The 72,089-nt window shown below is 47.1% G+C and overlaps 1 protein-coding gene across 1 annotated transcript; it reads left to right on the forward strand.

The window, feature by feature from the left end:
* Positions 1-21,292: 21,292 nt before the first annotated feature.
* Positions 21,293-47,706, forward strand: LOC307231277 (neuronal cell adhesion molecule-like; the record flags this gene model as incomplete). Its single annotated transcript, XM_080001906.1, has 23 exons — positions 21,293-21,367; positions 22,057-22,250; positions 22,589-22,711; positions 23,509-23,679; positions 24,624-24,680; positions 25,737-25,848; positions 26,527-26,711; positions 26,881-27,015; positions 27,522-27,665; positions 27,767-27,878; positions 28,954-29,120; positions 29,423-29,570; positions 30,221-30,345; positions 31,101-31,130; positions 32,413-32,514; positions 33,130-33,327; positions 34,242-34,312; positions 34,885-35,107; positions 35,700-35,815; positions 36,211-36,424; positions 43,815-43,946; positions 44,274-44,352; positions 47,460-47,706. The coding sequence occupies exons 2-23, from the start codon at positions 22,115-22,117 to the stop codon at positions 47,704-47,706; spliced, it is 3,027 nt and encodes a 1,008-aa protein (XP_079858032.1). The 5' UTR covers positions 21,293-21,367; positions 22,057-22,114.
* Between the last annotated feature and the right edge of the window lie 24,383 nt (positions 47,707-72,089).

Genomic DNA, 72,089 nt, shown 5'->3' on the forward strand with positions numbered 1-72,089 from the left:
TCCCGTCTCGGGGCTATTTCTGGCTCATCTCCCCCGTCGCTCTTCTCATCTCCATCGCAGCTCGACTGGACCGAGCGCAGCCCTGATCTGGGGTCTGGTTGATTCCCCCAGAGTCTGGTGGAGTCTGGTGGAGTCTGGTGGGAGTCTGGAGGAGTCCAGTGGGGGTCTGGCAGAGTCTGGTGGAGTTTGGAGGATCTGGGAGAGTCCCGGGGAGTCTAGGGGAATTTGGAAGAGTGTGGTGGGGCCCGAGGGAGTCTGAAGGAGTCTGGTGGAGTCTGGAGCAGTCTGGGGGAGTCTGGAGGAGTCTAGTGGGGTCTGTGGGGCTCTAGCGGAGTCTGGTGTAGTCTGGAGGATGCTGGGGAAGAGTGTGGAGGGGTCTGGGGGAGTCTGAAGGAGTCTGGGGCGGGTTGGATGAGTGTGGTGGAGTCTGGGGGACTCTTGGTTCTGGTGGAGTCTGGGGGAGGCGGCGGGAGGGCTGGTGGAGTCTGGGGGGGTCGGGGGGAGTCTGGGTGCGTGTGGGGGTGCCTGGTGGAGTCTGGAGGAGTATGGGGTCAGAGGTGAGGTGGCGAGGTGGCCGACTGGCCTTCTGACTGACTGGTCTTCTGACAGCGGCCAGCTGGATGTCACGGGGGGAGGCTGGATGTCACGGGGGGAGGCAGCGTTTGATGGCATGAGCCCACGGTGCAGTTACACAGGACGTGGAAAGGTCATCCACCGTCTTCTTTATTCATGTACCTCACCTCAGAGGGTTTATGGCTTTTAGGTCCACAGTCACATGCTCCACAAAACTGTAAGGCCAGGCAGGTTGTGACTAAGACCATATGTTCTGTCTCAAGCGGCTAAAGAGATGGGTCTTAAATAGGTCATTTCTCATAATTCCCCTTTATTATTTTAAATATCTATTGTAAAAGCCGGTCAATGTTATAGCCACATTATACTGTAACAAACACATATGACATTAATTTTGTCATAACAGCTGTGTTTTGTAATTGCTTGCCACATTTTGCAATACCCATCTTGAACGGTGTACTTTTTATTATACTATACGGTGTAATAACGTGTGTGCGCCTTTGAGTGATGTTTTCTCATGTACTAAAAAAGTGCGACGCTTTTGGTGTGTTATTACATAATGCGTGGAATTATTACATATTCATCATAAAATGTTGTAACTCCTGCATTACAGTACTTAATAACCACCCCATTATGTAATAAATTATTCCAAAATGGGGCGCAACTTCTTACGTATGGCATTCAAGATGTTTTTCACAAGGTGTGGGTGTACCTAGTTTTACAAAGTATTTCAAAGGTTGCATTACGTATTGTGTATGGGAGGGGGGGGGGGGGGTGTTTAATGATTTTTGACGGGGAAGCCACAATATGAAAAAAAAAAAAAAATCAATATTTTTCTCCAAGACACAGATGACGTAAGTCCCGAGAGAAAAACTCCTCAGAAAAAACATCTGTGGGTGATGTTCAAACAGAATTGGATCTAAACCCAAACTTTCCAATTATATCTGTTTAGTGGCGTGGAAAAGTGTGTGCATATGAAATTGAGCGGAAACAGGGGTGGGGGTCTCAATATGGTTCCATGCCGCACCCTTGTTAGGAGACGGACGCCGCTGATGTCGATAAGCTTTTTCGGGGAGTAAATTGGATTGGCTGTCTTCAATCATTCTGGCCATCGATTCCTGAGGGCGTCGCAATCTTGCGACGCCCTCCCGTGACACGTTTCTCCGGATTAGAAAGAACCCTCAAACCGCAAGACCGGCGCTCCACCCCCGCCCCCTCCGCCGACGGACAGGCCGGCCCCGTCGGAGCAATGCGGGCGGCGCAGAGGAAGAGGAAGGGAGGAAGAGGAGCGAGGGAAGAACAGAGTAATGACGGAGGGCGGGGGGTGGTGGGGAACTAAGGATGAAAAACCCGGATGCGGGGGATTCGAGGTGGGGAGGAGAGGGATGATTAGGGGAAAGGCGGAGTAGAAGATGTGGGGTGAATGAAAGGGAGGGAGGAGGGAGGGTGGGAAGGAAACAGGTTAATAAGAAAAGTGGAGGGGAGAGGATATGAGGGAAGGAGAGAGAGAGAGAGGAGAAAAGAAATTCAAGGAGAAAGACGCACAACGGAGGGAGAGAACAGGAGAGGGGAGAAGACTAAACGAGAGGAGAAAAGAGAGGCTCCTACGGCCGGGACGATTGGGAAAAGTCTGTTTTTTTTTGGGGGGGGGGGGGGGGATTTCCGAGAGGAGGGAAGTGATTTAGGGGAGATTAAACGACGCCGTTTCGAACGTGTGCAAGTAAAAATACCTCCGTCCACAGACGCGGGACGAGGAATCCCGTTGGAACATCCCAGCGGTGTAATCGGTCGCCTGCCTGGGACGGGGGGGGGGGATGAAAATGTAAACGGATTTCAGCAGATTATCAAAAGAACAGGCGCCGAGCGGTGGGGCCATTGTCAAAACGGAAACTGAGGAACTCGGTGCGAGGGGAGAACGTGCACCGCGGCGGTCTGTAGCCCCCCCCCCCCCCTCACCATCCACCAAACCCTGATAAGAGCAGATTAAAATGCTTGTCGTTTTTAGTTGAAGGGGAAAGCAGGAAACATCTCCAGTTTGAATACTAATGCACTGTGTGTGTGTGTGTGTGTGTGTGTTTTTTTTTGTATTTTTTTCTTCCTTCAGAGTGAGGGAAGCCAGAGAGGAAGAAAAGAGCCATCCGGGGAAGAGGAGAGCGGGGATTTTGGTTTCCTCTGGTAAGTTGGAAACGCATCAGAATCTTGGATGAATTTTCATCCGCTGCTCTCGTGACATTTACACCGACATCATTTCTCCAAAACAGTGTGAATTTCCGTCTCCGGGAATCAAACATTCTCGCTCGGCTCAAAGGCATTTCCCTCCCACAGGAAGTCAACACGCATACACACGCGCGCGCACACACACACACACACACACACACACAAACACACACCCACACACACACTCACACTGCGGGTCTGTTTGCCATGCCTGGCAACAGTCTGTGGCCAAAATGTTTCCATCTACAATATTGCCAAAAATTTAAATGGAATGTATTAAAATTAACTCACACTGTACAGTCCAGAGATCCTAAAATGGGTACCCCCCCCTCCCCTTGGCATTGGCTGGCAGCGCCATCTTGGCTGCTTTTCACGGCGGTTTAATGGCGCTCGCCTTCCCCTGTCTGCGCCGCAAAGGTCAGCGCCTGGTTTACCAGCGTTTGGTAACTGGCAAAGTTTTCCTTTACACTGGAATGAAATGAAAGTTTTGGCAAAAGGCAGTAGGACTGGTTTTCCAGAGTACAGGCGCTCTGCTTAATGCAGGGGGGGGGGGGGGGGGGGACCCAACCGTTGTCAAGGGAACACCCGTGCATTGTCACAGCGTAGACATCGACGCCGTTAAATCGCAAACCTGCACTTAAAGCTCAAATTGCACCGGCTATCTCGCCTGTTGCTGCGTAATGTGTCATAATGGAAGACGCGGAGGGTAATAGCTCCCCAATGGCAGACGGACAACCCAGAGTGAGAACCGTCTCCCTGAGCGCCGTGCATTAGCCTCGCCCACAACGGAACTTTCGATCACACGGGGGTGTCGAAAGTGACCCGACCGCTGACCTCCGGCTTCATCCCCTGGTGCCCGGCGGTGCCGACTCGCCAACGCGGTTCACGCGGGGGGGGGGGGGGAGTCGATCTGATGCCCCGCGAGGGGAGGTGACACGATGCGACTGTGTGTCTACTGCCCAGCCGAGTGTGAAGGGAAGGATCCCAACTAGGAGTTTCGAGAGAGCCAGCGCGGCCGAGCTGGCTTTTTTTTTTTTGTTTTTTTGTTTTTTTCGCGCACCGGAGTCTGGACTGGAAAGACCCGCCGGCAACCTCCCCCCGCCCCCGTTTGTTTTCTGTGTCTTATTTTACGTCGCTCTCTTAATCTCTCGCTCCCGCTCTGTCTTCTTCTGCTGTCCCGGTGTGGCCCCTGACTTTCCCTCCCGCCGTCCCTAATTCCCTTCATGGCGCCGCGGCGGTTGTTGATGCGAACGCGCTGGTCATTAGAGGAGGGAGGCTGATGCCACACTTTTACAGTGACCACTTTGAAAGAGCGGTGCAAAGCGAGCGAGAGGGGCCGAGGTTCCGAAACAAAGGGGAGGAGAGAGAGAGAGAGAGAGGGAGAGAGAGAGGGAGAGGGAGGGAGAGATAGCGATGGAGACAGAGTGACAGAGGAAAACATGGACGGCCATAGTTAGGAGCTGCAGACTGAATCGGCGGTTTCAAACACAGTGAGGCGTGAAGGGTTCATTGTGAACAGTAGCATTCAGAGCCCAGAGCCCCTCGATAGAAGGCCGCAGAGGGTTCTCGCCCGCCCGTCCCCCCGCCCCCCAAAGAGCTCTTTTGCAACGCTGTCAGCGAGCGGGGTGCTGTTGTTTATGGTTTATGTTTTGATGGCAAGTGGGGGGTTGAGAGAGAACGAGACTGGACATGGCACAACCAGGGTCTGCTATGGGCGTTGTTTACTGTAAAACGCCGACGGCGACGTGTTTGTTTTAAATCTCTGACAGACTGTAGGAGCTCCCATTTGATAAGACTTTGTGTCTTGGAAACCCAACATGAGGTGCTCTTTATTGTTAGATATGATTAGTGTCTATGCTATAGTTTAGGTGATAGCAGTGCAACTAGGGAGATAGAGAGCTAGGGAGACCTAAGAAGAGTGAGTGTCTTAGTAAGTCTGAGAAAGTGAGAATGAGGAGGCCGGATGGGGGCCGCTGTCGAAGGCCTCTGCTTTTTTCTTTTTATTCACCATCTTCCAGTGTTGTGGAGCCGACCGCTTCATGCGCTGCCAAGTGTGCGCCCCGCCAACTGCTCAGCAGATGGCCCGAGGAGGCAGAAGAGATGGCATCTTGTGTCTGATTCAGCCGCTCCGTCATATTCCACCTTCTCCATCGCTGCTGCTTCTTCCCACGCCGCCTTACCTCCACCACCTTCCTCCAGGCCTCGTTCCACCTCTGCGCACCCCTGTACCTGCAGGAGCCTCTCTAGTGTTTCCTATTCACAACGTCTGTTGGTTTCTTTCTATGCACTTCTCGAGCCTCTAAACCATAATTTATTATTAGGCATTTTTTGCACTGCAGGAACTTTTTCGTAGCTCTAAGAACTTTTTGGAGGAACCCTCCCTTTTTTCTCGTGTCACGCACTGCAGGCGCACTCTAGGAACGATCGTAGTTCTTAGAACGGCGTTTTTCGAGGGACTTCATTATCTCCTGAGTCAGGGAAGGGATTTTCTGAGGAGATTGATTTTAACATTTATTGGTCCAGACATAAGTCCACTGTGATTGGTCAAATGCATGAACCAATGCAGCACCGACAACCGGCACATTAAATTATATAAATATAAATTGAAATAGTTTACAGTTGCCACTAAATTTTATTATTATTTAAGAAACCTGTGTAAAACCATCTTCAATTACACACAATTTATTTCCAAAACAATTTAACACTGCGTTTAAAGACAAAAACGGCGCCCCTCCACCCTGACCTCGCCCCTTCCTGGGGCCGCTGACGTCTGGCTGCGCCATGCCTTTCCTGTCCCGTCGCACCCGGCACACTGAGGACAGTCCACCCCGAAGGTCAGAGCAGACTTTAAAAATACACCTTGTAGATCTAATATGAGTGAAGATTCAGCAACGGGATTGCTTATTTCTCACCTCAAATTAGTTCAGCAACAGATTTTGGTGCACTGATGAGGCGAAATCAGTGAAAGTTTACGTACTAGATACAACACGGAACACGGAACTCGTGCTCAAACCCCATTGACTGACGTCACCTCTGCGTTCCTAGTTCCCCTCAGGGAGTCCCCAGAGCCGTTTGGTCCGAAAACGCCTATTAATTCACATCTCTAATGGACACAATGAACTGAACCATGAAACTTCCTCTGAGTTATTTTAGAAATTGCGAAACAAAAAAAGCACAGACATTTCTCATGTACGGTGGTCGTGCGGGATCCATGTGTTCTGCAGCCAGGCTCTTTAAAACCTGCTGATTTATCCGGCTGTTAGGGTGGGGTCGCGTTCCGAGGCCAAGCCCATCTCCGCTCATCACTATAAACAGGAGGCGTCTTGGGTGTTGCGGTGGAATATAAATGACTGAATTTAGATGTAACCCCTCGCTCACCTGTCTCATGAGATTCTAATGAGTGTTCTCCACCTGGAGAGAGATTTAGAGAGAAGAATTGGGCATTATATAAACATATATGGGTGTGTGTGTGTGTGTGTGTGTGTGTGTGTGTGTGTGTGTGTGTGTGTGTGTGTGTGTGTGTGTGCGCGTGCGTGTGTGTGTGTGCCCCTTATCACCTGGGTTTCTAGCATTGGATTCTAAGCAATAACAAGATTCTGAGTGTGAGATCTTAGGCTACATCTACCACAGTGACCTTAAAAAAACTTGAACATCTTCAAAGAGAGGGAGTTTTGCTTTATTCTTCGACTGCAGAGATTCTCAACCTTCCTTCCAAGAACCCTTGAAATGCAGTGGATTTTATCTCTGGCACCCCCAACTTCAAGAATCTTTACTGTTACATATGATTTACTCCAAAACTCCATACCTTTCTGTACCATTTTTAGGGAGATAGCGGTGAAGCTCTGATCCAAACAGTCATTATTGCACATTCTTTAATAACGGTATTAACTATTAATCATTTTGTCCTGGGGGCCCATTTGGAAGCTCTCGAAGTACCCCCGGTGGGTCCGCGGACCCGCTATTGAGAACCCCTGTCCGCCAGTCGTCCGCCAGGGCCAGTCGACCGCCGAATGTGGCTCCCAGACCTCTCCTGCTTCTTTTTCCGCCGACGCAGAGTGGCTGAGAGGCTCCTGTAAACCTGCCGACTCCAGCGTGGACCCGGCATTAGCCATTAGCCGACACTCAGCAGACACTTGTGCTGCATTAGGGACCGGGTCTGGTTCAATCTCCTCCATCCAAACATAGAGACGGCACAGCGGCTGTTAGCGGAAGCCAACTGGCCGACTGTTAGTGTTAAATTGAAGCCGCGTTTCCACCGGAATCAGACTTGAGAGTTTGACGGATGAGGGCTGATGCCGCAGACAGAACCGGGCGGGATGGAGACTCAGATGGAGTCTGTCTGACGCTTCCAGGCCGAATAAACAGACCTACTAAAAGGAAAAAAAAAAAAAAAGAAAAGAAAACATACACCGCATTTCAAAATGAAGGGGGAGAAATAGATGAGGCGAGGAAAATCCATCCAAAAATAAAACAAACACCATTGCACAAACACCAGGTGTCGGCTCAAGAGCAGAACAAACCCGTACGGTGATTCAAACTCTGTGTCATCCCAGTTCGCCGCGAGAAATAGGGAGAGAGATTTCACCATTGCAACGTTTTTTTTTTTTGTTTTTTTTTAATTTTACTTCCAAAAAAAGCTGCTCGTCGGTCGGTCCAAAAACCCCCGGGAGAGAAACGCGTCGGGTTCCTGGCGTCTCCCTTTCGTTCCAGTGGAGCGTGGTCAGCGACGCGGCTCGCCGCGGAGGACGGGCCCTCCGAAAAGCGGCGTCTCCGTTCCCAGCAAACGCGCCCCCGTCTTTCCCAGCCCCGGAACTTAATTAGGTCGTTTTCAATCGCATGGCGTCGGAGAGGGAAGGGTGGAGAATTTGAGGAGTCGACCCTCGCTCCACCGCCGCCTTCTCCCGAGGTGTTCGTCTTGTTTGCCGTAATGAACCCCCCCCCCGCGCGCGTTCGGTGAAACAGCCGGAGGCAGCGCGGCGGAACCTCACCGCCGCTCAGCCAGAAGGAGGACTACGAGCGCTCAGTTAAAGCGGAAGTCGAACGTCATACCAAATGTGAATCTTGAGTCGCACTGTCCGGACGTTTATCTGCTTACGGACGTGTTGAAAACCAGAGCGGGAATAAAAGTAGGAACGTAAAAAAAATAACAATAAAAGTAACTCTGAACCAACTGTTGGGAATGGCCTGTTTACGCTGGGAATTCACTCAAACTTTCTATTATTTCACACCCGCCTGGCGCTGCACAGAAGCCTATTTTGTCGCAGTATCCCCCGACTGGAGTGGAATAAACTCTTCTTTGAGATTTGTTTCCGACTTTGTTTTGCGTTTAAGGGGAGCGGCTCCTCTATTTATAGAAGGGAAGGGGAGGGGGGTAAAAAAAAAAAAAGGCACAATTTGATTTTCTCACACTTTGAAAGGGCTATTGTTTGTGTCCTCCCCGTCTGAAATTGGATGGTCGGTCCCTTTAGGAGGCAGCCGAGTGGAAATGATTTGTATTCACCTGCGGTATCTGACTGGAGATGAGGCGGGGCTGAAAGGAGAGAGAGAAGTACATAGAGAGAGAGAGAGAGAGAGAGAGAGAGTGAGCGTGACGGAGACATAGAGAGCGAGAGGGAGAGGGAGCGACGGAGAGAGAGAGAGAGAGTGACAGAGAGAGAGAGCGATGGAGAGAGAGTGACAGAGGGAGAGAGAGGGAGCGATGGAGAGAGAGAGAGAGAGAGAGAGAGAGAGAGAGTGACAGAGAGAGGGAGCGATGGAGAGAGAGAGTGACAGAGGGAGAGAGAGGGAGCGATGGAGAGAGAGAGAGAGAGAGAGATAAAGACAGAGATACAGAGAAAAAGCGATGGAGAGGTAGAAGAGAGAGAGAGAGAGTTAGAGAGAGTGGGACTGAGAGATAGAAGAGAGATAGAGAGAGGGGGGGGCGACGGAGAGACAGAGAGAGAGCGCGATGCGGAGAGAGAGAGCGAGAGGAATCGAGAGAGAGAGAGGGAGAGTTAGAGAGAGTGGGACTGAGAGATAGAAGAGAGATAGAGAGAGGGGGGGAGCGACGGAGAGACAGAGAGAGAGCGCGATGCAGAGAGAGAGAGAGAGAGAGGAAGCGAGAGAGAGAAAGAAAGAGAGAGAGAGAGAGCGAGGGAGCAAGAGCGCGACGTAGAAGAGAGAGAGAGAGGGCGACAGAACGATAGAGAAGGAGAGAGGGTGCGCACGAGAGAGAGAGAGAGAGCGACGGAGAGATAGAAGAGAGAGAGAGTGATGGAGAGGGAGGGAGAGAGAGAGAGAGAGAGAGAGAGAGAGAGAGAGCACACCCTTCATGTGTTGGTATGATACTGATGTGTTTTGTTTACTAGTCACTGGTCTCCATGTTGTGCCATGAAGTCACAAGTTACTTTTTAAAACCTTTACGTCTTGAAAAGGTTCGTCCGTTCACACGTCCGTCTGCAGTGGAAGAGCATCCCCCAACTGTTCCTTCTCATCATTAACAAACTAAATCACACCCCCCCCCCCCATCATCCTTCCCCTTTTCTTTCCCGTCCCTTCATTTATTTTTATTTTTTTCATTTTCTTTATCTTATGTCGTCGCTCGCGGCGTTTCTTTCTTTTTTTTTTTTTTTTTTCCGTCCGTCTTTCTTTCCTCGGCCCGGCCGGGGCAACTGGATTCTTCTGTCGGCCGCACAAAGGAGACGGAGTGGGCGCGGGGACAGGGGGGCCCGACGAGCGGCTCCTCTTACTGTGTTACATGTAGAGCGGCCGCAGTGTGGGGAAGCCTGGACGAGACAATGGAGGGTTTTGAGAGGTCCGGAGCCGCCCCCTCACCACCCCCACCCGTTCGCCCCCACCCGCTTTGATTGAGTTTCCTGGCACTGGGGTCCAGTGTTTTTGGGGAGAGAGAGAGAGAGAGAGAGAGAGAGAGAGAGAGAGAGAGAGTGGGGGGCCGTGGGTTCAGGACGGGGGCGAGGACCCTCCTCCGCGCTGACCTTTTCTGCAGACACAGGTGGGTTGAAGTGGGACGAGGGCGGGCGCGGAGGAGGAGGCATTGTGCAGCTCGGTGAATGAATGCCGAGGTGGCGGGAGTTCCTCCTTTTAATAACACCACCGCCGGCGCTTCACCTCCGTCCCTCCACCTGCCGGGGGGACGGGGAGGGGGGGACGTTCTTTCTCACGAGGGGGGGGTCCCGGAGAGGCCGCGGTAAAGACTTGCTGGCCGACTAACAGATCGTTGCCGTTGCCTCGACCGCGCTCACCTTCCGCTTATCTGATGCTGTCGGCAGATTTTTACCAGACCAAACGGTACGCACGCACGCACGCACGCACGCACGCACGCACGCACGCACGCACGCACGCACACAATGCACGGGCCGATTTCAATGAGCCACACATCCCGACCGTATCAGCAAATTCCACTGAAAGGGTGTTTTTTATTGAAATGCAGGAGGATGCCAGAAAGAGCTGGTTGGTCACCGTTGATTCAAACAAAGTCTAAATAGAAATTCACTCATTTACTGTTTCACAAAACATTGTGTCGGCCAGTTGTGTGTGTGTGTGTGCGCGCGCGCGTGTGTGTGTGTGTGTGTGTGTGTGTGCGTGCGCGTGAGAGATTAACACCATCTCTCACGCCTTCTCTTTTTTTTTTTTTTTTTTTTTTTGCCATAACCTTTAGCTTTAAGTAAACCCTACATATTGGCCCCATCTTGAGAAGCCCTTCACAGGGAGTAAGCCATCCGGTGCAGACATGACGGCAAACTGAGATACTAATCACGCCTCTTTGTTGAGCTCAGAGGAGCCTGGGAGGGTTTTTTTTTTTTTTTTTTTCGGGGCAGAGCAGATGCTAAGCGTACAGTTTCTCTCTAGGTTACTTATGAGATGACAAATGGGTCTCAGCCACTTTGTCCGCCTTCCTTTTCCCCCATGTGTCTGTGTTTGACGAGAGGGTTGACATCTTTGTTGGCCCCGGAGATCTGAGAATGGTCGCGCATCGCCATGGATACAGAGTGCCCTTTGGGAGTGCAATTTCCTCCGCCTCTGCTCTGCTAAAAATGTGCTCAAGTGGAATATCTGGAGCTCCCATTAAATTGAGTTTGTTTTTCTGATGTTGCTCAAAGGTGCTGCATTTCTTTTTTAAACATATGTTTATCTACATAGGGTTTTGTTTCCTTTTGGATAACCTAGTTATTTCCTTTTATTGCTCTGACAGGATTTTGAAATTAATTACTGTGAGATGTCTCATCATTCATCATTATTATTATTATTATTTTTTTTTTGCCATTTTCATTTTCACATTTCACATCTCCGGTGTCTCGCGGTGATGTGAACTATGCACCGGTTTTTGGCAAGCGGTCCAAACGCCGTCCTCCAGAGCTGAGCTTCTGAAAGGCTCCCCCTTACAATGTCACTCTCATAAGCACTCCAGATCCTCAGCGCCGTCCATGCAAACACAGACTTTGTGGACACACTCATACAGGCACACACACACACGCACACACACATACACACACACACACATTCAAATTGGTGGGTGGGCACTTGGGGATGTACTGTAGAGCAACGCTGTCTTTCAAGCCGTAATTACAGTGTGGAGACCTGATATAAAATGAAGGTCGAGGTTCAGATCCACTGCCGCTCATTGAGCCCTACATCGCTTCACCCTTGATCTCGGTTTAATGAATGCCTTCTTTAAGTATCTTGGCTCGCTTAATTCTCTGGTAATGAGATACTGTAAAAAAAGTTCAGGTGCCACAAAAGCATTGAAACGCACTTAGGGGACTTGCTCCGCAGACTTATCCTTCCCCTCGATGCTTTGCAGTTTTTCTTTGCTTTCCAGTGAATGTCTGGGGGGGGGGGGTCCTAGCCTGGGAACCAGACCAATCTGCAGCTCGTGTTTCATTTGCTCTGCAGAATACGTCCGGCCACCCTCCCATTCCGACAGATTTTCACCCAATCGAAGCCGTCTATCTAATATGGGGCGGGTTTGATATGATGACCATGCAGAGGAGAGCCGTGGAGGCACCTTACCAAGATGGCTGATGTTTAATGGTCTGTTGAATCCGCTATCGCTGTTGAGGCACCTTACCGAGATGGCCGCCGCTGACGCGGAACGGTCTGTTGAATCTGCTATTGCGACAGTATTAAACAAACTGGACGGTAAATTTAAGTATACCATTTTTAAGTATTTAAAGATGTGTTTGCCGTACTTCCGACAGGATTTGGTAAAAGTTTGATTTTACCAACCCACTCGCTCGGCGCAGGTTTCGTTGCTCTGGTTGGGTGTAGGTCTATCCAATTGCGTCCAGAGACATTTTGCCTCCCTGGAAATTGAAAATGAACTGAGAGATTCCAGACTAATAAGCATTTGCGAGTTCGTCTGGCGATGCCGGGCTAGCGGGATCCTGCAAGAGTGTCACTTTCCCAAGAGAGCAACGTTTAATGCTGCTGCACTCCCAGGAACCCTCTCACTCACTATTAACACGTCGGAACTGGGTTATGTAAGGAGGTGACTTGGGGGATGATCCGTCATCCCGTCGTGTTCCATTCAGGACGAACAGGCAGGGATTTCCTCCCCAACGCCTCCATCGCTAACATCTCAAGCAGCGCCGCTCCCCGCTGCATGGCAATGAGGGGAAGCTCATCAGGAATGCCGGCGCCGGCGGTGATTAGCATTTGGGCCGGAAAGGGGGGAGCGTTTGGTGAATCCCGCGCCTAAACCGCGCGGACACGGAGGAGGTGTCGCATTAGCGGCCGCCGCCCGTTATGGCTCCGGTTCGCGGCGATAATAAGCTGGGTGTTCATCCAGTGGGGGAAGCTGCAGAAAGATCCACAGGAAGATGAAGACTCATACCCCTTATGTAGCTGCTGTAGGGATATGCATCCACGGCTATTCATAAAGCGGCAAACTAATTATGGATTGATAAATAATGCAGATTATAGGCCTATAGCACAGTGGCGAAGGGTGGAGGCTTTGGAAGAAAGAGACAAGAGTGCAAATAGCATGTTTATTGTGGAGTAAATGAATAAAAGATAGCGCTTTGTCTGCCATTGTACAGTGCGGATGAAAGACTGCGCAGTGTTTTTGAGCGACCAGCCTCCCCCGAACAACAACACCTCAATTCATATGTTAACCACACCAATTATTTGCATAGCTCCCCTCGCGATTATACAAGCTAATGAAAACACTACGGCCGACCTTTGCTCGCGCCCGCCGGCGGAATTTCCCATTGTGATCCTGTAGATCCCGCCGATAAGAGGAATGAGTCTGAGGAAAACTTCTGAACGTCCCTCGGCACACACGACGCACTCCTGTGCTGCAAGCCAGCCTCCAGTACCTGCAATACATGGAAAAGCAGGGGTCAGAAAAACAAGGTATTTAAAGCCAGCACGATTAAACACGGAGAGTTCGTATCTATGGTTTTCCAAATTGTTGTCAACAAAATAGCATAGGATCAGCAGGGAACAGCATCAGCACTTCTCGGATCCTGTGGGGGATCGTTCGCCGGCCCAATTCGGCTGCTCTGAACACCATCTTCATACTTATTTGTGTGTTTTTGTCCTCTTGAAATTCAGCGATCCCGTCTCTGGTGTCGAAAAAGACGTTGCGACTCCGGATTTTGCGACATGAACGATTGGGACCCGGTTTCGACGCTTCCATTTCGCCGCCAAAACAATGTGCTAAAAATCTGCGCCGGCTTCTGAATGGCAAATCTGCTCATCCTTCGCACTTCATCCTCCAGTGAAGTCGCACCCCCGCGCTGCAACTGGAGGCATCCGGGGGAAAAAAAAGCCACCCCCCCCACCACATCTGTTCTCCCATCGCCACCTCTTCCCAGAGTTTGTGAAGCCATTCTCTCCTCTCTACACCCCCCCCCCCCCGCCTCCATTCAGAGGATACCCGCTGTTCCATTAACACTGCGCGGAGCCTCACAAAACCCTGATTGCATGCGCCATCAATAGCGCTGATTAAAAGAGTTAATTAGGCCGCCTCGCACCGAAAACGCACTCGAGCTTTCATCGCGCACATAAAGACTTTACATTCTTGACGCTCCTGTCGGCTCGCTCCTTGTTAACGCTGCGGCGTTGCATCACCGCCCCCCCCCCCCCCCCCCCCGCACGCCTTCGGCAATGCCAAAGCTCCGAATCCAGAGGTTGCTGATGATGGAGCTGCATTAATCTGAGCCTCAAAGCCAGGTTGGGTTGAAGCCCTTCTTCCTCAGCCGGGGGGGCTTTTCATTTCATTTACGCCGTGGGTGCGATGGGGGTCGGAGTCCTTCGTGCTGAGACATGCACTGACCCTCAAGCTCCACGGCCAGCGTGTGTGTGTCTCTGACTGTATATATATATATATATATATACATATAATATGTACTGTATGTGTGCGTGTATACATGTGCACTTATGTGTGAGCGTGCGGCGCCTCTGACATGTGCACAAAACCAATTAGTTTGGGGATGGTGAAGTGGCCGGCCATGGGAATACAACAATGGGCTAATTGAAGAGGCCGGCTGAAAGAGAGGCCAGACGGCTCAATGCAGCGTTTTCTTCCCAGAACAAAATGAACAGAGAGAGAGAGAGAGAGAGAGAGAGAGAGAGAGAGAGAGAGAGAGAGAGAGAGCCTTAAAGCCCTGGGTACGAGGAGGTCTGATGGAGTAGCCGACAGTAATTACTGTCACGGCTTCACACAGGACACGTTGACATGAATGTGTTGCTCGCTCACGCCCCGGTCACGTCGGTTGCACGTTGGTTAACCCTGAGCCCTCAAGCGCCTCTGAGGTGCGGAAGACAGAGGCTGATGGAGGTTTTTTTTTTTACTTTTGGTGATATCGTAGTCTGGTGTCGGCCGCTGCGGATGCAGGATGATGAGGATGCGTTTAGCACAGAGCGCGCCGCCCGGGATTTCCGTCACGTTCGAAACGTCTTCAGACCGGGTTCGTCTGCGGCCAACGAGAGCCTCATCGGCGAGATCCGTCACAGTCAACTGAACAATCTGCTTGTTAAGATATTTGCAGTTGTAGTGGTAATTATTTTGCTCGTAGTGCTTTCATTGAGGCAAGGGTTTTTTTATTTTGGAAAATCTTCAAATTAAACATTTTCTCGTGAGGTGTGTGTGTGTGGTTTGAGCGGTGATGTGGAGGTAAAAATGAAAGGTGAGTAAACTTCTTTGGACCCGAGGGCAAAGTACTTATTAAGTCACAGTCAATGCTATTTTCTCTCACACACATGTGGATAAAGTGAGTTTTAGTTTTCCCCCGAGGGGCCATGAGCACTGACACCGACGGTGGCCTTTATAAAATCTCACTCCAAACTTGTCAGATATAAAGATAAAGATAAGTGACTTGGTCTTGTGCTTTTTTTGTTTTTTTTCCCCCACAATGTTGGATGTGTCTTATGTGTCTATATGTGTCTTGTGATCTGAAACATTTAATGGTTAATGCTGTTGAGTAAAGTGATGGATCAGTAATCAGCATCTAGTCTTTTAATTAGATTTAGGTTTTTAAATTTTGAATGGTTATCGGTGGTGAATAATCAGTTTACTCTCTCATACCTCCCTGCGTCTGAGTTGAGGAATATCCCAACACACTGTAGTACCACTATAGTTCCACTGTAGTACCACTGTAGTACCACTCTAGTAGCACTGTAGTATCACTGTAGTACCAATATAGTACCACTGTAGTACCACTGTAGAACCACTGTAGAACCACTGTAGTTCCAATATAGTACCACTGTAGTACCACTGTAGAACCACTGTAGTAATTGTAGAACCACTGTAGAATCACTGTAGTACCAATATAGTACCACTGTAGTACCAGTGTAGTACCACTGTAGTAATTGTAGAACCACTGTAGAACCACTGTAGATCCACTTTAGAACCACTGTAGTAATTGTAGAATCACTGTATTACCACTGTAGTACCACTGTAGATCCACTTTAGAACCACTGTAGTAATTGTAGAATCACTGTATTACCACTGTAGTACCACCTTAGTACCACTGTAGATCTACTTTAGAACCACTGTAGAATCACTGTAGAACCACTATAGTAATTGTAGAACCACTGTAGAACCTAAAGGAATAATTATAGCTTGTGCAGAAATATGTATATACATGTAGGCGTTGTAATACACACACACACACACACACGCACACACACACACACACACACACACACACACACACACACACACACACACACACACACACACACACACACACACACACACACACACACACAAGCACACGTGCACGGACTTTGTCCGGCCGCTTCACCTCATTAAATTGGGAAATGAATCCTGGATGAGCCAGTGGCTCCATTCCAGATAAGATTCCCCTTTCAGGCTTCCAGGGGAGTCACCATAAAATTTGCAATTAACAGATTTATTCTCTTGCTGTCACACTCCACATGTCCCTCCCTCTGTTCTGCATGTGACACCGCGCATCGCACAGCTCACGCCATATTTTATGGCTTCAGCGCATTATAACGGCATTGGAGTTAATGAGTTATCGTACAGAACAGAGATTACAACGACAATATGGCGTATTGTTGAAATTGACGCCGGATAAATGATCACAGGCAGTGTGCTTAAACGCAGGTGACGGCACACGTGAAAGCGAGGGGCTGGCTCACCGGGTTTCTCATGTGGTATTCGGGTTCAGCACGTCTACAGCAATCTACAAATGAACGTAATGAAATTGCCCCCATGGATCTTGATGTGTCAGATCCCCGGCTGCAGCTGCCTGATGGCCCCGGGCGAGCTTTGCCGGCTCTCCCTGGAGATCCGGAGCGGAGCCGAGGCCTGGATGGGTGGGGGGGGCGGGGAGGCGGCGGCGGCGGCCGGGTGTAGACATTAACCAGGGTCCCCTCCCTCGCGACCACACCCGGGCTTTTTGGGGAGGCTCGCTCTGCACTGCCGCCGGCAGGCAGCGCCCACGAACGCACAGGCGCCTCCGGGGACCTGGCTTTCGTAGCTGCCGAACCCCGGGGCCGCGGGCAGGAGAGCCGCCCCCGAGATGAAAGGGTGTAATGCAGACTTTAATGCGCTCCATTTGATTCTTCGATACGGCCATACACTTACAGGTATTAAAAATGCCCCCAAATTTGATGGTGTGCTTCTGACACAGCTCAGCAAATGATCCCGTCCAAGGAACGAAACTGTGACATTTTAATTCTGTTGCGGTGGAGCCCCAGGTGAGAGAGGCGAGAGGACAGGATGAAAAGCTTCACACTCCCGATTCCTAAAAAGACAGACCACGGCTCCGCCTCAGTTCTCTGCCCCAATTTTAAGAGCCCCACGCAGTCATGGGAGAGGAAGGAATCATTACTAACGACTGATTCGTCCTTTCTGTATGAACAGAAACAGTGTTTTTTCTGAACCATTTCACCATGCACTTTTTATCCCCTTTTTGTGTATTATATCCAGTCTTTTTCCTTCTCTGTTCTCTTGCTCACGGTGCTATCTGATCTTTATAATTCCATCTCAAAATATAACCGCGTTTAGTTGGATAAAGGCGACATAATCTACGCTCAGTTCCCTGGCAACAAGAAAAGCACCTCGAAAAGAAAAAACATACTTATTTTTCACTTTTTCTGCAGATTTTATTGAAGAAAAGAGACATGGACACACACACACAAGTCACAAAATGCTTAAATTTAAATTTGGCATTATAAAATCTTGAATAAAATTGCTGGTCTGTGCAAATACCCAGTTTAAGGCAAACTGACCTTGGCAGGTTGGCATATGAATGTTGTTGCATAACGGTAAAATCCTTAAGCTATTAATGCTATTAATACATTTTTAGCCTTGTCTCTATATTCCTTTATTAGGGGTCCATCCCGTAGGGATGCAGCAGTCGACCGCTGCAGCTCTGGACACGGTTGAGGTGTCGTTAGAACCGGGATGTCGCAGACATCTCGTGGTTTATCTTTCATCCAAATCGAGCCACATATGGAGCAGAAATTAGGGAAAACCGACTAAATTTGACCAGACGTAGTCGAATTTCACCCACACGCCAATGTTCGAAAAACCTCCCGTCGGGTGGTGGAGCAAGATGAGTTTGTGGCGTAAGACACTTTGTGACATCATCATCCAATTCATTATAAATGTGCAGGTTGTGGTTACGAACATCCATTCGCGCGGTGCGTGGTGTAGAGTCAATCGCTCTGTAGTGGTTAGAGGTTACAAACTGTGTGTGTGTGTGTGTGTGTGTGTGTGTGTGTGTGTGTGTGTGTGTGTGTGTGTGTGTGTGTGTGCGCGTGCGTGTGTTTATGTACCGTCTTACCTGGTTGATGTCAGTGGGGCTGTTCCATTGATTTTACCTCCAAGCGCCGCGTTCCGCCATCTTTGTTTACGTGCAGAACTGCGACAATATTTTATGACACGGTGCTTCATGGGGAAAGTGGCTTTTGGGGAAATAACTCATTGGATGGACTATTAAAACATTTTACCGTCTGCCAACAGGAGGTGAGGGTTAATTAAAGTATACATCTACAACTTTGCAAATAAGTTGGATTTTAATCTAATTGTTGCTTATTTTTCCTGTACTGTGAATTTGAAAGTCCCGACAAGGCTTTACCACGTGTCCTTCTTTTTTAATATAAAATATTTACGAATTGAATTCACAGAAAACAAAGGCGAAAACGTCTATTGCTGCCTGCAGCTATATTTATTATTATTATTGTTATTATTATTGTTATTATTATTATTGTTATTATAATAATAATAATAAGTGTTATTATTAGTATTATTATTATCATTATTAATATAAATATATTAATATTATTATTAATTATTTTGAATCATTTTAAATTAGTATTGTTATTAATAACTAGTAGTAGTGGTAGTAGTAATAAAATAATCATAATACTGATTATGATTATTATTATTAGCAGTGGTAGCAGTAGTAGCTGTCATACCAGCGGCAGTCTCTAATTACTGATTGCCCGCCTCTTATCAGTCAAGCTGCTGCTTATCAGTCACATTGAACCTGAACTTGAGCCTCGCCTTGTAAGCCACACGTTGACGTGGTCTCGTCTTGACATCACACCCGTCAGACCCATCAGCCCCGCGACACTTCCCATTACCACGGCCTCGTGGCCTGAATTTAGCGAGTGCCACCCCCTGAGACGGGGCGAAGCGTGACCTCATTGGCGATCAGTCAATCAGCCCCGTCGGACAGGTCAGCGAGACGGAGAGAGAGCGAGAGAGAGAGCGGCGGAGGGGGACAGCCTTCCCCCCTCACAATCCCCCTCATCCTGTCCCTGGACGTGTGATCTGCGGGCTGATGTGATCGATATGGCGGCGAGGCCTGATCGCTGCGTTGCCGCGGCAGCGATTAGCGTCGCCCGTCGCACCCAACGAGCCATGCGGGCCACGTCGGCCCCCATCACCCTGCGCTACATCACGCAGATAGTCCCGAACAGCATTGATCCATGGCCAGGCCGCGCCCCCCTCTGTCTCCCTCTCTCTCTCTCTCACATTCTCTCCTTCACCGCCGCTATGAATCGTCATTCGTCTCCCTCTCTCTCTCTTTGCCTCTTTTTCCCGTGTCAGCAAATGATGAATGCGAATTTGAACGAACTCGGTAGCTCAAATGATAACCATGGTTACCGAGTGTGCCATGCAGACAAAGCATTTATCTTCCCGTTTTCCTTCCCGTCCTGCCTCCCTCTCTCTACCTCTCTGTCTGTCCTGCCGCAGTTGTGAATGTGCGCGCGTCCTCAGACGGCGCGACTGAGGAGAGCTGCGGGACTTTGCTGTGCCTGGGGACGGACCGAGGCGTCGCACACCGACGATGGAGAGGGGGAGGATGGGCGCGGTGCCGCCGCCGCTGCCGCTGTTCCTGTTCCTGTTGCTGGGACGCCTGGCCGGCGCCCTGGAGGTCCCACTTGACCGTAAGCCAAGCAGCGACGCCGTGATATACGCCGCACAATGAGCAGGCCGCCCGCTGGGTCTTACCTTGCCGGGAGGGAAGCTCCTGGACGGGGAACAGGTTTTGTCACTTTGACGCGAACACCTCGCTTCACACCCAATCCCAAAGACCAAACCGGAAGTCCGTTGATTCCTCTGGAGAGGCGGATTTTGCGCCGCGGTGCGGGATTCCCGCCCGCCTCCGAGGCTCATGGATGCGTAAATATGTTTAAAGAAGTTACACCGGTCAAGCTCTTATAATAATACTGATTTTATTAACATTAACGTCTGCACCATATTCACTATCAATACATCTGTTTTTATATGTGAATCGTGGGGATCACTTTTTTATTTTTAATCCAACACTTTGTAAACGCTAGATAAAGGAAGTTTCGCTCATGAAAGATGGTTCATGTTCAGCTGAGCTAGCTACTCGCTGATCTGGAAAACACGAGCGCTCCCCTTTTCCCCAGAAAGATTTTGTGACGGATGCGCACGCGGACTCGCTGTGAAGCGGGCTGAACGTACCGTCCCCACGTTGTACCCCGGGTGTCATTTGACTCTCTGAACCGACGGCTAACTATTCCAGGCTTTAGCTCCCTTTCCAACCATGTTTTTAGGGCAGAAATAACACACAAATATCTTCCACTCACTAATGTCTGATTCACTGTCAAAATGTTTTCCCTTCTGCTGATTCTCGGGGCAAACGCTGAAGTTCTGAAAGGATGTAAGTTTCAGTCGCGTGGATGCGTTTGCAAAGGTTTTGCTTTGATTTTTTCCCCCCGCTTTGTTTTGCTGTTCGTGACGGGTTTGTTTCCTTACTCTGTTCCTTATTCGGCTTCGTTTCTGACAGACAACTGGGAGATTTCCTTTAAAACGATCCTCATTCATTTTGCCTCGTTTGAGTCCGGGCGTCTGGGCTCTACCAGCCCATCACTCCCGGCGAGGTGTACAGCCACACAAGAAATCTGCGAAATTTCGGATTGATGAGCTCGAATCCCTCCCTCGCCATTGGATAGGAGAGCAGAGCCCGGCAGGTGGAGGTGGAGGTGGAGGGTGGGAGCGTCGAGTTGTCTGACAGAACTGGCTCCACAAGCTCGCGCCTCATTTGTTGGTTTTATGCTTTTTTTGTTTCTTTTTTTTTTTTTCGTGTGGATTGAAGTTGATTTTGAGTGTTTTGCATGCAAATCTCTCTCTCTCTCTCTCTCTCTCTCTCTCTCTCTCTCTCTCTCTCTCTCTCGTGTGTGTTTTTTGCAGTGATGAGAGCTTTTCCCTTAGCGCACGGTGCGGTGCATTCCTCCAGAACAGCATGTTTGTTTTCATACCGGTCGTCATCGTCCATTAGACGCCCTTCCCTCCGTCCTCAGGAGCGCAGTGCCATCATCACGACAACGGGGGAAGGATCCCTCCGTTTTCTGCATGCATGCCCTAGGCTCAGTGGGCCGTGTCGCCGTTGTGTTTATCTGACCCGGTTTCGGTTTAGTGAGCGCGTGCATGCGACGCGCGCCGTCCTGGCCACGCGATCGATGCGGCCGATAGACAAGAGCTGGGTCGTTGAATATCGCCCTGTCTCTGATCAACTCCAGTGCCGCAACCGCCGACCATAACTCACCAGTCGCCGAAGGATTACATCATCGACCCCCGGGAGAATATTATCATCCACTGTGAGGCCAAGGGGAAGCCCCATCCCAGGTAACGGCCTAGCGCGCGCTCACACAAACTCACACACACACACACACACACACACACACTCACTCATATACTCTAATTGAAAAATAAGGTTTAGGTTGAAAAATACTACAAAGTAAAATTTGTCTCAAAAAACTGTCACAGCGCGATATGACCACACGATCATCTCCCCTCCTTCCTTCCTTCCTTCCCTCCTTTCCTTCCTTTCTTTATTTCTGCCTCCTTTCCGTCTTCCCTCCCTCCCTCCCCCCTTTGCCACATTCCTTCCTTCCTCCCATCCTTCCTCGCTCCCTACCCACCTTCCTCCCTCTCACCCTCCCACCCACCCTTCCTTCCTCTCTCCCTCCCTTTCCTACCTACCTTCCTTCCTCCCTCCTCCCTTTCTCCCTCGCTTCCTACCTTCCTGTCTCTCTCCCTCCCACCCTTCCCACTTTCCCTCCCTCCCTCCCTCCCTTTCCTACCTACCTTCCTTCCTTCCTTCCTTCCCCCCCCCCACCCTTCCTCCCTCCTCCCTTCCTCCCTCGCTTCCTACCTTCCTGTCTCTCTCCTCCCACCCTTCCCGCTTTCTCCTCCCTCCCTCCCTCGCTTCCTCCCTCCCTCCCTTCCCACCTTCCATCCTACATTCCTCACCCAACCTGGTTTTCTGCACCGACATCGTTCATTAAATGACTCCAAACCCGCCGCTCCTCCAGTTTCTCCTGGACGAGGAACGGAACCCACTTTGACATTGACCTGGAGCCCAAGGTCACCATGAGGCCGCACTCCGGCACCCTGGTGGTGGACATCAGCAGGGAGAAGGCGGAGCACTACGAGGGCGTGTACCAGTGCACGGCCAGGAACGACCACGGGACTGCTGTTTCTCACGACATCATCATCCGACAGTCCAGTAAGGCGCCTCAGCCGACGTCGCCGCTGTTCTCTGAGTTCCCCCATTTTGTTCATCGCACTCGTCCTTCCTTTTCATCCTTTCTTTTTTACGATAACAAATAAGTGGATGATGATGGTGATGGTGATGATGATGATGATGCTTGATGATCAATCAATCTATCTATCTATCTATCTATCTATCTATCTATCTATCTATCTGTCTATCTGTCTATCTGTCTCTCTGTCTATCTGTCTCTCTGTCGCTCTGTCTCTCTGTCTGTCTGTCTGTCTATATTGAACCGAGTGTGTTTGTGATGAGGTGACTCACCTGCTCTCCCTCTCTCCACTCTTTCGCAGGGTCCCCCTTGTGGTCGAAGGAGAGAAATGAGCCGATCGTGGTGCAGGAGGGCGTGTCCCTGGTGCTCCAGTGTCGCCCTCCGGCCGGCTTGCCTCCCCCCATCATCTTCTGGATGGCCAACAGTAAGCCCTGAGGAGTTATTCTGTTTGTTGTGATATTGTCTACAGAAATGTGTTGAGTAGTGGTTCCCAACCTGGGGTGCGTGAGCCCCACAGGGGCCAGAGATCCCAGGTGGGGTCCTGAGGGGTCTTGGATTGGACTCTTTTAATTTTGTGGCAGTCAAATATTGGTTAAAAGAAATATCCAATCCACTATAAATACGTTCTAATGTGTTGTATGCCCTAACTCTCTCTATCATGAAAATGGAAACAATTTTGTCAAAAATGACCATGAACCGTTGATAAATTTGTTAAAAAGCGAATGTATTGTGTCTTTTAAATAGGGGGTTCTCAGATTGAATCAGGTTTGATTTAGGGGGCTTCTGTGGTAAAAAAAAAAAATTAAAAGGTTGGGAACCCCTGCTGTAGATTGTATTGGGAAAATCTAACAAAGAATGGGAATTAAAGATAAGATAAGATAATATAGTACTTACAAAACAAGTAATAAACAACTAAATAAAATTTAAAAAAACAGTTACAAGGTAATAAACAACTCAAGAATATGCAGTGTAGTTATTTTCAATGAAATGTAAAATACAATAGTGTATAAAATATAAGATGAGCAAATGATCATATTTAAATATACTATGAATAATAACAATGAGTGCAGCATGTTTAAGATTATCATGTAATAATTGCTATAAAAGTGAACATATTTGGAGGGTGTGGATTGGAGTCCAAACCATAATTTGCAATAGTACTTTATTTTGGGGCGTTCTTTGGCGGTGACGGGCTGGTCTCCTAACCTGGTTATTTTTCAGACTTCCAGAGGCTTCCGCAGAGCAGCCGGGTGTCCCAGGCCCTCAACGGGGACCTGTACTTCTCCAACGTCCTGAGGGAGGATTCCCGAAATGACTACATCTGCCATGCCCGCTTCCCACACACACAGACCATCCAGCAGAAGCAGCCCATCACCGTCAGGGTGCTAAACCGTAAGTCTGTGTGTGTGTGTGTGTGTGTGTGTGTGTGTGTGTGTGTGTGTGTGTGTGTGTATATGTGTGTGTGTGCGTGTGCGCGTGCGCGTGTCTGAGTGTATATGTGTCAGTATGTATGAAGCGAAAACATGTCTAAGAAATGTGTGTGTGTGTGTGACCGTTAGATTCAGGGCATTCCTGTACATACTGTATAACAATGTAGGGTTAAAATAAAAACGGACTCGGATATGATTCAATTCTTATTATTTGCATTTCTGAAAAATCCTAATATCGATACATTCTTTTGGAAGTCAGACAACCATTCAATTTAAATTCCGCCATTGTCACAAATGAACTGAAATATGTATTTTCGGTAATGGTTTTGTGAAATATTTCTGCGTTCTGAACTGTTGGGAGCGATTCTCTCTATGTAAAAATACCTTGATGTAACGATATGGAATCGTATCGTGAGATCGGGTCGTATCGTATCAAAATCGAAGTCCCAGCCCTACCAATATGAGCCCAATGGACGTGCGGTATATCTCGGAGGGAGGTGGAGTTGGAGGTGGAGTTGGCGTTCCACATCTCTGATCCGCAGCCACGCCAGCGGCCGTCGTCACCGGAAGGACTCGGTCTGAGAGTTCATGGGTTTTTAGGCGTAATCTGTGCGACAGCTGTTCATTCTAATGCTCGGGTCAGGCTTTTATACGCAACAACCCCCAACATCAACGACAAAGACGCTTCTCATCCAGTTGCACATGACAAATAACATCCTGATTGTTAACCACCGCTTTTCCAGATGGTAAATTGATATTATATGATTTCAGAGTTATGTGACATCCCGTTTTTGATTTTATTATGATTTTTAGTTCTCCAGATTCTTCTTTTTTTTTTTTTTTTTCTCTGGTGTTGTCATTGATTATTTCAGCCTGTGGCATGTTTGATTTTCTGTTTTGTTTCAGTGGATGCAATCAATGAGACAATGGCAGATTTTTACAATGAGACTGATTTATTTAGTGGTGAGTTTTGGCGCCCCCTAGTGGTCACTCCTCATAAGCCCTGACCCTGCAACTACCCAACAACTACTAACTAGCACCCTGTGTTGTTCCAAACCCCACCCCCTCTGACCCGGTCCTGTCCAATCAGATACCGCTCTGTCAACTAGTAGGCACTTAATTCTCCAACAACGACCATTGCATGATGGTTGTAATTCTGTGTTTAACTGTTTTAACCACTTATACTTGCAAGGCATTGGATGGACAGGGTCCTCAAATGGCCCGAAATTCAAATCTCTCCGTCTTCGCTCCCTATCCACTTCCACACCCCGGCTGCACCTTCCTAATTTTAGAATCTACCTCACTGGTTTGACCCCTTCTGCCACCTTTTCCATTTCCCTGTTGGTTCATTTCTCATCGGTCTTGTTGGACCATCAACCTTTGCCACCGGTGTCTAATCTGATACGGTGCTTCTCAGTGAATCACACGTCATTGTTTAACATTTATTAAAATATATTAACGTTTATTGTCATAATCGTCATCCTCTTCATTCTCACCGCCTTCGTCATACTTTTCCTTTCACTATGATTTGTTATTGTTTTTTGCCAGTTGGTTATTTATTTACTTATTTATTTGTTACATATACTGTATATTATTTACTATCCTCAGTGATAGTGGGTTTACCATTGTAAAACAAGCTATTACCCAATAAGGGAAACTGATCTGCAGAAATTAAAGGTGATTACACACAAAATGCCACAAAAATGCCGTTATTATAGTATATGGATACAGTCTTGAAGTAACACAAAATGTTTCTGTGAAGCAATCGAATGACTGACTGATTCTAGACAACTGAGGAAATGGGTTGAGGCCTGTGATCCTTATGATCTGGACGTGGAATCAGTAAAATTCATTGTAAAGTGTGTGTGTGTGTGTGTGTGTGTGTGTGCGTGTGTGTGCATGTATGTGTATGTGTGTGTGTGTGTGTGTGTGTGTGTGTGTGTGTGTGTGTGTGTGTGTGTGTGTGTGTGTGTGTGTGTGTGTGTGCGTGCGTGTGCGCGCTTGTTTAAAAAAAAACAGAAGCTCCGGTAGACGAACGCAAGCCGACCTTCCTCACCCCGTTGGGTCCGTCCAGCTCCAAGATGGTGCTGAGAGGACAAGTGCTGGTGCTGGAGTGCATCGCCGAGGGACTGTGAGTGATGTGGAATATAATAATAATAATAATAATAATAATAATAACAATAATAATGATAATGACAAAAGCAACATGTTTTGTTTTAATCCTGAATAAATATAAAATCTATCTGAGTGACTTTAGGCACTTTTAATGTAGTTATAACATTATAATAATTTATACCTACTCATTCATTGTCATTGTCATCCATGTCCTTATGATTGTATACATATTTATTTATCTTGTGCAGTATATCCATCAAAATGTATATTCTATATCCGCAGCCACATTGGCAACCATACTGTCACTTAGCCCCAGATATTGCCTTTTAACTGAACTTACCCTTTGCATGGAATGTGTTTTTATATACTCTTATATACTCTCTTTTGATCTTTTTGTTGTATATTTGGCTACTTTTGTTTTGTATTTGTCTTTTTTTTCAAATTTCGCAATTTCTTTTATATATATTTGGCTTTTTATTATTTGGCTATTTATTTGGATTTTTCCCCTTTTTTAAATGTGACTATTTTTGTATATTTGGGGATTTCCGTTGAGTTCATTCTTTTTATGCTAATTGTTTGTAGAACAATGCACCAATCTTTGACAGGACAAATTCCTCATGAAAATGGAACGTGGCCGAATAAACAGATTCCGGTTCTTCCTCCTGACCTCCTCTCCGTTTCCTCCGCCCGGTAGACCCACCCCTGAGGTCTCGTGGACCAAGGTGAGCGGCGAGCTCCCGGCGCTGCGCTCGTCCTTCCTGCACCACCACAAGACGCTGCACATCGTCAACGTGTCTGAGTCGGACGCCGGGGAGTACCGCTGCTCGGCCCTGAACCGGCTGGGCTCGGCCCACCACACCATCAGCGTGGACGTCAAAGGTCGGTCCGTGATGGAGCGCACGTCCGAGCCCACCATCTGCCCACCGGCGCCGTCCCTCCCCTCTGTCTCTCTCTCTCTCTCTCTCTCTCTCGTAATTGATTCATGGCCGGCGCTGTGGGTTGTGTCCAGTGATTAATTCTCCCTCCTCCTGCTCTGGTCCCGTCCCAGCTGCCCCGTACTGGATCGCGGGCCCTCCTCGGAACCTGGTCCTGGCTCCCAGAGAGACGGGGTTCCTGACCTGCAGGGCCAGCGGGACGCCCAAGCCCACCATCACCTGGTCCATGAATGGCATCTCCATCGAGAGTGAGTGACACAAAATTCCAGCCTTTATTCATTTACATCATATCCACGAGTCTAAGATTCTGAGGAGCTGGTCGTGAACTACTTTCTAGTGTTGATCGACTTAATTACTCAAAAGTAAAACGGCACTAAACAACTGGTGTTGTTAGTTTCAGATAACACTTAGTGCAGTCAAGAGTGATGTACAAATTAAAATGGGATTAGTATTAAGTTTTAAGTATTATATGTTTTAATTCACAATTGTACGTAGAATTTCAGACGACACACTTGTGGTTGTAATCAGTTAGTTTAGTTTGATGATAAAATTAAAAATAGAGAGAAGTAAGAGAGAAATAATAATAGTGTAAAAAATAATAATAATGTATAATAATATAATCATATAATAATATATATATATATATATAATATATAATATACATAATAATATAAAAATATAAAATATATATACAAATATCTAAACATTTGAAAAATATATGGAATTAAAAAAATGTTTTCCCCTTAATCCACAGATTCCCCTAAAGACCCCAGCAGGAAGGTGGAGGACGACACCATCATCTTCACCGAGGTGCAGACGGGCTCCAGTGCCGTCTACCAGTGCAACGTCTCCAACCACTATGGCTACCTGCTGTCCAACGCCTTCGTCAACGTCCTCTGTGAGTCCGAAAACACACGTTCCGTTGCTGGCTTCTCCCTCCATATTGATTTGGAGGAGCAGGGAAGCGGTTCGATAATTCCTTCCGTGCCCTCGCTGCAGCTGAACCGCCCAGAGTGCTGACGGAGGCCAACAGAGTTTACCAGGTCATCAGAAACACCCGAGCCATGATGGACTGCTCCTCCTTCGGCTCACCCATCCCCAAAATTACGTGGTGAGTTATATAATCGCAATAATAATATTGAAACAATGTTTATCTATTATTATTAAATAGTAATAATAATAATAATAATAATAATAATAATAATAATAATCCAATTAAAATTAAGTTTCAGCACTACATGCTTGGACACATATTATTATTATTATCATCATCATCATCATCATCATCATCATCATCATCATTATTATTACCACCAGTCCAAGTTCATAACCAGCTTCTTCCTGTAGTACTCTAACAAACGTTATAGTATTAATTAAAATAATTCAGGGTTTATGAGAGGAATGGACCCTCGGGGGCCACCAACTTTTATAACTCTCGGTTGTAAATAGTGATGAAAGGTTTGGCTCTTTTTGGAGATTCAGCTCTTTACGAGTTCTTCACGAGTCCCCAAAAAGATTTTGCACATAACATCCCCATCAGTGACACGATCCCACAGAAGAGCTACTGTAACACAAATGACTGAAAATAAAAGTTAATGCTGCTATGATAGAAAGGTGTCAGAACACACGGTGCATCGCAGCTTGCTGCGTATGGGACCGGTCAGAGTGTCCAAGCTGAGCCCCGTCCACCGCTGAAAGCACCTACAATGGGCATGTGAGCATCAGAACTGGACCACGGAGCAATGGAAGAAGGTGGCCTGGTCTGATGAATCACGTTTTCTTCTCCATCATGTGGATGGGCGGGGTTTGGGTCCGATCTGATGGAGCATCTGTTGGATGTGCTGGAACAACAAGCCTGATCCATGGGGGCCCCACCTGGAAACTTCCAGGACTTAAAGGATCTGCTGCTAACGTCTTGGTGCCAGATACCACAGGACACCTCCAGAGGTCTTGTGGAGTCCATGCCTCCACGGGTCAGAGCTGTTTTGGCCCAATGAGGGGGAGCTACACAATATTAGTGGTGGTTTTAATGCTGTTGGCTGATCGGTGTATATATTTATAAATATCACATATATCAAAAGTCTGAGTCGATTTCTCTATCCTTCAAGAGTGTCAATGTGTCTTAAATGCTGAAGAAGCTCAACCCTCCATCATGGCCGCTCCTCCTCCTCCTCCTCCTCCTCCAGGTTTAAGGACAGCCGCTCCAGCACGCTGGACGGAGAGCCCTACATCTTCCACGACAACGGGACGCTGGAGGTCCACGTGGCCCAGTCGCACTACAGCGGGAAATACACCTGCGTGGCCAGGAACTCCCTGGGAACCTACGAGAACCACGTCTACCTGGAGGTCAAAGGTCAGAGCCACGCCCGTCAATGCGAAAGCACTGGGTCCAATAGGCTGCTGTTCCATCTGTCACCTGCAGGGGTCTCAACCTGTTCCTTGGACCGGGATCCTCGTCTTCAGGTCCCAAGATTCATGCTAGAACAGCAATTAGAGGGCGTTACCAATGGCTTCCCTGTGAATACTGTGTATATACATATGGATGTTTATATATATATATATACACGTACTGTATATATACTGATGTACTGATATTTTATCGATTTATAGATCATTTACGTATATTGAACTCGACTGTATCCCCCTCCCCTCTAGAGCCGACCCGCATCCTGAAGCAGCCTGAGTACATGGTTGTCCAGAGGGGGCGCTCCGCCGTGTTTGAGTGCAAGGTGAAGCACGACCCGTCGCTCATCCCCACCATGACCTGGCTCAAGGACAACGACGAGCTGCCCGACGACGAGAGGTCAGGGGCTCTGTGTAACCATGGCCACAAGCCAGGACAACTTCCTGTGCACACTGGAAAGCAACGCATCCAGCGCGTTGCCAAACTAGCTGAGCTCTATCGAATTTTTTAATCGATTTTTGCTTTGCCCTTTATTGGCGATCTAATGAAAAGAAAGGGCCTGGAACCATTGTGAGGATTATTTGTTTTTGTTATTAGAGAATTATTTGAGAATTGCTCCGAAAAGTTCAAGAAAGATATTGATTGAAAAAAATCATTCACTGAGGAACGCTTAGATGACCCAAAATAGAAGAGTGCAATATGAACATGTGTTTATTAAATAAATTTAGCTTGTTCTAATTTTTTTTAAATTCTTATTCTTATTTGTATTTGTATTATTCTCATTCGTATTATTGATTGCCTTCTCTTAATGTAGCATTTTTCTATTTTCTATTAATCAAGCATTTTGAGTTGCATGTTGTGTATGTAAGGTTATACTAATACCAATAATTATTGTTATTGTTTCTTATTGTTATATTATTATTATTACTTTTATTATAAGTATATATATCTTTTTTTAAATACCACTTCGATTATAAAATACTGGTTAGAAAAGCCTTTATATCCTTGTGTTTGAACTCATTTCCCCATGTCCCACCTCTCCGCTTCAGGTTCCTGGTGGACTCAGACAGCCTGACCATCACGGGCGTGGCCGAGGGCGATGCGGGCGTCTACACCTGCATCATGAACACGTCGCTGGACCAGGACTCGGCCAGCGCCGAGCTCACCGTCGTGGGTACGTCCGCCTCGGAGCAGCCTCATGGCTAATGCCATGCTCTGGGTCCGCCAGAAGCCCGCAACAAGGCTGACTAGAGGTTTAAGGGTGGAAAAAATGGCTAACGTCATTAATAATAATATAATAATTAATAGAGATTCTTAATATGACATGGATATTATTTGTAGGGCTGGGCGATCATGATGTGGGGATATGGTAATATCGTGATATAGTTAATTGTTATCTTAAAGGAGCATCACAATAATATCCACATTACTCATGATTTATTCTCATTTATTTCTCGTGTATAGTCATCCCCAAAATACCATCAAATATACAGATTATGAGATATTCGTCCAAAAATATTTTGTATTACAGTTTATATTATGGTATATTTGATATTATCAATATTGAACAGCCCTAATTATTATCATAAGCTGGTTATGTTCTTTTTGTTTAACTGCTGATGCTTGAAAGCTTAGCGGATGTGAACATGGCTTATTCTGGCTTTGCCCCATAATGAGTTATTTGCATTGAAATCAAACTTCCAAGACAACAACAAAATATTTAGTCTTCATGTTTCCCGACGTGGGGGGAAAAGGGTTCCGCTGCTTTTCGAGGGTTTAAGCTCCAACACCTCGCCGAAATATCATGTCGGCCGATATTTTGTGGATACATGATGAATATGGTCTCGTCTAGCAAAGCCGGAAAACGTTTTTTCTTCTTTCTGTGGCAAAATAAATGATTTTTTTAAACCTCCCACTTCGCTCCTGCAGAGGCCACACCCACTCCTGCTGTGATATACGGTAAAACGTCGGCACCGAGCACGCAGACCAGTCCTGTGCCTGTATATTATATTATATTATTTTATATGAAATTATATTATATTATATTATATTATATAAAATTATATTATGATATATTATATTATATTATATTTTGTTATGTTATGTTCTGTTATGTTATGTTATGTTATGTTATGTTAACATTTTATTATCCTGCCTGTCCAGATCTGTGTTGTGCAGCATGCTGTGGCATGACGATGTGTTCTCCATTTCCTTTGGTGGTGCTTGTGATGGTTATTAGGATCAACGGCTACACAATCTATTTGTTTATTGTTTTGAATGTACGCCTCAGTTACGTTTGTGATATTTTAATAGTGTGTTTGTTTATTATATTTTTTCTGCGCATTGTGGTTTCCCGCCGTTTCAAGGTCCATTCGTTTGCTTGTTTTGCACCAGTGACCCCAATGACGTTATTTTTATTTTTTATTTTTTCGGAATCGAAAGGTGTTCTGCGTTCATGACATCTTGGAGATATAATTGGATATATTTTGGATTTTACACACATACTCTGCTCCACTTTATCATTACAACTCCTCAGAATGATTGGTCCATTTAGCGTCAGTTTACCGTGTCTAGTGAGCCACAAAACCCCATTTCACGCAGACTGACGATCTGAGAAAAATGAGGTCGTAACTGATTCCAATATTAAAATGGTGTTTAAATAACTTCACACTGCAGCAGGACGCACGCACGTCTTTATTTACTCTTTGATCCTCCTCCTCCCATATGTGTATGTTGTGTGAACTGAATTTAGTCCCCGTTCTGGGACTGGTTCTGGTTCTGGTTCTGGTTCTGGCCATGGTTCCAGTCCTTATTCTATTTCTGGTCCAACTTATGGTTCTAGTTGTGGTCTTTGTTCTGGTTCTGGATCTGGTTCCGGTCCTAGTCCTGGTTCTGATTCTGGTCTCAGATCTTGTTCTGGTCCTGGTCATGGTTCTGGTTCTGGTTCCTGCCCCCGTTCTGGTCCTGGTTCTAGTTACGGCCATGGTTCCAGTCCTGATTCTAGTTTTGGTCCCAGTTCTGATTGTAGTTCTGGTATTCGTTCTGGTTCTGGGTTTGATTCCACTCCTAGTCCCGGTTCTGATTCTGGTGCCATTTCTGATTCTGATTCTGGTCCTGGCCATGGTTCGTGTTCTCGTCCTGGTCCTGGTCCTAGTTCTGGCCGGTTCTGGTCCTGGGTTTAATTCTAATCCTGATCCTGGTTATGGTTTTAATGGTCTCTGTGTGTGTTCTGTTCCCTCAGAGCGTCCAGAACCGCCCACCGACCTGGAGCTCACGGACCAGAAGGAGAGGAGTGTCCAGCTCACCTGGACGCCTGGGGACGAGAACAACAGCCCCATTCAGAGTGAGTGAGTGAGTGAGTGAGTGAGTGAGTGAGTGAGTGAGTGAGTGAGTGAGTGAGTGAGTGAGTGAGTGTGTGTGTGTGTTTGTGTGTGTGTGTGTGTGTGTGTGTGTGTGTGTGTGTGAGAAATACCTGGATGGCTTTAAAAATCACTTAAAGGATGCTTTTTAATCCTCACAATATGTCATGACATCCACAGTGGGGGTAGTGAGGGTCCAGTTCGTCCTGCAAGCCTTAAAATATCCGTGCAATGTTTCCCATCCAGCAAAATGCATCCTGAAGTCAACGTAGAACCTACAGGATAGAAATGTTATAAATAAATGTTTATTTCTTATTTAACCAAAAAGGCCCTTTGAGGTGAAGGAGGTATTTCATGGTCAGATAGGTGTGTATTAAATGGGTTTTAATCGAAAGGTGTCTGGCTTTTTGTCATTTTTTTCTGGTGTAAACGTTATATGTAAACCAAATAACAACAACAACAAAAAAAAATTGTTTTAATACAATGACACAACAATTAAAACTCGACAAAAATACAGGAAAACGCTGATATCTGCAACCGCCTTCACGTCATGAACGTGTTTTATTCTTTTAATTTTTTTTTTGGGGGGGATGTTACAGAGTTCCTGGTCCAGTACGAGGACTCCCTGCACCACCGCGGCCACTGGCACAACCTGACGGAGGTCCCCGGCACCAGGACCACCGTGCACCTCCAGCTGTCCCCCTACGTGCACTACACCTTCCGGGTGCTGGCGCTCAACGCCGTGGGCTTCAGCCGCCCCAGCCTCCCCTCCAGGATGTACAAGACCAAACCCGCAGGTGAGGGGACAGGGAGGGAGGGTGTTTTTATGGGGGGAGGTTAAGGGACCTCCTGGTGGGATCAGGGTTACAGATCAGCCTCATTGATATTCGATATATTCTCTGTATTATTCTCTCTCGCGTGGGTCACGATGGGGACTCGGTAAAAAGATGGAAACGGAGGATAACATTTATTTAAAGGCATCAAAGACTTCAAAAGCTTCATCCGCTGCACATTGTCAGGAGGCATTTTAATAACTTCAAAATAGCTTTTTAATAATATATACAAAATGCAGAGCGAGAATGTTTGACAGTTCCCCTCAGTCGGAATTCAAAAAACGAAAAATATTATTATAGTTACAAACATACAAATGATTCAGAAATAATATTAGAAATAATATTTTTCATATTATAATATATAATAAAATGTAATAATAATAAAATACAATAAAATAAATTATTATATGAAATAATATTACTGAATTAATTAGTAATTCATTTTTATGAAATCCTTAAAAATAATACTTCCCCATGTTCTTCTAATTTGAACGATTCTGCTTTTATTTGTTTTACTTAAACATATATAAATATCCCATCCCTGTTCAACCCTAACCTATTTCCTCATTACCCTGAAATCCTAAAACCCTGCCACTTCGCAGCTATTTTTCCCTGTTGGTTTTTGCTAAATATCATTCCTCAGCCCATAATATATTTACACATCACAGTATAGTATACTCACATCACTCTATCCCTGGAAAATACAGTAAGGTCTTAAGATGTCTCCTTTTAATTCGAGGAACCTGAGGTGTTGATTGTGTGCCTTTTATTTCTGATTCTCAAATGGAATGCACCACAGGATTATGAATTGATTATGGATTATGAAATGAATAAGAATATAAACTTTTTTTTTTTTTTTCCCCACGATGGGTTTTCAGCTCCGGATGAAAACCCGACGGGAGTGAAGGGACAAGGAACCGAGCACGACAACCTGGTCATCTCTTGGAAGGTAGGGAGAAAAAAAGGCTTTTAATCACAACTTTTACCCTTGATACAGGGGCAACTCAGAATATAATTTAAAACAAATCATCTATGAGTAAATCATTTCTATATTCTATATAATAACAAGCAAACACTTACCCTTTTGATGTATCTTGTGCATAGAAAACATTCTGTATATTCGGTATAGTGTATATATATATATATATATAGTGTTGTGTATATTTTATATATATAACATTTTGCTGCGGACCCCTTGCAGTTCCTTCGGGGACCCCTAGGGAACCCACGGACAGCAGTCTGGGAACCTATGTAAACAATATCTCTCTGCCTCATAAACTTGCTTTAGACCAGTGTTTATTTTCGATAAAAATATATAAAGGCTGATAGACAAAACAATACAATGCAATACCATACAGTACAATACAATTCAGTACAACACAATACAATTCAATTCAATACAATACAATACATTACAATACAATACAATACAATACAATTAAATTCATTACCTGCAGAAGGAAAAATAATATATATCAATAACCAATCAATGACCCCACCTCCACCTCCCGTGCGGCGCAGCCCCTGACGGCGCTGCAGGCCAACGGGCCCCAGCTGCAATACAAGGTGATGTGGCGGCAGAAGGAGGCGGAGGAGTGGACCTTCGTGGTGGTGTCCAACGTGTCCCGCTTCGTGGTGCTCACCACCCCCACCTTCACCCCCTACGAGGTGAAGGTGCAGGCGCTCAACGAGTTGGGCAGCGGGCCCGAGCCGGCCACCGTCCGCGGGCACTCGGGGGAGGACCGTGAGTGACCCCTCTGATGGCGTTAGACGTAGAAGTGCAACCAGAGATGGAGCTGAGCTGCATGAATATAGAACTGATGGTGCTTTCCTGATGTCCATCGTTTATGTTTAGGTTTCATTTTTCTGGCTTGATATTAACTTTATTTTCTTGCACGTTTTGTCGGCTTATTGCACATTCTTCTTTGTTTTTTTTTCCCCACTTTTTTTATTGACATTTATCGTTTATCATTAGTTTTATTATATATTTCCATATTTTATCACTTGTTGTTCACTTTTAGACTTGTTTTTTGTTTTCTGACACATTTTTCCATCTCTGGGTTAATTTTGAGGTGTGTTATTGTTTGTTGCATTTTTCCTTTTCCTATTTTTTTATTCAATGCCTTTATTGTCATTGCCTACGTTTGGATGTGAGCTGCTGTCACACCGCAATTTCCCTCCCTCCCTTCCCTCTATCCATCTATCACTTTCTCTCTCTGTCTGTCTGTCTCTCTATCTATCTATCTATCTATCTATCTATCTATCTATCTATCTATCTATCTATCTATCTATCTATCTATCTATCTATCTATCTATCTATCCATCCATCCATCCAGTTCCGGTGGAGGCTCCAGACAGCGTGCAGGTCAAGGTCCTTAACAGCACCCTGGCTGAGGTGCACTGGGACCCCGTTCCCCTCAAGTCGATTCGGGGGCGTCTCCAGGGATACAAGGTAATGATATATATATTTTTTGCTTATATTTTTGCTGTCTCGTATATATATAAATATTTTCCGATTTTACTATTATTATTATTATTATTATTATTATTATTATCATTATTATTATCATTATTATATTTCTTTTTTTATGATTTACTTTCTCCCTAATTTATTTTGCACAGCCTTTGGAGTTTGCCCTTTCGTCGTTTAAATATTAATATAAAAATAAATAAAGAATCTTGAATGAATGAATTTCGAAACATATCTGCACACACACACACATGCACACATGCAACATATCTGCACACACACACATGCACACATGCATACACAGATATAACTAAACACACACACGCCGCTCCCTTTATTGTCCAAAAAAGTCCTGAACCTCCGTCTCGCTCCACCAGGTTTACTACTGGAGGGAGCGCAGCCTCCACGAGCACCACCAGCACCACACGCACCACATGCAGAAGCAGATCCTGACGTTCAGTGAGAACCACACCCAGGGCGTCCTGCCCGGCCTCACGCCCTTCAGCCTCTACGCCTGCACCGTCAGGGTGTTCAACGGGCGGGGCGAGGGGCCCCCCAGCACCAAGCAGCACTTCAAGACCCCTGAGGGAGGTGGGGCCGCTATCTGTTATTGTTTTTATTTTAATGTTGACTGTTATTCATTATTTTTCCTCATAATTTCTTTCTTTCTTTCTTTCTTTCTTTCTTTTACCCTTTTTTTCTTTCTCTTTTTTAAATTTTCTTTTATTTTCTTTTGAATTTTTCCATCTTTTATTTAAATCTTTATTTCATTGGTCCTTCAGGAGGAAGTGGAGAGGTCACAATGTTTTCTTTCTTTTCGTGCCTTTTAAAAAAAAAAAAATCATATCTTCTTTCTTTGCGTCTTTCTCCAGACTTCAGATTTCATAAATCTAAATTATGAATCTTCTTCTCAATTTCTTTCTCTTCTTTCTTCCTCTCTCTTTTTGCTTTGGATTTCAACATTATCATCACACTGCAGAATTTTAGACGTCATCACTGTCATCTTTCGATCTGTCGTCTTTCGGTTTTCCAAATACAATATACTGTATATCCATGAAATATATATTCTGATGTTCCCGTATATTTATATAGGCAAGGCAAGTGTATATTGCAATTCAATATATTGCATAAAAGTTACAGTGCAGTGCAACAAATGAATCAAAGAAACCTTGTTTTTACTCTTTGTTAACAATTATTTCGCCTATTCCCAGAATAGCCTTTTACCTTGTTGAGGCGATGTCCGAGCCCCGGAGAACCCGTCTGGACGCCTCTCAGTTTCCTGATATCGCTGTTTTCAGATCACACCGTGATAACACAGTGCACGCAAAGCCACTAGCATTCACATTTCAACAACGAGACGATTCAAAGTGCTTTAAATAAAACGTCAGAAGCGTCAAGACAAGGTGCAAAAAGAAAGGCATTTTCAAAGCAAGAGTGATTATAAAGTCGAGAAATGGAACGCATAAAATCGACTCATCGAAGTGACAGTGCCGTGGTTGGTTTATTGACTGGACCGTGTCCGACCCGCCTCCCTCCAGTTCCCGGCGTTCCGTCTTTCCTGAGAGTGTCCGACCCGAGCCTGGACTCCCTGAGGCTGGAGTGGGGCGCGCCGCACGACCGCAACGGCCACCTCACCGGCTACGCCCTGCGATACCAGACAGGTAAGGTCCCTCGCGGCCCGGCAGCTGTGCCATGTCAGCCGGTCACCCCTCCCCGAAATGAGTCCAGACTCGTCTTCTTCGATGTCGTTCGTAGTTTCGCGTTGCTCCCTTTTTTTTTTTTTTTTCAAATTCCCACAATCACCCGCCCAAGATGGAAAATAACTCATCACAGAGTAGATTTTAACCTAGAAAACAGCACAAATTAATCAAATCACCTTCTCTCACCCCCCACCAAAATCACTCAACCCCCACCCCCTCATTAACTTCCACCTCTACCTCCGCCCGCCACCCCCGCTGTCTTCCCGTTTTTGTTCTGCACCATTTCCCACCTCCACCTTTATCTCGCCCCATTGGCCCATTTTGTTCCTCTGGCCCCACTTGGGCTACCCCCTACTCCTCCATCCCCGAACCCCCGCTCCCTGTTTAACTACTCCTTCCTGCCTCCACCTCCACCGGCCACCCCCGTCTTCCCGTTTCATCTCGCACCAATTCCCCAACTTCAAAAAATGACGAAACCCACCCTTTTCTCGCCCCATCGCTCCATTTTGCCCCATTCTTCCGCCTTGGCCTCCATCGCTGAACCACCTTCTACCTCCACCTCCACCCGCCACCCCCTGTCTTCCCCAATTCGTCTCGCATCATTTCCCATTTCCCACTTTCAAATTCCGAACACTTTTGGGCCCAATCGCTTCATTTTTCCCCATTTCTCCCCTCTGGCCCCCTCTGGTTTCCCCCTACTCCTCCATCCCTGAACCCCCACTCCCTCATTAACTACACCTTCTGCCTCCACCTCCATCTGCTACCCCCTATTTTCCCCAAATCATCTCACACCATTTCCCACTTCCAACGTCCGGACCCCACCCGTTCTCCCGTCCGATCGCTCCATTTTTTCCCCCTCTGGCCCCACTTGTGTTTCCCCCTACTCCTCCATCCCTGAACCCCCACTCCCTCATTAACTACACCTCCTACACCCCTGTCTCACACCATTTCCCATTTCCCAACTTCCCGAAATCCCGCCTTTTTCTCGCCCCGTCGCTCCATTTTGCCCCATGCCCCCCCTCCCACCCCACCCCCGGGTTCCCCCCTACTTCTCCAGTCAATAGCTCCAACGAGCTGGGCCCCGTGGAGGAGCTGGCGCTTCCCGCCAACAAGACCTGGACCACGTTGTTCAACCTCAAGCACGGCACGCGCTACAAGTTTTATTTGAGCGCCCAAACGGTGCGGGGAGCCGGGCCGGCCAACTCTCTGGAGGCCGTCACCGTCGTGGACGAAGGTACGTCCTCGCAAAAGATAAATGCACGGGAGGTTTTTCTTATGAGAGGGAGAGCGTTGACACGTTGGTGTTGCTGGGGTGCAGGGTTTCAGGGAAGGTGCGGTCCAGCGCCCTCACCTTTTTTGGAATTGTTGTTTGTGTCGCGGGGATGTTCCCACCTGCACAGTCCGCTGTGTCAGTGTCTTCCATGTTGACGTCATTAGACCGCCGATTGATCACTCTAAGCCGTTGCAATTAAGTCAGTCAATGATTAATCTACGGTATTTTTTCCCATATTGTGGTATATGCCGGTGGTTCTCAACATGGGGTCCAGGGACCCCCCAGAGTCAGTCATTCGAGAGGTTCCAGGGGGTCCCCTGCGAAATGATTAAAAGTTAAAATTCACCTTTATTTCATTTATGTCAGCACCATTGTGTATTGTCTGTTTGGATCCTAGTTCCACTGTTTTCCCCCCAAATATGGTATCGTCACGTATGGAAGATTGGATTTAATCAATTTTAACAATAAAGATCTTATCATTCGGGGTCTGGGGTTTATGCTGATAAAATTGAGGTTCCGTGATATGAAACGGAGGTTGAGAACCACTGGTATAAGGCATGTTATCATAGGTCATCATTTTACCTTTATACCATATCTATATACTGTATGTGTAAACATTACTATTAAAGTTTATTGACTCCAGCAAAATTTGGTCAGAACACCAAGGAATCCTACAAGCTGGAAATAAACGTTAAATAGAGACTCAAAAGTAGAAAAACGATCCATTGTAAATCCACGGGTTGTATTTGGTGCACCTGAACTGTCGTATCTTTAAAATCATTAGCCTTAGCATTTAAGTTTATATCATGGACTGAAATCCAAAATCCCCCCCAAAAAAAGTAAAATGGAACTCTGAGCCCATGGTTGGCCCCTTTTTGTTCAGAAAGTACAAAAGATCAGTACTCAAATAATTTCCCACTTGTTTCTGTGATCCGCAGAATGCGTATTATCATCGGAAAGTAATGACTTGTGACTCTTAAGTCATTGGACGGGAAAAAGTCGTCGCGAAGAAAATCGCTTTTCTCTATTTTATATTTTAAAATCTTGCAAAAATCCGACAATTTTACCGAAAAAGGAACACAGAAAAGTCATTGAATCTAAAATTGGAAGTAACATTTAAATTGCAAGCTCGAAAAAAACACCACAAAATCCTAGTGGATCCTTACCGTAAAGAAAATCAACAAGCCATCGTTTTCAAGCGACCCATGTAAATGAAGGCGTGTTTGTATGGGGTGAGCTCAGTAATTCCACTCAGGGCCGTTCCGTGTCTCTCCCTCTTTCTCTCCACAAGCTCCGCCGCCGCAGGGGGAGGTAGATGAGGACGCAGGTACCGGCGGCGGCAGAAAGCTCCTTTTTGTTCACGTGCACCTTCAGACCTTAAGTTTAGAGCAGCACCGCGAGCATGCAATGCCGTTTCCTCCCAAAACCTCCCCACGCCCCCACCCCACCCCACCCCACCCCAGCCCGAGCTGCCCCGCCATAAGGAACCCTGCGATGCACCGATGAAATGAAGTCAAAGTGTGAAGTGTTTTAGTGTCTCTTTTATGTGGCGTGATGAGGCTTTATTGGGGTCGGATTTTAATGTAACTTTGATGCCATTCCGCTCCCTGTCCTCCCCAACCTGCATGGCATGGGATTTTATGTTTTTTGCTTGGCATCCCAGCGGCTGCATTGGTTCTGCACTGGTTCTGTGTGTAACCACTTAAGTGTCTGCTGTATTCCTGCCTGTGGCATGTGTGTGTGCGTGCTCGCGTGGGTGCGTGCGTGTGCGTGCGTGTGGATGCGCTGTGGTCCTCACCCTTCTCCGTGTTGTTCCAGGGAAAATCCAACCCTCCCACCCCATTGCACGGTCTCCACCACGACACCCCCGCCCAAAGGGTACAGACACCGCTGCGAACCTAGAGTTTAGAAGCTTTGCTTTCGGTTTTTAGAAACATTTAGGGTTAGGTTTGTTCACGACTTGGCCTACGCTCTGGATTTCCACACTTGGCTTGTGCGAAAAAAGGAGAATATCCACTTGTCCTGGGCAGAGGTTCCCAAACTGGTGTCCGGGGGGCGCTGAGGGAATTGCAGGGGGTCCACTACAAAATTGTATATATATATATATATATATATATACATACATATATTATTATTATTATTTATTTTATTTTTTTTTATGTAATAATAGTTCATTAAATAAAAGATTGAATAAAATTGTGAAATATATTTACTCAACTAATATTATAACACAAATTATGTTATGATTCAAACTTTTTGTCAGCAAGGTTCACGTTGAATATTTATTTTTCGGGGATGGGTTATTGGGGTGAGGGGGTCTTCACCCAGAGCTTCGTTTATGCCAATGGGGGTCTTGTCGTATAAACGTTTGGGAACCCATGTTCCATGGAACACAAACAAGCCAGAAACATTTCAGAATTTTTGGAACACATACAGCACATTATGGTGCACTTTATAAAATCATGTTGGAGCGGCATCTGACCAAGGCAAACTCTGGAACTTGGTGTTAAGGACTCAGTATGAGCATGATTGGTCTAATGCCGTTTTATTTTCAATGTTCTACAAATGCTGAAATGATCATATGGAACAGATATTGTAGTTTTTGAAAGAAAAAAATATCCTACCTACACTAGCTTTAAGCAGAGGCCCTGGAGACGACCTCATACATACATTGTTGTTTTATTTTCATGGTAGAGCTTCAGATTGAGCCGTGCTGTTGTTGTCTTCTCTCTTCTGTGTTCAGCGCCGCCGGTGACTCCATCTTTCGGGAATGTTAACTATTCCATGGGCAAGGACGGGGCCCTGATCAGTTGGGAGTACTGGGGCCCCGAGAGAGAGGTTTATGTAGAATACGTAGAACAAAACAGTAAGACTTTGCTTTCTACTTCATTTATGCATATTTACATGTGAATAGGTGGAAAGAGACTCCTACTGTGAGATTGGCCTGTGCAGGTGTCCGGCAGATAATAAACCAGACTCTTCTTAATTGGAGCACTAATCACCAAACCGGGTTATTGGCTCCACTCGGGTGCATTTGCCACAAACAGCTGCCGTGAACCTGCAACAGACAAATGGAAGCGGCACAATTCTTCTGGCGCCAGTTGATTGGGTTTTGATTGAAACATCCACCTGCAGTGGAAGACCAAAAAAACAACATTTTGTAGTAGGGTTCTCTCACACCTACTGTTCATGTGATGGAAGCAGGAATGACCTGCTAGTATTGTAGATTTAGATAACATTTTCACGTATTCAACCTTGTTTTCATCATCCGAACACATTTCATTGTGAAGTCACATCCTTAGCCTCGGAACCCGAGAGCCCTAGAGGGTCAGGGTCACCACATTTAAATCCATCCGTAGATCTAGACCAGGGGTGTCAAACTGATACCAGGTCGTGGGCCGGACTCGTTGAAATGCGACTTCCGGTCAGGACCATTGCAGCCCACTCGGATGCTCTATCGGGAAAATACATTTAGAATCAAGAAAATTAAATTCCAGGTTTGTTGGATTTTAAGAATTTTGTTTCATTTTATGAACGAGATGGGCTCTCAACTAAACTGCAATTTAATTCATGCTAATTGCACACATATAGATAATAACGTATAATCTATGCGAGTATTGTCATGTTTAGGAAAATATTATTCCTTATATTTTATTATATTATTATTATTATTATTATTATTATTATTATTATTATTATTAATAATAATAATAATAATAATAATAATAATAATAATAATAATAACAACAACAACAACAACAACAACAACAGCAATAATAATAATAATAATAATAATATTATTATTATTATTTTTATTGTTATTATATTAGTATTATTTAAACAAAAATCTCCCCACATCATTGGACCAGATAGGACCTCTGTGCACGCCAAATCTGACCCATGGGCCATATCTTTGGCACCCCTGAACTGAGGTTGTTTTTTCGTTCCATAATCATGAACTACTCCAAAAAAAAATCCTTTGTCATAACCTTTGGTGTAAACAGCTTCGGCCGCAGTGTAATTCCACGGCAGTCGCTGTTGTTTCAGCCCAAATAAAATGAAATTGGCCATCAGCATCCCTGCATGTCCACCGTGCATGTCCACCGTTTCAAAGCTGAAGTTCAAGTCTCCCCGAAACGTGCGTCCCGCAGGTGAAGGAGAGGACGAGTGGCAGAAAGAGTTTGTGAACGGCTCTCAGAGCGTTGTGCTGAGGCACTTGAAGGAGGGACGCTCGTACCGGGTTCGCGTGGTGGCCGAGGGTCCCCCCGACCGGCCGCCGCACCGCTCCCCGGAGCGGATTGTCACCGTCCCAGGTGAGGACGGTCCCTTGGCCCGGCCCGGCCGGGTCCTGATTCTGCCGCGACCCCCCCCCCCATCTCCCCCCCTGTGGTTTTGTGTCTTAGGCCGTGGCGTTTTTCGGTTCTCTAAGTCTGTGACCGGGCAGAGTGAATTTCACGGATTTCACGGATCGGCTGCGGCCGCTCTGGAATTCCCGTGTTCCAGGCACCTTCTGTAGCGCCGTGGCCCCGGAGTGCACGCAGAGCTCACGCTTCCCGTCACGTTCCGCGTAGTCGGGTTTCAACCTCATAGCGGTTAGCGCCGTAGATTCACAAATTCACTGAGAACACGTGTCATGGATAATATTCCCATTTAGATGGATTTCCTTAATATAGCACCTATACGACTTCACTTCTTAACCTCTCAGTGTGTATATCTGTGTGTGTGCGTGTGTGTATTTGTCTGTCCGAGAGGTTTGCACTTCCTAATTAAAATAACGCTAATAACTAATCTATGCATCAAGGCTCTCGATGCATAGTTTGTTTAACACCCTGATCTAATTCAAGCATGGTCGTCCTGAACCTCCCTAACACGGTGACCACCTTCCTCTTGAACTACAAGCTCCGCTGGCCGACTAAACCAAAGCTAAACCCCGTTGGACGGCGAATCCTGAAGCCGCGGTCTTGACCGTTCCCCCTTCCGGCTTTGACGTGTCCTCTCCCTCCCTCAGCCGTGGCGAGCCGGCAGGTGGACATCGCCACGCAGGGCTGGTTCATCGGCCTCATGTGCGCCATCGCCCTGCTCATCCTCGTCCTCCTCATCATCTGCTTCATCCAGAGGAACAAGGGGGGGAAGTACCCTGGTGAGTGTGTGTGGGCGGGGCGTATGCGCGCGTGTGTGTGTGTGTGCGTGTGTCTGTGTGTGTGTGTGTGTGTGTGTGTGTGTGTGTGTGTGTGTGTGCGCGCGAGCGTGCGTGTGTGTGTGTGTGTGGCAGCAAGTACCGCAAGTAGGCAGTTAAAATGGAAAAAATGTGAGGGGAAGCCAAAATGTCCTCACTCAAAGGGTTAAAAACTCACACTGGTCATCAGAAGTATACCAATACACACACACACACACACACACACACACACACACACATATACACACGCCTCCTCCCTCACTCATTTGTCCTGGTTTCTCCCCGCTGCAGTGAAGGAAAAGGAGGACGCTCACACGGACCCAGAGTTCCAGCCCATGAAGGACGAGGACTGTACTTTTGGGGAATACAGGTGAGAGAGAGAGCGTCCATTTTGCCATCCCTCCGGACGCCGCCGGGCCTTCGCGGCTCTGCCGAAAAACCACCTCTTCTTCTTCCTCTTCCTCTTCCTCTTCCTCCTAGCAGGGTCGGAGCTCCTAACCCCTACCGCTACCCCCCTTCCCCCCCAACCCCCACCTAACACTGACCTCTAACACTGGCGCAGAGCATCCCAGCTGCTGCAGGAAGAAGCCAAACCCTCCCAGCTCCCACCACCGTAAAGCACAAGAGTCTTCTCGTTTTTTTTTTCGGGTGGGGGGAGGGGGGTTTGGGCGTGAAATTGAGTTGATGTGTACCTGATCGCGCGATGTGGGTTCATTAGATGAGCAAGACCCTTCAGGTTCTAAGGAATGTTGTGGGAGAATTTGAATTCGGGGGCGATTTGGGGGAAGGTTTTTATTATTATTATTTATTTCTTGTCAGTAATATAAGCTTAACTCATTAATATTTACAGCGTTCTAAGCTCACCCAAAGTATCAGACCATACCACTAATAAGCACAGTGTAGAGGATTTTGCTTCATTTGATCAGTGGATTTATTATTCAGTACATAACAAGCCCTAATCTTTTAAAAAAACACATTTTGACTATCACACCGTCAAACTAACGGCGTTCATTCAACTATGCTGCTTCTCCAAACGCACGCAGAATATAAAAAAGAACAAAAAACATATGCACTTTACTTATATAGAGCTGATGTTTTGAACATTTTCATTTCTACATGTGAATTACGAACATGTTCTTTCTTTTATATTTGGTATTGCGTTTTGTATAATATATACATAGATATATGGATGTGATGGATTTGATGCATATTGAAACATAATATCTGACATGTGATATGCATGGTGTGGAAAATGTGGTTTAAAAAAATCTTTGCTGTATGCAATAATGTGCCCCAACAAAATCATAACTATATAAATATATATAAATACATATATATATATATATATATATATATATGTATATTTTTAAAATATTTCAATATAAACGGATCCAGTTTTGGCATGTTTGAGGTTTAGCACATGTTTGAGTGACAAACAGACGAGAGACAGAACCCTAACTCCGTTGGACGTCGAGTCATAACATAGAAGACACTAAATCACAAGGCGATGGGCTGAGATACTACAGTGCCTTTGTGAGATATATATATATATATATATATATATATATATATATATATATATATATATATATATATATAGACATAAATTATATATGAAATTCATGCCATTTCCTCAAGGTTAAGTGAAAGCTTACGTCAATAAAGGCACGTTCCACCTCTGGTGAGCTGTGGTTGTTTGGCCGTGGGAGGGAGCGTTAATGCTCCTGCACCGAAGATGTAGAGCCGCTTGAACTGACGAACACACCCTCTTCAAGCACGACGGGTCCTGTACGCGGACAGACCCTGACCCGGAGGCAAGGCAGACAGATGAAGTGAGACACGGGGGAGGGGGGCATCCTTGTGTCTCCATAGAACCAGGACCGGGACGCCTTATGATCTTCTGCGAAAAAATTTAATCTGAATCTCTTTCTGTTCCTCCGGCGCTCTGTGTGTGGGAGGATGTACGTTTGACTCAGGGAAGGTAAGGGTGGGCATGGGCGTGTGTGTGTGTCCGTGTGTGTGTGTGTGTGTGTGTGTGTGTGTGTGTGTGTGTGTGTGTGTGTGTGTGTGTCTGTCTGTGTGTGTCGGCGGGGTAGGTGAGGCGCGGTGAGCTCAAGGCGTTGTGAGGAAGCGTCCGAGGTAGATGAGGAAACGTCTCGCCGTTCTTCCATCCCGGGCGCCTTCACCGTCCTCATCCGAGTATTTAGCCAGATCACGAGGCCTCCATAATTATGGCGTGCAGTTCATATTTTCATTCATTTAACCTCATGGACATCCTCTGTGGATGTACTGTGTGAAGAGCTTATCTTTTGGGATCGCTCCTCAATACGCAGGGGATAACGTGCAGCCAGCCGGTAATTATCACAATGACCGCCTGGCTGCACGTCATCCTGCTTATTACACGGCTGCTGTCTAAATTAATGAATAGATTGACACGGAATGCTGGTTTGAAAGGTTTCACCCCGCAAACAAATTTTAAATAAATCATCCCGACATGCGACCAACCTGTTTACTGTTCTTAATGTTAAATTTGACATTTACAGTGAAGGCGAAATGGGGATTTTGACACCGATTCGTCTTTTCCGAGTCTTAAAACTGTAGTTTCCCGCTGGCGTCACTAGATGCCGCCATGTAGGCGGACGACGGCGCCCATCATTAGCAGATCAGCGACCGCCGATTCCCACCACCGACCAATCAGAATCACGCATTCCACCGAGCCGTGTAGTGAAAATATCAGCACGTCTACGTGGGCGCCAAGGAACCTGCAGCGTCATCTTTGCGGCGGCCTCACGATCGAAGGCGGATCCATCCTGTTTCATTGACGTTGGGCTCGTTGTGCGTTGACTAACAGGTGTTGAAAGAAATCTTTCTTTGCAGATTTCTTCATTCATTTTTTTTTTTACCCCCCCCCCCGCAATTGTTTGATTGTCATGCTTGCTTCTGTCCGGGGCGGGGTGGGTGCGTTCCGAAACCTGGCTCTTCATGTCTTATTCACACCATCGCCGTGGATTCTTTCAGTTTCTCATCGCAACCTTATTGTCCACTGGGGAGGAAATGCTTTTGTCAACCACCTCATGTTTGGGTTTCGGCGGGGGGGGGGGGGGGCGGAATGTGACTGAACAGAATGTGATTTGCTTGAACCGTGCTCCCCTCCTGCCCGGTGGAAACCGACTAACCATTCGCAGCTGCCATTTTTTAGTCATGGAGCAATGCAAATTCTAACCCGAATCCTGCTTCTCGTCTAATCAGCGGCGTCGGGGAGTTCCACTTTAGCAGAACACGCTGTTTTTTTTGTTTTTTTTTTAACACACACACACACACACACACACACTTTTTTTTTGGCTATTTCACCAATGCTTTCTACCTGTAAGATTGGCCGCCGGGTGCTCCATCTAAAAAAAGGGAAACTAATGTCCTTGCTGCATCTGTCACGTCTCCATTCCACCTGTAACGCCTGCATGTGATTCTCTCCTCCAGCGACAATGAGGACCATAAACCGTTAAAGGGGAGCCGCACGCCGTCTAGCGCCACGGTAAAGAGGGACGGCAGTGACGACAGTTTAGTTGACTACGGGGAAGGCGGCGACGGACAGTTCAACGAGGACGGATCTTTTATCGGACAGTATAGCGGGAAGAGCGCCGGCAGGGACACGGCCGAGGGCCACGAGAGCTCCGAGGCGCCGTCCCCCGTTAACGCCATGAACTCCCTGCACTCCTTTGTGTGAGCGCTCGCTTTACTGTAGGCGGAGACGCCGCCGCCGCCGCCGGGCGCTGCTGCACGCCGGCCGCTGACACCCCTCACTCGCCCATCCATCTCCCAGCACCGCATGACTCCCATCATCACACACCCATCGCCGTGGTCACGGTCGAGATGAGACGTGAAATTGTGGGGCGCCCACGGCGTAGGATCGTAACGTTGTCTCATCGGGAATCGGAAAATAACGCAGAGGTTTGGAAAACCCGGGGGGGAAGTAAGTCGACTGTTGAAACTTGCTCCACATCTGACCTTTAACCTTTTATCAGTTAATGGGTTTGGAATTAACAAGTTGCTTTTGTCGGGTTGAATATCGTGCCTGATTTATATTCTATATTTGTCTTCAGAATGGGAGGGAGGGGGGGGTTACATGCGCCGGATTCGGATCAGTGATTTTTATATTTTTCCTTATCTAAAAAAATTTGGGAAAACCAATTTGGGGATGCAAAGTATTCTGTGACTTTTATGGTATATGCAGTGCTCATTGTGAACTGTTTTAGTTTAAATACAGCAAAGCATTATAGTGGCGTATTATTTCAAAGATGCGTCAAGGTACAAATAATTAGAAATGAATGAATGAATGAATTATCGCTCCGTGTATTTTTATTTTTTTCCATTGACAAAAGCATGTACAGTTCGCCAGGATCATCACTTTTAGTTTTTCCCGACATTTATACTGTAAATTGGGAACAGTGAGCGGACCTTGTTTAACGGTGTGTATGTGCGTGTGTGTGTGTGTGTGTGTGTGTGTGTGTGTGTGTGTGTGTGTGTGTGTGTGTGTGTGTGTGTGTGCGTGCGCGTGTGTGTGTGCGTGTGCTCACCTGTCACCGCTCTGCTGATGATTGCTTCACGTGCACCGTGTTGGACCAGGAAGCCCGAGACGTGGCACGGCATGTCCTCATTTATAACCTTTGAACCTATGACCTTTGACCCGCATGTCATCTTCCCCTTGATTGGTTTCACCTCACATGACCTTGAGCCCGGGGGGTGTTCGTCTCCATTTGTCCCCCACAAGTGCTGGCTCATCCTCCGCAGGTCCTCCAGTGCCTTTGTTCAGACTCTTGAGTCGGTACGGGCCGCGACCGCAAGGGCGGAGAGGAGCGAAGGGGGGGGGGGGGCGAGTTTAACTCTTTAAAAAGGCGTTTTGGGTCCGACGAACCGACGAGTTGAACGGACCCCACACGGCTACACCATTAGGCTATTATTTGATCATCGTCGTGTTTAGGTTTCTGATTGTATTTCTGCAGTGTTTGGGTGAATGTGCGCGGACGTTCACGCGCGTCGCGGCCGTTGCTTAAAAAAAAAAGAAAAAAAAAAAAAGCGAGAAAAAAAACAACCTCCTTTCTAGGCAAGAACTGTTCACTTGTACTAACTTAACTTGAGAACCTTCGGAAAGGAATCAAGATTTATTTTCCTCTTAACTTGCATCAAGTTTTAATTTTTTTTTTTTTTTTTGGTTTTGGTTTTTATTTTTATTTGACCTTTTTTTTTTTTTTTTTTTTTTTTTTTTTTTACAGATATGTAGAATATTTGTTGAATTTTGTAAATATCGCCCGAAATGACTGTATAGCGCGGACCAGCTTGTGAGGCAGCCTCAGAGGCAGTATTGTGCATGAAATGATTTATTTTTTAACGGGGCCGTGTTCAACATAGACAACTTTTTGCTGTGCATAGTGTATATTGTACTGTAACTAACCATAAAGAAAGTTGCATATGTTTATATTCCTATGGTATACTAATTAGAATATTGGCAAGCGTGTTTCCGGGGCTCCGTCATTTCAGTATAATACAACAACAAGCTGGGTGCGATCATTATAACCCGTTGGTGTACATTACTATTTTATCCTTATTTTGTGTCAGACGCAGCGTTACAACTGCCCAGATCATACTCTTTTGTGACAATATTGCAAACGGCTTTGTATTTTATAAAAATGGATTTGTACTAACATTTTTTTTCATTTATCTCCCGCTCTCTCTCTCTCTCTCTCTCTCTCTCTCTCTCTCTCTCTCTCTCTCTCTCTCTCTCTCTCTCTCTCTCTCTCTCTCTCTCTCTCTCTCTCTCTCTCTATTTAAGTTTATTCACTTAGTGCAAGTATGAAATTCAAGAAACTGGAAATATAAAGAATGGATAAATAAATAAATATAATTATCTGATTTAACATTGGAATTGAGTTTTTATTCAAGCGAGAGTCAGTGAGCGATAAAATCTCTGGTACTCAGCACATACTGTACATCACTCAATCACATTGAATGGCTGTTTCTTATAAAGTGGCAGATAAATAAAGTATAACATACGAGAGCGATAAGGGATTCATGTTGCGGATTACCACTTTAAAGCATTTGGGAAGGGCTGGTTGTGGTCGGTAAACTGACAATATGGATGAGCATCCCCAAATAAATAACAGAAAACATCCCCGAGCGACCGTCTCAGAGGGAGAACCAAAAACCACCTGCATGCGGAAAAGAAAAAGCAGCCGATCCGAACTGAATCCTGGCACCCCCGAACTGAGCCCACCCAACGCGGACGACCTCACGGATCGGCGCTTTAACCACAAAATGAGCTGCAAGGCGGGCCGGGCCGGAAGGCAACAGTTGGACCGACGCCATCTTTGTGGATCCCACTTGTGGCACTTCCGCCTCCTTCCTCTGCGGCCACAGCGTCGGGTGACGGCGGCGGGGCTTGTGCCGTCTGCTGCGCCGCGGCTCCGTCGCTTGGACACGTTTCCCTCCCTCTGGCAAGGACACTTTGCCTTCTGTTCTGCTCAGGTTCCCTAACTCGTTTGCTTGGGTACATTTATTTGGGGAACATCTCACGGGAGTGTCGCCGGTATTAATAGCGTTCATTTAAAAAAAAAAAAAGTGGAACAATTTTTCAAGACTCCCAGCAGAAGTGGGAAGACTTTATGAAAGATGAGCCCATTAATGAGGTGTGGTGTTTCTTCGGTAATGGGCTTTGTTAGATAATGTTCGCCCCCAAACAAGTGCCCAAAAGACACCTTCTGGCTTTAAAACCGATTTAATTCAGACCTGTCTCGACCAGGGCTCCATTGGAAAACAGATCCTGGATTTCAATGCAACTCCCCCTGCTTAAATAAAGGTAAAATGAATAAAAAAATGGAAATTATTCAAGTAAGAATCCCACAGCAGCAGAATTATATTTTCCCTTGGGATTTTACTGCCATCTACTGGTCACATATTTACACTAATGACTTGTGGCAAGCAACAGGGTTCTGAAAGCCCTGCCACAATCCCCACAAGCATCAACCTCCGAATGCATTTATTTAGTGGCGGTTTTCACAGTGAAAATATCAAATCAATATCAAATGCCAGCGGGATGCCAGAGAAGCAGCCCGCAAGCCAACGGACTCAAATGGCGTCGATGGCTTCCGACAAGAGGCTTAGCTTTACATTCCCAGAATCAAATTATCAGTGTTTATTGGTGACCGCCGCAACCCAACGAGCGGCTGCCCTCGCCGGCCTCGTATACGCCACCCCACCCCCACCCCCACCCCCCAAACCCTCAAACCCCACCCCCCGTCCCGTGACGCCGCATCCAATTCTCAGTGGACTCCCTCGGCGTCGGCCCTGTGTCTGCCGTTGACACCCATTAACCCTCTTTGCGCTCCCTCGCAGTCCGGCCCCTCTGATTTACAGCCGCGGTCCGGAGGGACGCGACCGCGGCTCCGCGTCTGACTCCGCGTCTGACTCCGCCCGATCCGACACGTGAACGGTGTAGCTGCGCGGCGGCGGCGCCCTCTGTTTTGACCCCGCGCCCCGAAATGCTTCTCTGCAGGACGTCCGTCTGTCGCCACCTTCAATGTCAACCAGCTTTGAAATGAGCGGGTAAAAAGAGACGCGTCATCGTCCTCCTCCTTCTCATCATCATCATCATCATCATAATCATCATCATCATCATCATCATCATCATCAGGCCTCTGGTGGTGTTGTGTGCTGAGCCTCAGGGCGTCTGCTCCCTCCATGTACAAGTCGGACCCTTTGTGTCTTTATGCAAATGTGTCCTTTTCCACCGGCTCCGGGAGCTCGGAAGGATAATTGTTTATGATTACTGTGTGACATTTCCATATGGCTCCGCACCATTACGGCGCAGACGCGGGTTGGACGCTTCTGGCCGAACTCGAACGTCCCCCCGCTGCTGGCGACACCATCCAATCATCTCTCGATTGCGGAGGGCGGCTTTATTCTCTTCCCCCCCGCACTGAGCCCAGGAATCTACCCCCGCAGTTGATTTGGTGGCAGATACCAGCGTTGCTGCCTGCCGGACGGGAGCAACGCCGAGACAAAGTGCTTTGTTCTATTGATCTGACATTAACACCCCCCTCAACACACACACACACACACACACACACACACACACACACACACACCCCACCACAGTGGGATTATATCCCCAACTCCACCCCAACCCCACCCCCAACCCCCTATCCCTATTCCCTAAAGCCCCCTGCTAAATCCTGTGTGTATTTGGAATGGGAATGGGGTGGTGGGGGGATACCTTTGCTTGAGTCCCAATGGGGATCAGTTGGGACTAATCCAGCACCCCCTTCACACGCGGACACACACACACACAGACGCACACACACACACACACACGTGCACACACACACGCACACACACACGCAAACACACACGCACGCACACAGACGTTCCCTTTACCCCATAGATGAACACCACCTCTTCTTTTCTCCCCTGACAGACAAGGTGCCTCTTCCTCTTCCTCTTCCTCCGCCCAGGTCAGCGCCCTTGTAGCGTCCGGCAGCTCGCTCCGTCTTCACCTGCGTCGTCACGACGACATCGGTGTTCGTCCGACACTCGACGAACGATGACTCGGCGGCAGACTCAATCAATGGCTCCAGGGTGTGTTTTGGGGATGTGCTCCTCTGGGATGGAGACGGGAGATGGTGTCGGGGGTTCTGGTTTCCAAAACAGCGAGGACGATATTAAACGCTACACATCAGATCAGCACGTTGGTCAAAAACTCTGAACAACAGCTGCCGATGGAGACACGATGAACCCTGTGCGTGGAAAAACATCCTCAGCAAAGCAGGCGTCAAGGAAGTTCCCTGCATGACGAGTTTTTCTTTTCAAATTCTGCCCAAATTCTGCCCTAAGATCCTCAATTAATTCTGTCCTACGCTCCCGAAGGGCGCTGCATTATTTATGGGTCCCAGCCACAACAGATTATTATTTGCTGTGCTGTGTTTACATTCAGGAATTAAAGCCAATCCCAGGGGGGTGAGATGGGTTTGTGGGCATTTTAATCGGTTGGAGACCGGCTTTAGAGAGAGCCGTGCTGGTCTCCGTGCGGTGGGTTAGAGGGACGGCGAGACAGCCGTGCTGGTCTCCGTGCGGTGGGTTAGAGGGACGGCGAGACAGCCACGCTGGTCTCCGTGTGACCCCGGCGTGTAGGGCATGGAAAGAAAAGAGAAGAAAATAACCCCAAGTCGCATGGTGTAGAAATCAACCCGTTCATTTCAGAGAGCAGAGAGCTGAATTTGCTTTTATTTTTTAACTGGTTTTTTTTTGTACTTTTTTCTTTTCCCCAAGACCCTGTGGTGTGGGGGTGCTGGCTTGATTCAAGCATCCCACCACCCCCACACCACGGACCCTTTTTAGGACAAAGTGTTGCAAGGATTTTCTCGTACACGAAGGCAAGTGCCAGGTGCAGCCTGTAGGCTTCAGGGTTTTATAACGTCTGAAATGAAAATCGAGACTTGACTAATTTTGACAAAATAAATAAATGTATGGGTAAACACATGAATAATAAGAAATCTGAATATTCATGGCGACTCCAATCAACATTTTTCAACAGACATGTAGACACCCTAAGTTGTCGTTTTCCAGGGGCGTGCAACTGCGCGGCCGCCTCCCGCACATTTCACCTATTTTCCCCGTGCGGACGCGCACTCGCGCAACGCTCTCCACACCAGAGGAGCGTGCGAGCGCAAGCGGCGTGCGTGCGTCGGATGCGGCGTCATCCCCAGCTGGTAACGAGCGGCTCTGGCGCCCCCTAGGTTAACAGCGGTAACCTTGCATCCGTCGGAAGGGGACAGCGCTCACACACGCACACGCACGCACACACACGCACGCACACACGCACACGCGCGCACACACACGCCGCTCCGTCCTCCCGGCTCCACAGAGATGCTGTGCAGCTGAGCAGGTCCCGCATCGTGAAGGTTCCGCGGATTCATCCACCGGAGGTAAGGACCCCAAAGAGCGCGTCTCGAAGACGCAGGAGCCCGGGGGAGGGGACCGGAGGGGACGGGAGGGAGGGGATGCTCGGTGTGTTTCTTCGGGAGGGCTGCAGGTCCCTTCGCCGGGGGGAAGCCGGGCGGCGCGCCTGGACAGCACGCCGACCCCCGCCCCTCCACCAAAAAAAAACAACAAAAAAAAAACCCCCCAAAAAAAACGCCGAGTGAGCCGTTAGCCCACCGCGATGCAGGACTCATTCACGGTGTTTGACAGGTCGTTGCGTTTCGCATTTCGAGTCGCGGCGGCGGAGTTTTCGGACGCGCGCCGGCGGCGGCGGACGGACGCGGTGTGGATCGAGCGGCGCGGCAGTCGGAAGACTTACTGCGTCTGCTGATCAAGCCGTCCCGCTGGGGCGGTTAAGGTCCGGGAGAGACGCGTCTCGTAAACGGGAGTCTCAAGTTGTGTTCCATGACGTCCGCAGACGCGTCCCGCGAGGCGTTCGGCGGGTTTTCTACCGCTGAACGACAGACATCTGCGCCCGCCCACCCGTCGCGTTTATGACAGAATCGAAAGGCGTTTCGTGACCTCGCTGCCCGCAGTAAGCGTTTATGTTTTAGCGAGCTGTGTGAAGCCGTGACGTCGGACGGACTCGAACGCACCTTCCGCCAGGTGCGTCATGGGCGCGTCCAGGTCCGACCCGGTTCCCGGGGAGAGGACGCTGCCCCCGCTCTGCGCTGTTGCTGCTCCGGGTGTTGTGCTGCAACTTTATGTTGAAAGCATATAGAAGTTCACGAGACAAAAAAAAAGGAAATCCGTGTCTGGTTTGCATTAAAAATACATTATCATAGACTGCCGGTACTTATAGGGAGGTGGGTGGCTTTAAATGCACCTTAATGGCTGCAAACAGCTCCATATAAACACTTTTCTAGTTGTGTATTTATGGGCTTGTACGTGCGATTCATTACACTCGGTTCTGTCACACCACACCAGAATATGACATCTGACTGGGTGTCAAACATAGGGCCCATGGGCAGTGTTCGGCCTTCAGAGGGGTCCCACCCGGTCGGGATGATTTGGGGAAAAAATAAATAAAAAACATACATATGTGTATATATATAAAGATATTGACATACACTTCTCATCTATATGGGTCAAATCAGTACAGAGCTTAAGTCAAATGCAGTTTAGATGAGATTACATTTCACTGCATATATGTATGAAAGTATGTATATGTAAGTGACGAATAAAAAAAATCTTGAATCTTGAATCTTGTCTTAGTCAATCTAGTCGATCTTGTTGAATAAATGAGACAAAATCTGTAAAAATGAAACATTTCGTAGCTGTAGCGGAAGCGATCCGAGAGCAGGTGGAGGGAAAACCTTCATTTCAGATGCTCGATTCCAACTTCATCAGCCCGACGGTGGTGGTCATGCCGACGCCTGGTCATGCTCATGTGCACGCACCAGCTCCCCAGCCATGCTTTAATCGTTTAAAAAAGCAATACGGCTGCCTGAAGTCCCATTTCAACCGATCTAGTTAATAGAACGAGTTTGACACCCCTGTGCTGGATACTTACAGTATATGAGGCAGGCTGCATGTGTCCTCCGCATGGCTTTCACTGCACCTCTGACCTTACCGGCTGCAAACAGCTCCATAAAAGCCAACACACACTTCCCGTTGCGCTTTATAGGCTTGTAAATGTGATTCATCACATTCAGTTTTGACGATTGCACGCACGGTGACTGTGACACACTGTATGACGTCTGACCGGTGCCTGTTCGCGTTTTGGAAGAAAAACCAAACAAACAGAAAAACCGCAAGCGTTTTCTTTGGTGCAGGCGGAACAAATCAGCCGTAAATCTGACGTGACATGTCAGGGGAATGTCACGGCCGCCTGTCAGGTGGAAAGCATCGGCGACGCTAATGCATCCTGCGCTGTCCAACGTCCTCCCCCCCTGAGGACAGACCCCGCCCCCCATCCTAGGTGGCTGGATTCACTCTGGAAAGTAGGCTAACCTACATACCGTAGAAAGAAAGTTTGACCAATCCTATAGTCCGGCTGGGCGGGCGGGGATTGGGCGCCGGGCTCTTCCCTCTTGGCTCGCCCGCTACTACTGAAGGAATCCCGGCGAGTTCCTTTCCCCCCCCCGCTTACAGATATGCTTAAGTACAGCGGGTTGCCTGCCCGGGTCAAATGTCACATAGATCCTTTAAAGCTGCATTAAGCGGCCCTTTCCGACCAGAAGCAGCTCAGAACTCCACGACGCAGCGACCTGTTCAGCTCAAGTCTAACGTCTAATGAGCCTGTTGGAGAACATTGGATGTTGTAGTGTGTCTGCGTCTGTGTGTGTGTGTGTGTGTGTGTGTGTGTGTGTGTGTGTGTGTGTGCGCGTGTGTTTGTGTGTGTGTGTGTATCAAGATTTCACCAGCGGGTGCCGCTTTAATGGTGAAATCTACTACGCTAACAAGCGCAGGTGTGGAAATGATGATGCAGGGGTCACGGGAGGCGCCGTGGTTTTATTTTACCACGACTTTTCAGACTCGTGGTAAAATTTTATTTAATTGATTTTAATTAATTGATTTATTACATTGTATTAAGAACCTTTTGGAATGTGTGGTTTGTTTACACTCATCGCTATTTCCTTGACATTTTTCGGCTTTAACTGAAAACAGCTCTGCCGAACTTGAAAGGAATCACGTGACACGTTTCCTCTTGCCGTAGCAAAGCCTTGTTTTATTTTTGGCTCATAGCTCTCAAACTCCGGTTTCAAATGCCAGAGAATTGTTTCCCGGACGGCGTCGTTAATTTCTTGTCATCAACAACTTTGGATTTTATCTCGTGTTGAAGCTCTTCTCCCACAGCGGCCGGGGCAGAGCGAACCCGTCGCTCATCGATTGCTCAACAGGTAGGCAGCCCAATTAACTAGAGCCAAGGCAGGCGTGGCTGCTTAAATCACACCGCTCCCACACCGCAAAGACCTCATGCATGATGAGGTCATGCATGAGGTCGACAGGATCCGGGGCCTCGAAATGACTCCCTCAAAAAGCCGACGGGAGGGACCCCGGCGCTGCTCCGTCACGTGACCCCGAACCTGCTGCGGCCTCTCGCACGGATGGCGTCTGACGCAAAGTCACGAGAGCGCCATGACAGCGCGTTCCTCCTGGAGCGTGCTCTTTGGAATCCTCTCACTCCCTTCCAGCCGCTTGAGACTGAGCTCTTTTCCAAGTGGGACGTTTGCCATCTGAGATCGAGATCATTTTGGAGTGTTTTTTTTTTTGTTTTTTTTTGAAGATTAGATCTGCTTCCAGATGTCCCACACAGCCCTTTGGCAACTGGTGCTCGGGCAGCGGCTCAATGAAGCACGGCAGCTCCTCGGTGTTTGTAGTTAAAGATTTTGGTTTTGGCCGTGCCTTTGATTTAAAAAAAAAATCTTTTTACGTTTGCTTAATTACTGTAGATGCAGCGTTGCTCCTCTTGAAAGAAACTCCAACGTCGTTTTTTAACGAATACCTTGACATCGATAGTTAGTTGATATTTTGAGGAGGGCTATTGGTTCGGTTTCGATACAAAGGGTCCCGGTCCGACTCTATCAATTCAACCCGATGCGATTGTATGTCTATATATTGACATTTAATTCATAATGGGAATTGCTGCCAACTTCTCATTGTTCAACATCTGACGTGCATTACAAAACTATTTCACAAAAATTAATTGAGTCAAATAAAGAAATTAAATATTTTCTAACGGCTGAGTGGCATTTAATTTAGGATGAAGACGGTTGCTTACCTTTAAAAAAAAAAAGTGTTTTTATTACAATTTTCAAATCGATTCAGAAATTGAAACGCTAGAATTGAATCATATCAGAGTGTTTATGATGACCGCTAGAACCGCCTAAGAAGTTCAGAAAACTGTCACTCGACTGAATTTCAGCCTTAAAGTCAACATGTATATCGCAGTATTGCGATCACGCAAAATTCCCAGACGACATCTTGTCTCGAATCACGGTATCTATATTATATTAAGAATATATCGCCCATATCAGCCCCAACGTGCATGCAGACCACACCTATAAACAGCAACACATTGAAACAGACTCATAAACAGCTTTTCCTCATCATCAGCACGACCACTTCGCTTTCCTGCTGAAAAAAACGAAAAACAAAAGCGATGCTCCGGTTCCTGAGTCTTCCCTTTAGATTGCTCAGCAATTTACCCGCCTGGCAATCAATAGAGCGACCCACTAATGGTACGGCCGCCGGGCAGAGGCAGACAGAACATCTCCTGTGTTCGCCTGGAGACAGACCTCTCCTCTATTCACGCCCAAACAGGAGAAAAGGCCTCAGTCCCTCACTCCCCTTGGCTTTAGCGCCGTTTCTCTGGCCGAGCCTCGTCTCTGGCCGAGCCTCGTCTCTGGCCGAGCCTCGTCTCTGGCCGAGCCTCGTCTCTGGCCGAGCCTCGTCTCTGGCCGAGCCTCGTCTCTCCCGTCTCAACACATTCACAGGAATGAAGGTAGAAGCTTAGGAGTAAAAAATGTGCGCGCCAGGTACACAGTCTGTTCACACGCGTTTGATATTTCCAGCAGAGCGACTTCAAACCTGAACATATTAGTAGTCACCTGGTACAGTAGGTATCCACTTCAAATCCCCACGAGAGTCTTAGAAAATGCACTAGAAATCCTTAAAATCGAGACTTTACCTTGAGCCCCCATCACTTGACGTCCCAACGCAATTTTGGGCTTTATGGGTACTTTCATTTCAGCTGTGGCAAAATGTATAGTGAAGAGGTAATATCTCATATTGTGTGCTGGGCCTTAAGCCGTGAACTGCAGGCATTAGGAACATTTGGAATCATTATCTTTTTTTTCCAAATTGCTAATCTTCTAATCCACTCATCAAAATTGCAGTCAAAAAGTCAAGACATTTTAAGTCTTGACTTTAAGTTCCCTACCTCATTATAATATTCTCTAGTATTCTGCGCCTCACTTTTACCAGCTGCTTCTGTGGTCACCGTGCGGAGACCAAAAATATATTTTTTTTCTCAAAACAAACACTCAAAGTCTCAAAATAGGATCAAAATGAATGTTTTGACCTGACCAAATATCAAAACAGATCAAAACGTTCCATGAAAATATATTATGAAATGACTGTTGTACAACATGGGGTTTCAAATACCAGTATAGGGACTATACTTTCCATTTTCTGCGGCAACAATGGAGCAGCTTCTAACTTCAAACTCGCTGCTGGCATTGCTTGCAATCTCAAACAACAAACAAAAATATTCCCTTCATCAAGTGTTTAACAAAACGTCCATGCTGCTTTAATCGACACGTGGGCTTTAAAAAGACAGATCAGAGAGTACCTCAGCAGGTACCCGACTGACCCTCGTGTAAACGGCACACTACAGTAGCATCGTATTTAACACCAAACTAATGTTGAGTGTGTCCAAAAGCGTGGTATGCATCAAATATTGTGCGAAAAGTACCAGGATGACATACAACATCCATAATGAAACGGCATAGTATGTAAACACTGAGCACTACGCAATGCACACAATGCATTGTGAGGGTAAGATGCTGATAAATGCTTCTCTGCAAGGTTGTCATGACAACGCGCTGAAAGGAAGTGGAGCGGCTCTATGACCGTGTAGTATGTCCAAGAAGACTCGCATACTAAAGTACACTGAACCATAATACTAACACATAGTGTGGAGTATGTAGTACATCATTCTCCCTCTCTGGCCTCCAGTGGTGCATGGAAGACCTTGTTGCTCGGCTGCTGTTCTATTTTCGTGTCCACTGTTGCCTGCACACGACTTCTGTTTCCATCTCAGATGGATGCCCTCGGTCGTTCATGAGACAAGTTCATTTTACTGTCTTCCCTTCTCATGGCCAATTGTTCAGTCATGGGTTAAAGTTGTTTTAGAGTACAGTATACATTGTGCGTGTGCGTGTGTGTGTGTGTGTGTGTGTGTGTGTGTGTGTGTGTGTGTGTGTGCGCGTGTGTGCATGCGTGTGTGCGTGCGTGTGTGTGTGTGCGCGTGCGTGCTCGTGGATTTGTGTTGTTAACATTGAAACAAATGTACTTTGAACACAGATTTGTTTCATATTGAGGCCAGCGTTTTTGGCCCTATTTTTAGACCTGAAGCTGCTGTAGGGAGAGATATTTTTATAGACTTTCATATCTTTTGACGCTTACTGACGATCCAAACTTCCCGAAAAATGTCCTCTGTCTTGTTGCCATTGAATATTTCAACTATGCACCATGAGGAGTTTTCCAGTATTCACCTCTTGGCGTCCAGATATTTTGCTGAATCTGTTATGTACAGTAAGTATATTACATTGTTAATAGTACATTACCCTACATTACCGAGTATATTACTATGCGTCTTGCAAACAGTCGTTCTGAACTGTCCTACTTCTGTCATTCTTTTCTGTGAGACTAATACAGGGTCGAGGTTACTCTTTTTGACAAGATTAATGTAGCTGGAGTCATTCTTTTGTCCAATTTGGCAGATAAATCCCAAAGTACTCATAGAGCCATTAAAGTGTTAATCCGTCAGGTTATTTTGCAAAACAAATCCCATATTTGACGTTTTTTTTTTTTTTTAAACTGGCACTTAATAAGAAACAACCATCGAATGTATTTGTGTTATGTATGCTGTTTCCATCAATGGTGGCAGGTTCCGCCTTTCCCGCCAAGGATCCAAAAAGTGAAGGGCATCCGCGGTGAATTTGCATTTACTTGTAGAGTAATCCAGCCAACACAGGGATGGATTTCCACTCGACACCCACTCGTCCTTATCGTTATTTTGTTTACTAATATGGCGCTTAGCCTCCCTCCAGGTTGTCTATCTGCCAAAGTGATGTCTCTCCTTGAATCACATTACTCTTATTCCATTATGCATCACCGAGGCAAGAAGCGAGCACCGTTAGAAAATTGTCTCATATCTCCTGCTCTTATCTGCCAGGTCAGCATTGAGAAATGGTGCACGGTGTGATGATGATGATGATGATGATGATGATGATGATGATGATGATAATGGATGATGGTGATGTAATGATGGGGATGACAGCTCAACAAAACATCAGCTTTGATGTAAATTTGAAAAAACGGTGGACATGCTGCAGCTGTTTGCTCTGTAGAACCTTGCATCCAGTGGTAGTACGTGTAATCATTTCAATCACGGTTAATGCCCGGAAACCATCTGCCAGTTGCCGGGTCCCCGAGATGATTTTAGGCTTCATAATGTAAACTAAATCTTTTGGGATGGCGGCATCTAATTGAGAGGCGGATTATATTTGTGCCCTTTCGACTTCGCATTGTAGTTAATGGCGCCATTCCCCTTCCTTTCTCCGGCGCCGGCGGCATAAGGCTCCATAAGTGTTACCGTCGCTTAACAGCTGGTTCGGTCCTAATGTCATCACACGTTGTTAGGATGTGTGATTTTGGTCACACTTACAGTATATGCTGCAAAAGAGGTTTTAATGAACGGTAGGAGGCAAACACGACACCGAGGGTATACGGTAGGTTCACTGTTTTTCCAATTAAGTGGTCAATCGTACGCATCTTAATCTGAGTGGGTCTTAATTAGCAACTGCTCAAAGTGTCGGCTTACCCCCGGTGTATTGTCTTCGCATTTGACCGCGCAGAAATATTATGTTACCCACTGTGGGCTTTCCACTCGGGATGCCTCCCGCGCCATCTGTTTGTTTAGCACCTCGATCCAGTGCGTCCCGAGAAGATGTCCGTTCGGCTTACACAGCACTCTGATGGCCGTTGTCTCCTGGAGACGCCTTGGAATGGCAGGAGAGTTCCAGGTCATCGGAGTTACTGTGATTAATGTGAGCGTGAGCGGAGTTTAATCGGGTGGAAGTAAAACCCCTACAAATTGTGCAAATTGTGATATTGTGGTAAGCGCCGATTTATTTTTTTTCCACTTTTTGTCACGGCTGAGACCGGCATGAACCCAACAGCAGGACCACGGACGCAATCAAGTAGGCGTAACAGTTCTTTAATGGGGCTCAGGCAGAAGACGGGCGAGGAGGTCCAACCAGGAAATCAGCCTGTCAGGCTAACAATCCGAAAGGGGCAGGCGAAGGGTGAATCCAGAACCCAGAAGGCGGTCAGAACCAGGCAGGCTAGGATACAGAATAAGAAAATGGAAAGCTGGGTGGAAGAGTGAGCAGGACCGATATGTATAGACAGGCGTAGACAGACATGTTGTCACAACGCTGTGATGACACAGTGCTGACTGGTCGAAGCCGATTGGGAGGGGCGGAACTCTAGGGAAGACCGAATTTGAAATGGCAGGAGAAATAAAACAGGATAAGTGACATGGTACCCTCAGGTGTGACACTTTTAGATAGAACTCTATTGAAACCCATTCAGGGCATCACAGCAGCAAAAAGCGAGGGACGGTAAGACAAGGCGAGGTGGTATAGATTAAACAGTGCGCAAATAAGAAAAATTGTGACCGCAATATATGATTTTAAGGCAACACAGGTTTAATTGTGCAGCACATTTCAGGGCAATTCAAAGGGCTTTACATAAGGCAGAAAAGGAAAAGCAAAGATGAAAACAAGCATAGAAATAAAAAGCTGCAAATGGATAGACTACATTCGGTACTGCGCTCTCTCTCGTCCAGGGTGCACAAGGAGCTTTACATCTACGCCTTGCATTCACCCATTCACACACCAATGGCGGAGGTAGCCGTGCAGGGTGCCGACCTGCTCAATGGGAGCAGTTTGGGGTTCAGTGCCTTGCTCAAAGGTTCCGGTGGAAGGAGCCGGGGATCAAACCAGCGGTCCTCCAAATGCCAGACGAGGTGCTTTACCTCAAGAGCCGCCGCCCCCGGTAGACATGAGAGCATTTCCCCACTTAAACACGGAAGGACTCTACCGGGTCCCAAAAAAACGATTATTGTTCACGATAACCTCAGAAAATGAAGGGTCTGGTTGTGTGAGAGTCCCAACCCCATGGACACCACTCATCACCACCGTTTTGCAAAACCCTCTGATTGAGACGAGGTTTGGGCTGCAGCCAAATCCTCTGTGTCGACCTGTGAAAGGGGGATGGACTCACTGGCGCTAATATCTTGACGGCTTGATTGCTTTTGTTCCCCTGGGACAAAGTTATCGCTGTATTTTACGGCTGCTTTGGATACAGTCTCGTCCTTAATGATCCTGGCCGTCCTTTATTAGAATCTGTGCCCGTACTGTTTGTGTACAGCGGCATGTCCTGTTCCCTCTCACAGTGGCACAGCGCGAGCACGGCGCTGAGGGAAAAGCTCCAATTAGAGAGGAAAGCCTGTGCCTTGTTGGGGCCGAGCCACCCCTCGGGGCCCTTGAACAATCCCCGTTGCCATGGCTCGGGCGCTGCCAGGACGACCGAAGACGCGTTCGTGTCAGCGATAGGACGGGAAGGAACACCGATGCAAAGATTTGTGCCCACTTCGGCGAGCAACACGCCTTCCCCGGCGACGTGGACCAACAGCAGGGGAAGTCTGGCCGTGTTGGCCTTCGAAGGGGGCGGTCCGCCGGAGAGCAGTGAGGATGGAATGAATACTTAGACGTCAGGACGCGGCGTGGTTTGCAATGAGTCGGGAGGCCGGAGTAGAGGTGTCACGGGGTTTCCTTCATTTGTTTTTTTACTGTTAATTGTTGGCGAGCTGCCTCCTGTAGCTCGTTATTCCTTCCTACTTGGCAAAGGCCACTTTGCGATGGAATGTCCTGCGGCCAGTTGTAGCTCTCCCAGAAACACCACGTAACTCTGCTTTTCCCTGCCACTGTTTCATTTAGATTTTATAAAAATATGAATATAACAGCCATTGTACTCCTATATACTGTGCAGATTCTTCTTATTATAGGACCTATCATACATGATCCTATAGGAGTTCTATCATATCTGGTGATATCCTATAGATTGATTTTTATAATCCTTAAGGGTCTTATAGTAATACTTATAGGGAATACCATAGACATACTACTGTATCGAGACCTACTATAGAGAATACGGAATACTATAGGAATCCTATAGGAATGCTAAAGCGTTTTTTTCGTAAGTGTATCTGCTCAGAATAGTATAGTTCAGGATTCCTTCAAGTAATGAATAATCCTTAAACGGGAGCCGTAATGAGCTCTTACTCAGTATTTCTGTGCGTCGTGTCAATCGAAAGAGCAACGAGCGCAGAGGACACCCTTCCACTAATCGGAAATGCCCTTGGTGGGAAGCACATTCGCACCGTAGCTGGCTGACCTTCAGCCGTCCGCGGGAGGGTCTGGCTGCAGGGGAAGCGCACGGTAAATGGACTGACCGTGCAGCCAGCCCAAAGGTGAAGGACTCTCTGAAACGTGGAGTGAATGCTGAGGAACGTAAGCCCTTGAGAAGCCTCATTATACATTTAGGGGCATCCTGTTTTGCTCTCTTAGGAATGGACAGCTAAATTGTTTGTGGATCAATAGTTTACCTTCCTGCTGGCTCCACGGGGTGAGTGAAGTGCATTTAAACCCAAGAAATCCTATTAGGCTTGGCAGAGATGGAAGCATAGCACTAACAGTGAAGGGGCCCCAGCACGTCCCCGTGCTAAAGCCCATTATTCAATCTCCTTGTTTGTTTCTCTCCCCCTACCACTATACCAAGACCACCCAAAGCCATTTCGGACACTTACCCTTACCAACGTTACTTGATTATTTTCGATCTATGTTTCCCTTCTAATGGAATTTCATACAACTGTCCAGTGAAAAAAACAACATGATACAGTATTTCCTCTAGAATTTGGGTTGTAAAGATTTTGTGATAATTCCTCAGAATGTGCGAGAAATTGCCGAAACAACAGCCTAATTGCAGTGGGAGGGCTCCTGGGGTCCTGCATGGTGTGCAGTCCAGTCCACCTGTTTGTATATGAATGCCTTCCATGGTGACCACAGCAATGGCTGCTCCCCTGCCTGTATTGATTTAACGCTCATTTAAAATGCCCGTTGTTTTTCCCCAATCCAGCCCTGATGGCTTCTAAAGGCCTGGCTGTGAATACGCGAAGGGAGTGAAAAGAGCAGAGAGTGACAGGGAGAAGGAGTGTGAGAGAAAAGGAGCGCTGAAGGGGAGAGGGGGACAGAGAGAGAGAGAGAGAGAGAGAGAGAGAGAGAGAGAGATGGCTAATGAGCATTAAACAGAGGACAAAACGGTTGGAGCTCTCCCCTCATTCCTTCCACCGGCGTTACCAGAAATAAAAAGCTGTTGCCGGTCCAAGCTCCGGGCTGCAGGCCGCGGTGCTCGTCCCATGGCAGCGTGCTGCCCCGCGGGTGCGTTTTCGGTGGCGGCGGTCAGCGCGGCGGCTCCCGTCTCTTTAGCAGCGTCTGAAGAGCCCATTGATGGGCGCGGTATTAGCATTCAATGAAGGTGAGCCCCGCAAACAGGGCAGGTTCCCCGCTCCACACTACCTAACTTGTTCTCCTTGGACCCGAAAGGTATCCCCTCTTTTGCATACCCAATGCGGGGGGATAAAAGAGGGCAAAGAAAGCTTGTTTGGCCCCCTCGGACACAGGCCGGGGTTTCTTTTTGTGTACAGCCCTCAACGGCCCAATGACAGGTCAGGATAGCACTTTTCAGCGAGAGTGACACTGTCAGATCTGGAACGCCGAGCCAGTGCGTGATGTAACCACCTGCGTCATGTTTTCTTTTCCTTTTTTTTTTTCCCCTCCTGTGTGAGCTAGTGGCAAATCTACCACCTCTAATCGCTTTGACAAACTAGCACAAATGTCCCCGAAGAAGGGCTCGGTGGAGCATGTCATTGAAACGGCATCCTGAGGTAACCTGGCTGACGGTGGCACGGCGTTCGTTCCGCTGCTCCTTGGGCTCCCGATGCATTTCCTTGGTCCGCTGTTTGGCCGCGGGAGCTTCTCCTGGAATCCGCTAATTCATGCCGCCGACGTTATTCACTTAGCGGCTGCAGATTGCCTGGAGACGAAGCAGCTAATGTCGCCCTGTGGAAAAATCACACATGCGTTCTCGCTTTTCTTATCTTCCCTGTTTTGAATATCATGAGTCACCCTGCCGGCGAGAGAGACGTCACGATGCAGGAAACCGCTTCTGCTGGTTTGCGGCAGCAGGTTGAATTGGGGCTGTGCCGCACGCCACAAACAAGGAAGAATGACAAAGCGGGTGAAGGTGTCCCTCTAATTACCGCAACACCACAGGGTATTTTTTCCCCGACAATATATGGCGCTGCATCGGATGACACAGCTCAACAGCGCATGGGAGGTAATGAAGATGTCAGTGCAGATACCAGGGTTTTCAATTACCGGCTGTCTAGACACCGGGGCGAGCCAGAAAGTGCCTCATTAAAAACGATCGCACACTTTTCAAACAAGTCACGCATCTAAATTGGAGTATTTCTTCACAATTTGTTGAAAAGTCAAGACCAGCAGCGCGCTGGACACTTGCAGTCCTAGTGGGGAAGCAGGACGGCAGTATGATGGATTTATAACAGGTGGTGTGGTGGCGCGGTGGACCAGCGTTTAATCAGCTGGTTGAAGACCTGAATTCCAAGCGTGTCTCGGACGTCTGTCCATGTTCCTCCATACATCACCTCTAAAGCACGAGTCTAAATCGCCCCGGCGTGAATGGAGGGTGAGCGGCTCTTTTGCTTCATGCCATCGTCAAGGCGGAAATAGCGGGTTGAGGAAATGGATGGATGGATGGATGCATGATTTGGCAGTGAATGGAGGAGAGGATGCCCAGAGGTGAGTCTGACTGGAAGAGTGATGAGTGAAGCCCACCCCACAGCCCCCTACCCACCCTGCAGCACATCGACTCTTTATCTCTGACGCACAGCTCCACTCATGCTGCTCCCACAGAGCCACAGTGGGCGGGGGACAGGTCGAATGAAGCGGAAACACATCTCACTCACGGCAGCGGTACACTGTCGGAACCAGATATTTATCGTTTAATTGACCTTCCACCGAAAGAACTTTTACGTTCCCTGCCCTCTTGGACAGACAAACTGGAGGTTGTTCTTGGGCCAAAGCACGGACTTCAAGAAACTTGTCGTTTTAGTCGAATCGCACCTTGTGCTCTACGACAATTGTCTTATAGAGCTCAAAGACGGGACCGTCTAGTAAAACCGACGATGTGCCAAGAAGATTCGGTCCCAAAACGAAGGCGTCTGCAAGTGTTTTTGTTTGTACAAACATATTTGTAGAATAGCCAACACAGTCGTTGTCAGGACCGAGCGCTTTCTTGTTGCTTGTTCTGTTCAGTTTAGTTCAGGTCTTTATTGTCCCTCAAGGGGAAAGTTAGTCTGCAGCAAAGAGCCACAATAAAACAATCAATAAGAACAGTAAGAACAGCTGGACATACAAGACTTAAAGGACCCGATTGGACAACATTATGCAGAGCACCCGGCTATTTTACACTATTTTACACTATAATTAGTAGGAAATGTCAAAGTTATTGCCGGTTGCCCTGGGGAACCTGTACCTACAGTATGTCCAGATGGTAAGGGACAAAGTCCTCTAAAGCACGCTGGTTGGAGCTGCCCCAACTCCCAGTCACCATAGCAACGTTCACATGATGTTTACCGTCTTTTCACTGCTCCCGTCACCTCCCGTTCTGGGCTAAGATGCAGGATAACTTCACCATCAAAATCTGAACGTAGCGTCAGGCAGCCTCCCTTCCCCAACCCGAGTGTAAACACCCACACACACACACACACACACACACACACACACACACACACACACACACACACACACACACACACACACACACACACACACACACACACACACACACCACACATACACACACACACACACACACACACACACACTCCACTTCAAGCCATCCACAGTGGATGGATTGAAGGAGGGTGTGATGTACTCTGCAGCCAAGAGACCTTTAAGAACAATCCCAACACTGTTTCACATTTACCAGAACGGCTCGGAGGAGACGTCTCGCAGCAGCAGCAGCCGCCGGGTTGGAGGGTCGAAGGTTGATTTAAAGACTAGATCTCCAACCGCTTTCGCCAAAGACCATGACGATTTCACAGCCAACTTTACGTCCATGTGTGTCAAAAACCACTTCCCACATCTTGGTTCAGCAGAAAAACTTCTGTAACCATAGCAACATGAATATAATGGGATATTCATGTATTTGATTCTGTTGGAGACTACATTCATTCCTGTTTTGTTTGGTTTAGGAACAGTTTTCATGTAGGGCTATAGTCTATTCATTCATAATATGAATATAAAATGATTTCAGCCAACCCAACACATCGGTCATTCCAGCGGGGGTCAGACGAATAAGGTGTGGCTGCACTGTATTTCAACACTTTGCTGAATACGTCTTTATTTCATTGAAATATTATTGATCAAAAACGTTGGTTTCTGTCGTTCTGTCGTATTTCAATAGCCGGGATGAAAACATCTCTCGGCTCTTCAGATTCCCTCGATAGATGCTATTTTCTGTTCACACGTCCGCACGCCCGATGAAAAAACCAAATGGAGATCCAGGTGAAAAATATCCTCAGAGTCCTGCGAGGGCAGTGGAGCGGGAGCGCTTGCCGGACGCCGACCAAACTGTGCGTCTCTGAGCCCGGTTTACGCGCGGTGCTGCCGCCGCTGGAGGGGCGAGGAGGATGGCCCGACGCGCTACCCGGTGCTGCGTGACGCCGCGTGGGCCGCGCTTCTAGGATCTGCTTTCGTCGCAGTTGGACGCCGCACAAACGGTTCCGTCTCTGTGGGAAGATGAAAACCTCGCTTTAAAATGGTAAGCGTGTGATGTCCATGCCAGCAGATCTTCCCCCAACGTCTGTGCCTTCTCAAGATGACGCGGCCACAATAAGACCACCGTTTTCAGCTTTCATATACTCCGTAAAATATCCATCCCCCCATTGCATTTGTCCCAAGTACTTTCTCTACCTCCGTTCCTCTCGGGTGTTTATGTGGCAGCTGTTGTTCGGCCCCATGGTGGGTCTTGGAACAGACACCTGACGTGACTCAGGCCCTTCGCGAGGCCACGCTCATTGTGAGTCGCTGCACATTCTGTTTTCCAACTCGCACTTTGGCCCGTGGCCATGTGCTCAGTGGTAAACACAGGGCCCAATTCGGGATTCGGCACTCATATGGTAACTCATATTCTGGTAGAGATCGTGTTCGAGATGAGTACTCTAAGCATGCATTTGTATCCGCCCAGCAAGAATCTTTGAATGCATTTACTGAAAATGAATATACACCTTATAGCCAATATGGAAATTAACAGTACATGGCCTTAGTACTCGAGCAAATATCTCAGTTGACTCAGTTATTATTATTAATTCACATTTGCAATAATCAAAGTATTTCCTTGCAATGTGTAACATCTATGTTACATATACAGTGCAACAATACAGACTGCTTTGCAGTGTTTCTCCTGCCATTGATTTTCGTGGATAGGGCCGCCCACTAATCATGAATGTCTGTGAAGAGAAGAGAGATCATTTTATTTGTCTTACAGATGCAATGTACTTAACACACACACACACACACGCACGCACACACACACACACACACACACACACACACACACACACACACACACACACACACACACACACACACACACACACACACACACACACACACACACACACAGGCGCACACGGTGGTAGCTGTAGAAATGTAGTCTCTGCATTTCTCCCATCCTTGCTGTCCTTCCTCCAGGTGTAGCCAGGAGCAGTGGGCAGCCCTCACGTCATCGGCCACAGGTACCAATTCCAGATGATGCATCCATGTCGTGGTCAGAGACAGGACAGGAAAGTGTTAACTGGGGTCCTTTTTTATGTTGAAGGGGGGCCATGTCAAGACAGGGAGAACATGCAAACTCCACACAGAAAGGCCCCCTAATCAGAAGGTCACCCAACTGAGCACGGTGCCAAAAGCGCCCCAGGCGGGAATCGAATGAATGTGGAAAGTTTTCAGAGTTGTCTGAAAAACAGAGTAAAGGCCATAAAACATTTCTAGAGGAAACTCTTCTTTATTGCATAACATCCTGTCTTTAATGTTAGAAATTGATGAAGTGGTTGAGGTCGCAGTGTGATGAATATTAGGTTTCCTGATGGGGATTCATGAATATGCATGAGCCTCCTTAAAAAGCACTGGCACACTATCTAATACAGTATGGCAGTCAATGGGTTTACAAAGCCAGCTTGTCTGAGCAGAAGCCTATAGACTGCACTGTTTAAAACAAAACAAACAGAAAAACTTTTATCTACAGAATAGCCATCCTAAAATAAGTATATTAACAGATAAACACCTTATTGCCTGCCAGTCTGAATGGAAATCTGAATCTAGACCACTAAATCTGCATGCTGTGTACCGAGAAGCTTTCCAGCATCGTTTATTCGTTATCACTTATTTATCACGACCAATGGAGGAAGTTTGTTTATATACAAACCTGACATAATAAACATCTTCATTCCTGGATTCACAGAGCTGGAGTTGTTATTAAATCATTGAAGAGGCTGCTGGAACATAACAAGTCAAGCCAGAATTAGTCAACAATGATTTCTCTATTGCCCAGTGGAATTTCTCAGAACCAGGAAAGATGTGTTTTATAGTTAGGAACGTTCCCGGAATCATTTTTTGCATTCGTATTCATTTTTGTTCTTTGGAAGAGCTTGCATCGAGTTTAGGAACATTTGGTACACTTGTAGCATGTGTGTGTCATTAAAACCAGAATTGTTTTCTTGTAGAGATGGGAGCTCTTTGATCCAATATCGGTATTGGGTGCCAATACCGATCACTCATCGGATATCGGACTGACGTTGCCAATCCACTTGCCGATCCAAATTCCATTCCATAGCTTGCCCTGGACTGTGAATTCGCCGTTTTATTTTGCTAAATGAATGGTCTGCCTCCACGAGAATTAAACTCGGCAAATAATTAACCTGTAAAGCACAATGCACGAATAGGAACTGGCAGTTGGAGTCTGGCAAACCGTCACTGCATAGCGGTCATTCAGCTGTGTTAGAATTCAAATTGAATTTGAATATTTAAAAAATACCACTATTGCTGAAAAGCTGAAATTGCCATTCGATGACGTATTTTTTTATGAATGAATAATTGATTATAAATGTAGTGGCTAACGTTAGCGAATCAATTCGCATGTGATGAGCAATAAAGTTCAATGTAAGTTCAACCAGTTTGTTGCACAGGGAACCCACGTCAGAGAGAAATAATCCGGTAACTGTGCAAAGTCCACGTGGGCGGAGACGCACGACACACCGACGCGTCTTCCTCTCCTCCGGCGTTTCACTGCGTGCCTTTCACCCGATTGTCCAGTAATCCCACAGATGTGGCGATGAAGGTGGGAAACAAACCCGACCATCACTGACGAAATGCCCTCTAGTACAGAGGTTCCCAACCCCCGGCTCGCGGACCGTGCCTGGCTGCAGGGCATTTGCCACCGGGCGTGAGAACGTGGGCGGGAATTTTTTTTAGGAGCTGTCTGCAATCTGCTCCACAGTGGAACAGCAGCAGGAAATGGAGTAAATTAAATTCATCTAGAGTTTTTATTTTTCGGAGCTGCGAAACTGCGTAACCCCCCCGCCCCCTGCCGTATTTGCGCGGTAAAAATTTGAATATATTAGAATGTCTAAAATAATAAAGCATTATAAAGGTTATCGAGGAATATCTGCAGCCCCAAACAACAATAATAATAAGAAAAAAGAGCTCTGGTATCAGAATCAGTTTCAGTATCGCCGCATATGTATTGGAAGCGGATCGGAACTGAAAACAGCGGATCGGTGCATCTCTGGTTCCTGCGAAGAGGCCGGTGAAGCTGGTGCAAGTAAGAATTTCGGAATTTGAATTTGAGAAACGTTCTGTATCGAGGTCCAGTGTGTTCCCACTCAGGCTGGTTTCTGATCAATGGGATATTGGAATGTGCCAGTTATCAATTTGCTAGAAGACCACAATAACTCAGCGCAGGGTAATTGATCCAGCCTTTTGAACCCTTTACCGCGTCCCCTTGCTAACATGGACTACATATCCTGACAGGCATCAGTTATGGATCCACTAATGGACTCATTAGAGTCATTCAGAAATTTCATGTAGGTTTGTGATTGGCTGCGACGACACCCCCGGGCCCCACAAATACGTCTTTGTC

This window comes from Zeus faber (assembly GCF_960531495.2).
Source record: "Zeus faber genome assembly, chromosome: 6".
NCBI classification, from domain to species: Eukaryota; Metazoa; Chordata; class Actinopteri; order Zeiformes; family Zeidae; genus Zeus; species Zeus faber.